Source organism: Vigna umbellata, chromosome 1, assembly GCF_029865625.1.
Source record: "Vigna umbellata cultivar VRB3 chromosome 1, Vumbellata_1.0, whole genome shotgun sequence".
In the NCBI taxonomy this organism is placed as follows: domain Eukaryota; kingdom Viridiplantae; phylum Streptophyta; class Magnoliopsida; order Fabales; family Fabaceae; genus Vigna; species Vigna umbellata.
Genome location: NC_142165.1, coordinates 102,212,399 through 102,283,831, shown reverse-complemented (window position 1 = coordinate 102,283,831; position 71,433 = coordinate 102,212,399). Strand labels below are relative to the sequence as shown.

The 71,433-nt window shown below is 32.8% G+C and overlaps 7 protein-coding genes across 11 annotated transcripts in view; 2 read left to right on the top strand and 5 right to left on the bottom strand.

The window, feature by feature from the left end:
• WRKY32 (WRKY DNA-binding protein 32) overlaps nt 1-6,297 on the bottom strand; it is a 9,202-nt gene extending 2,905 nt beyond the window's left edge. Inside the window, exons 1-4 of the mRNA XM_047313092.2 lie at nt 5,871-6,297; nt 5,728-5,780; nt 3,689-4,386; nt 3,417-3,575 (exon numbers count right to left, since the gene is read on the bottom strand). Coding sequence (XP_047169048.2) covers nt 3,417-3,575; nt 3,689-4,386; nt 5,728-5,780; nt 5,871-6,114 — 1,154 coding nt within the window. The 5' untranslated portion in view covers nt 6,115-6,297. The remainder of the gene's footprint in view (nt 1-3,416; nt 3,576-3,688; nt 4,387-5,727; nt 5,781-5,870) is intronic.
• A 7,258-nt stretch (nt 6,298-13,555) lies between these two features.
• Nucleotides 13,556-16,613, bottom strand: LOC124837682 (eukaryotic translation initiation factor 5A-2). The gene is made up of 5 exons (XM_047313124.2): nt 16,445-16,613; nt 14,724-14,846; nt 14,595-14,651; nt 14,026-14,100; nt 13,556-13,895 (listed from the first exon to the last, which is right to left on the bottom strand). The coding sequence occupies exons 1-5, from the start codon at nt 16,565-16,567 to the stop codon at nt 13,791-13,793; spliced, it is 483 nt and encodes a 160-aa protein (XP_047169080.1). The 5' UTR covers nt 16,568-16,613; the 3' UTR covers nt 13,556-13,790.
• A 2,907-nt stretch (nt 16,614-19,520) lies between these two features.
• Nucleotides 19,521-23,214, bottom strand: LOC124837685 (putative LRR receptor-like serine/threonine-protein kinase At2g24230). The gene has a single exon (XM_047313128.2). It carries the CDS (start codon nt 22,279-22,281, stop codon nt 19,717-19,719), a length of 2,565 nt encoding a protein of 854 aa, XP_047169084.2. The 5' UTR covers nt 22,282-23,214; the 3' UTR covers nt 19,521-19,716.
• Nucleotides 23,215-32,028: 8,814 nt separating this feature from the next.
• UBP23 (ubiquitin-specific protease 23) lies at nt 32,029-38,574 on the bottom strand. The gene is made up of 10 exons (XM_047313091.2): nt 38,157-38,574; nt 37,850-37,964; nt 37,516-37,626; nt 37,122-37,294; nt 36,004-36,330; nt 35,634-35,759; nt 34,771-35,388; nt 33,848-34,496; nt 32,989-33,082; nt 32,029-32,555 (listed from the first exon to the last, which is right to left on the bottom strand). The coding sequence occupies exons 1-10, from the start codon at nt 38,427-38,429 to the stop codon at nt 32,396-32,398; spliced, it is 2,646 nt and encodes an 881-aa protein (XP_047169047.1). The 5' UTR covers nt 38,430-38,574; the 3' UTR covers nt 32,029-32,395.
• Nucleotides 38,575-41,868: 3,294 nt separating this feature from the next.
• LOC124837659 (BTB/POZ domain with WD40/YVTN repeat-like protein) lies at nt 41,869-44,127 on the top strand. The gene has a single exon (XM_047313085.2). The coding sequence runs from the start codon at nt 42,592-42,594 to the stop codon at nt 43,924-43,926; it is 1,335 nt and encodes a 444-aa protein (XP_047169041.1). The 5' UTR covers nt 41,869-42,591; the 3' UTR covers nt 43,927-44,127.
• Nucleotides 44,128-44,749: 622 nt separating this feature from the next.
• On the bottom strand, nt 44,750-50,321 carry FAD6 (fatty acid desaturase 6). Its single transcript, XM_047313086.2, has 10 exons — nt 50,175-50,321; nt 50,032-50,086; nt 49,458-49,699; nt 49,038-49,181; nt 48,768-48,919; nt 47,734-47,856; nt 47,382-47,559; nt 46,019-46,137; nt 45,646-45,760; nt 44,750-45,325 (listed from the first exon to the last, which is right to left on the bottom strand). Exons 1-10 carry the CDS (start codon nt 50,211-50,213, stop codon nt 45,164-45,166), a joined length of 1,329 nt encoding a protein of 442 aa, XP_047169042.1. The 5' UTR covers nt 50,214-50,321; the 3' UTR covers nt 44,750-45,163.
• A 7,228-nt stretch (nt 50,322-57,549) lies between these two features.
• On the top strand, nt 57,550-71,386 carry LOC124837672 (formin-like protein 18). Of its 5 annotated transcripts, XM_047313099.2 has the most exons (19): nt 57,550-57,888; nt 58,128-58,831; nt 59,771-59,992; nt 60,082-61,724; nt 61,823-61,946; nt 62,498-62,569; nt 63,369-63,467; nt 63,569-63,610; nt 63,796-63,876; nt 63,966-64,016; nt 64,122-64,203; nt 68,281-68,375; nt 68,533-68,604; nt 68,683-68,799; nt 69,779-69,847; nt 69,925-69,991; nt 70,374-70,708; nt 70,809-70,902; nt 71,076-71,386. In XM_047313099.2, exons 1-17 carry the CDS (start codon nt 57,822-57,824, stop codon nt 70,532-70,534), a joined length of 3,768 nt encoding a protein of 1,255 aa, XP_047169055.2. In that variant the 5' UTR covers nt 57,550-57,821; the 3' UTR covers nt 70,535-70,708; nt 70,809-70,902; nt 71,076-71,386. The 5 variants fall into 5 exon arrangements, with proteins under 5 accessions (XP_047169055.2, XP_047169059.2, XP_047169054.2 ...); XM_047313103.2 differs by lacking the exon at nt 71,076-71,386 and having other exon boundaries at nt 70,402-70,708; nt 70,809-71,059; XM_047313098.2 differs by lacking the exon at nt 71,076-71,386 and having other exon boundaries at nt 70,809-71,059.
• Nucleotides 71,387-71,433: the final 47 nt, after the last annotated feature.

Genomic DNA, 71,433 nt, shown 5'->3' with positions numbered 1-71,433 from the left:
AACATAATAAAGCCTATGTGCTTAGAGAAATTATATGATTGTCTTTTGCATCCAACTCAAAGACCGCGCAAATATGCCTATGTTATTAATAGCCTTAATGTGGGGTTGGCATGTGCGCCAGGAGTTAAATCGCCTTAGTGTGAGATTAACCTTTGTGTCAGAAATTAAATTGTCTTAGTGTGGGGTTGGCCTTGGTGCCAAGAATTAAATCACCTTAGTGTAAGGTTGACCTTGGTGTCAAGAATTAAATCACCTTAGTGTAATGTTGACCTTTGCGTCAAGAATTAAATCACCTTAGTATAAGGTTGATCTTTGCGTCAAGAATTAAATCGCCTTAGTGTAAGGTTGACCTTTGCCCAAGGAATTAAATCGCCTTAGTGTAAGGTTGACCTTTGCCCAAGGAATTAAATCGCCTTAGTGTAAGGTTGACCTTTGCCCAAGGAATTAAATTGCCTCAGTGTAAGGTTGACCTTTGTCCACAGAATTAAATCGCCTCAGTGTAAGGTTGACCTTTGTCCACAGAATTAAATCGCCTCAGTGTAGGGTTAACTTTGTCCAAGAATCAAATCGCCTTAGTGCAAGGTTGGTCTTTGTGCAAGGAACTAAATCTCCTTAGTGCGAGGTTGACCTTTGAGTCAGGAATTTAATCGCCTCAGTGCAAGGTTGACCTTTGTATCAGGAATTAAATCGCCTCAGTGCAGGGTTGACCTTTGTGTCAGGAATTAAATCGCCTCAGTGCGGGGTTGACCTTTGTGTCAGGAATTAAATCGCCTCAGTGCAAGGTTGACCTTTGTGTCAGGAATTAAATCACCTCAGTGCAAGGTTGACCTTTGTATCACGAATTAAATCACCTCAGTGCAGGGTTGACCTTTGTGTCAGGAATTAAATCGTCTCAGTGTAGGGTTGACCTTTGTGTCAGGAATTAAATCGCCTCAGTGCAGGATTGGCCTTTATGCTAGGAATTAAATCACCTTAGTATGGGGTTGGCCTTTGTGCCAGAAATTAAATCACCTTAGTGTGGGGTTGGCCTTTGTGCCAGAAATTAAATCACGTTAGTGTGGGGTTGGCCTTTATGTGGAGTTGGCCTTTGTGCTAGGAATTGAATCGCCTTGGTGTGGGGTTGACCTTTGTGCCATCAATTAAATCGCCTTAGTGCGGGATAGACCTCTGTGCCAGGAATTAAATCGTCTTAGTGCAGGCTTGGCCTTTGTGTCAAGATTTAAATTGCCTGAGTGCAGGGTTGACCTTTGTGCCAGGAGTTAAACCACCTTAGTGCAGGATTGGCCTTTGTGTTAGGATTTAAATTGCCTTAGTATAGGGTTGGCCTTTGTGCCAGGAGTTAAATCACCTTAGTACAAGGTTGGCCTTTGTGCCAGGAGTTAAATCACCTTAGTGCAGGATTGGCCTTCGTACTAAGTAAATCTTTGTTCTAGGTGACTTATAGGTCTAAACTTGTCCTCATCCATGATTCGAGTATATTTAGACTCTTCGCCTTGCAAACTTGAGCTTAGGGGGCTATGGTCCATCTGGGATAATAAATCTCGGTCTTTAGATGAGTATGATAAATTAGGCTTTTCACCTTGCAGGCTTGAGCCTGGGGAGCTATGGTCTGTCTGAGATAGTGTGAATCTCGTCTTTAGACGAATTCAAGATATTAATAATATTTGGGTTTTACATATTGGGCTTGGAGCCCATTTTGGAACAATAAACCCTAATAACAGTATAAATACCCCACTACTCCTAAGTTGTGGAGTGGAAAATAACTATTTTTGCCTCTATAAAAATCCACCACACTATCACTAAAGGGATAGACACATTGAATGTTTCTGGCCTAAGTCTATTTCAGATTTAGCAGGAACAGAACCAAAGGTCTACACCACTCCACCAACACATCTTTGACTCAAGACAAGAAATCACATCCTCCCTGTTTTGGAAGGAATGTACTGATAGTTATTTGTTGAGCAAATGATGTAACCACAAACTAAGGCTGCATAAACTCCAGTTTCGATTAAATTACTTTTGCAAACTGAGTTTGTGAAAACAGCTCTCTTTAATTCTATATCAAACTCAATTTCAAGGCAAAACTATGCTTAAACACACTTTAAAATCATCTTCAACTGAAAAACAAACAAGATGGTATTTTCCTGTTACTTTTTAAACGTACTTTTGTGTTTTCCAACAGAAAACCAGACATGCAAAACCAAAAACGAAAATTAGAGAATATTAGCATCCAAATGGTTTTGGACAATAAAGAGAACATGTATGCGCCACTTATGGACTCTAGTTGATTTTGAGAATAGAAAACAAGTGAAAAATACATCAACGTTCTATGTAAATTAAGATGCTACTTTCATTACTTGTTGCACCAAGGATAGAGGAATATGCATCTAAACACAATACAGAATATCTGAAACTCCAAACTAAGTTGGAAAATAGACCTTCCCATTATCTCACTAGAGCTGTTAAAAAAACTTCCAGAATTACTGATTGGGCTGTTCAGAGATAATCTTCATGAAGGGGAAATATATCAGTATTTGGCTCATACTTTGACTAACTATTTACAACTGATTGAAGGTTTGCATCGATGAGAGACAGGAAAATATACACAGACTCCAACTCTTTTATTGCACAAACTCACCCAATCATTAATGGTTTGGAAAAATCCACCGATCCCTTTTATTTTTGAAAAAATCACCTAAAAACTAATCTGTGGCTGCTAATAATGTAGTCAACACTCAAAAGATCAACAACGAAATAAAAATCAACTATTTTTTAATTTCTGACAATTGACTTTACTATGTTCTATGGAAGCAGGCCTAAAAACGCCTGTCTTTGTGCAAATGAACAACAGCATTCAATTTCAAAACAAAACATGTGCCAATTATCACAAATAGAGTTCCACTACTATATTTTCATCAGAAAATTCAAGTTATTTTTTATTTTGACTCTACAAAGTTTTCTTTAACTAAGTACAAATTTTGCAGTCAACAGCTTTTCACCTGAAGATAATAGAAAATACAGTTTTCTGGTTATTATGAAGCTCAGCAGTTAGAAAGAACTTCCACAGAAAAAGCGAAAATAAAAAATGTGTATGGAGAGAGAAGGGCAATACTATTAAATATTAACCTAAATGGCAAAAGAAGCACAAGCTAGAAATAATGTATTCGAATTGTACATCATTGACTTTTAACTTCATGCAAGCAAATAAACCCCACATACAATTTCTTTTCGGATTCTATAGTTTATCGGATTTCTTTTTTAAATTGACACCCTTTAAATCTAAATACAACTTATTTTTCACTAAAATTGTGTAAGGATACTGCTAACTTGTCAATGCCAAAAATAAAAAACATGCTAAGGACTGGACATATTAAAAGGAAAAGAAAACAGAAAGTAAACAATATTTAGACAGGCACCTGGGATGCAGATTTCCCTTCACCATTTTCTGCCCATACTTCCGCCATCGATAACCATCACCAGATATCCCCACATCCCCTGCTGCATGTATGACAAACTTGGGCTTCTTTCCAGGTTTTACAGGAGAATCCATGTCTGTTAGGTCACCTTTCTTCATTCTGGATATCAAATTAAAGAAAAGAGGTTAAATGCTATCCTGCCACAACTAGAAGAAAATGGGCTTATTGTCTTCTTTTTTTTCCGTAAAGTATGAATTCATATGCAGACTTACCTTTTTTTCGGCTCTGGCTCATTTATAGGTTCCTCTTTCAAAATAATTTTACCATTACTCATACTAGACGAGTTTGGCCGTTTCTTATCAGTGCTGCAGGGTGCTTCTTGTAGAGATTCTTTTGAGGAAATGGATGGATCAGGATCCTTCATAAGTCTGACAGGCTGGTCTGGAACACTTTTTTCTACAATTGGTTTGCTGGCAGACAGAATCTTATTTTCCCTAAGAGAATTAATCTTCCGTGGGGGATCATGACTGTGCTCACTTTTATAAACAATCTCTATCACATGACCTGAATGATCACAACATTCAATCTTCTTAGCACAACAGTCTGAATGGGTACACCTGTAATAGCTTCGAGAACCTGTAGGACTCTTTACTTGCTTCTGACCATACTTCCGCCAGTTATATCCATCAGATGCAGATGACCTTGCAACAGAAACAGCAGATAATGTTTTGCCACCAGAGGAACTTTTCTTATCTACTTCTGGCAAACGTGCATTATTGACCTTTGGAGAAGATAATTTTTGTTTTGGTACAGTTGGACTAAAAACAGATGTTGAAGAATGTATAACAGAAGTTGGTGGCAGTTCAGACAATGGAGTTGAACACACCGACAGCTGAAGTCGATTTGTCTGAGTTGGAAGTGGTTGTGCTTCTCCTTGAATAATTTCTTTTTCAGGAGGTGCATCTGTCTCCTGAGTATGAAATTATCTACTTTAGTTCCAAAGAAGTGAAATATATGGCCTTTCAGATGCTTAATTCAAACACTACAAATATTTCTTTACCTTAGGAATTGTTAATTCAAGAAAAGCAATCAAATTACTACTTGTTAATGTTTGTTCGGTGTACCATAAATTTCGATGTGGGTTGTGTTAATTTTTACAATCAGTTTAAGGAAATTAGTTGTGTGTTTCACTTTCATAATATAGTGCATAATCTGAACTGTCCTGTACACTGATACACAAACCAGAATAGAACTCTGAACCCATCATCAGTGCTCCAAGGTTGAATTGGGTTAGGAAGCCAAATTCCAAAATTAAAAGGGCTAAGTACCTCTCCAAAAAAATCCCTTAGTTAAGTGAAGTCCAAGAATGGTTTACAAATACCCCAGTCACACTAACACACAAGCCCTACAGAACATGGTGCATTGTTGACCATACCTGGTAGTCATGCTCAAATTCAACTTAATTGTGAAAAAGGGTCATAATAGACAAACTCATGGGTGCTTTAGTAGATGTCAAGGATCAATTCACCTAAATTCTTCAAGTTACACAAAAGCTCAAGAATGGTTTATATATCTACTGTATTTTTTTAGAAATAAATGCATCATTAAATATGAAAATGCAGGGTAAATCACAGGGATAAGAAAACTATTCTAAAAATCTTCACAGGCGTCATGCAGGTTGCAGCAGGCACCTTTGACAGGATTTTTTATTACTGCAGCTCGTTATCGGTTTCTTCATTTTTTTTTTGTCCATCAACAGTATACTTCATAAGGAAGGTATGAACTCTTTTTTATGTTGAAACTACAAAGCATTTGCTTGTACTTTTTAAACGGATATAAAGGGAAACCAGAAAGCGTGATAAGTATTCTCCCAGAATAAGTTTCATAATTTCTAATCCCAGGATGGAATGATTTATCCGTATTGTTCTCAGACTACTCACTCAAAACTAACCATCATCATCCTGAACACCTATGAAACAAAGATGAAAATGAAAGAAAGAAAACAGAGGAACACCCACAATTCATTCTACGTTTCTCAAGAAGTGAACATTTTAAAGCTACAGTAACACTTCCGAAAAACTGGATGCTTTAAAACAATATCCAAAGATCCAGTTAACCTATAAGTAGCAACTGGTAAGAATTGCAACTGAGCAAAACTCTTCAAAAAACGGGTTACACTTGCACTACATACAAAATCCCTAACCACAAGCACAACTACAAGAAAACCCTTCAAACAAACGATCGCACAAAACAACACTCAACCTCGTCCAAAATAATTAAATTAAATATCCTAAGATAAATGCTCTCTAACCTTACTTTCGGCTTTGCCACTGGAACTCGACGCAACAGAGCTCCCGTGCAAATCTGTCACATCAACAAACAAGTCACCCAAATATAAATATTCATTTCCATAGGTGTGCGGGAAAAAAGGACACCGCTTAAGGAAATCATTACCGTCACTGCGATGGTGATGCACAGCAAGGGTTTGCACCGAAGAGGTAACGGCACCGCCTAGGGTTTCTAAATTGGACTTCGTGCGACGCTCACCGAAACTTTGTAACTCGTCGCGCTGCGACTCGGCAGGGGAGGCCGATTCGGTTAGTCGTTGTGTCTGATTGGCGTCGTGCGGCTTTTTGTCGGAATCATTTGGTTCGGGGTTCGGGTCTGGGAGAGCTTGGGGGCTGCGGCGCTCAACCATGGCGCAGTAGCGAAGGATTGAGAGAGAGTGAAATTTGAAGCGGTTGTTGGTTTTATGGTGTTGAAAAGCGAAAAGTTTCGGGTTTCGAGAAACGCCACTGTTAGTGTGAGAGAGTGTTTGCGGGGGAGATGGTGTGTGGGTTCGTGTCTCTGACCTGCATTGACTCAGGTGCCTCTTTTCCTTTGCAAGAAACAAGAAATTCAAGAATACTTAATCAATGTTTCATTTATTAAAACTATTTTATTAACTCTACGGTTTAATATTTATGCCTGTTCTAAGTCACATTCTAACTTCCTTCAATTCAATGTCAATCCTATCAACTAATTTTTCACACATTAAAAATAATAATAATAACAAATATCCCACTTTTAAAACATTTTTATTATATTATTTTCATTCTTCCAATGAAGACGTTATTTGACTGAAACTTATAAATTTTTTGCTTTAAATATGAATTATAAAAAAATAATACTTGATTAAAAAATAAAAGTACCATCCTGTTTAAATTTCTTTTAAAAATTATATTACAGTTGTTTTAAGAAAAAAATATGTGTTTTGGTTCGTTTTCAACTACCAACAAATACACTTCAAATTATTATACAAAGCACGGATTTGCATAAAAGAAAATATTAGAAATTATATGTCAACAAGAAAAAGCAGTTTATATTTTTTGAATGATAAAGTTTAATATGTTAAGAAAAAACATATTTTTGAAAAAAATATTTATAAAGAAAAACTAATTAAATAAATAAATTCTCATCTAAGATTATTATTCGTTTGTGTTGATACATCATAGAAATAAAAAAAAATCGTATACTAATAGTTATTATTTAATTTTAAAAAAATTGAAATTTTGTGAGGGACGTCGAGGGTGGTAAACATTGTATTAAAATTGATGCTATTAAGACTTTTATAGTTTTCAAATATTGAATTGGTTAATTAAAATATTTGGAGAATAAAATATATTAAACTAAACATTAAAAATAAAACAAACATGTGTGTAAGTTACTATGTGACAAACAATGATGTACATGAAAATCACAATAATAGACTTTAACATAGGTCTAAGTATTCAACCTATAAAGACTTAAATGTCACAGAAAATTCAATGACCTACATCTTACCTTTCATAACTTTTACAAAATTGAAACAGAAATTAAAAGATTATCTTTTATTTATAAAAATTAGTAAATTTATTTTAACAACAACTTTACACTATTAGTAAGTATATTATTTATTTAAATGATTTTATATGCGTTATAATTTAATATTTTCATTCAATTGCATAATCTCGTGTACTTTATAGTGACTATTTAAAAAATAACTAATTTTTCAACCACTTTATTGTTAAAGATACTTAACAAACTATCAATCTATTAATACTATAAAATAGCTATATAACATTTAACTTAATATAATTTTGACTTTTAATACTAAGTTTTTATTTATTAACTTCTGCAATTACTATTATAATGATGGTCAATAAAAACTTTCATAATATAAATTAAAAATCTGCCGGTCAACATTTTTTTATTGAAATGCTAAATACATTAATAGTTCATTTAATATTTTTACGAAATATTCGAGAAACATCATACTTTATATTATTACATGTCTGCTTCATATTTGCACTCTCCCCCATAAGCAATAAAATGTCAATTTCCAAAAATTAATAATTATTAATAAAAAAAAGAATATAAAATTTTAGGTCATTTTGTATGGGTTTTATTTTTTTTACTATTAATATAATGAGAAAACAAGAACGTCCTAATTCATTTTGTTTATTTTCTGCTCTGAGAGAAAGTAACATAGGCAGTCTGTTCCTCCGTTACTAACAGTGTTTGTTGAATTAGGGTTCTGTTGACGCCGTCAATTCTGTAATGCAATGTTCCCGATTCTTTGACCAGCTTTTGCTTTTGCTTTTTGGAGCATTAATCGCTCTTGAATCCTACGTGGACATTTCTCTGCCTTTCTTTATCGTCAAAGGTTTAATCATTGATTTGATTATGTGATTAAGATTAGTAAAATGTTAAGCCATTATTTCATGTGACAAGTGAGATGAATATCAGCAACATAAATTCAAACAAAATTAAATTTAAAAAAAAATAATTAGGGGCCAACATATCAACTTTTAACATTTGAAGTGATTAAAAAAAATAATATATATATATTATGAAATTTGTGCAATACATTATGAGTTATTGTCTCACAATCACAGAAAAAATAACATGACGTTCTATTCAAATAAGAGTTGACACTATTTGGGTCAAACAGTTTCACATATTAGACTATAGTGTTGTTAATAATCAATTAATTGAATGAAATTATTTAAATAAATTAAAATTATAATGACAAAGGCACTTATAGTATAGTAGAATGAAAGTTAGATTTGACATAAAAAGAGGTTTTGGGAGGAATATAATATATTGTATGATAGATTAGAAATGGTACGAACAAGTCAATAAAGTTTGCCAAAAGTTGATGACGAATCTGACCTAAATAAATATTAATATTGTGTTTTATGAGATGTAATTGCATTTTTGTTATTTGATTTTACATAATAGGGGAAGCATAATGTTAAAGAATTAAATAAAAGGAGAAGGGGCATCAACTAGGAACCAGTGATAATAAGGTTTTGCAACTTTCATGGAGGGTTTTTTTTCTTCTTAGTGTCTCCATTTTCTTTTTCTTTTTCTTTTTCAAGTTGAATTTATTTAGCTTATGGATTAAAAAAAAGATTTTAATGGTTCTTTCTCAAAATCAATGGTTTAGAGTCATTAAGTTGTGAAAAAATGACACAGATTTATAAATTAAATTTGATTAAGCATATAAACTATACTATTTTAGTGTAGGAATTTGTTGATGATGAAACATGGTTAATGCTGATGTATTTATTTATATATATATTTATATATATACACTTTTGTAACATGCACAATTTAGCATACATAATGAACGAGATTAAATTTATAACAACTTAAATTTAACATAAATCTTTAATTTTTTAAACTTTTATACATGTTTGATGATGATAAACAAGATTTATGACTATGAGATTGAGTTAGAAATAAAAATAATTATATAAAAAATATCAAAATAATATTTTATAGGATAAAATAAACAACAAATTAAAATATTTTAAAAAGGCAAAAAATACTAAAAAAATATTTTGATACATAATTGAGTGAAATTGCAAAAAATAAATAAATATATAATTAATGGTATAATAAAACAAAAAATATCTTAGAAATTTAATAAAAAAAACATTCATATCAAATTACTCGAACTATTGATATATAATGAAAATTATTTTAGCAAACAAAATAATTATTCAAATAAAACAAATATTAAAATAAAATAATAAATAAGAAATAAGTTTTTTATATTATCAAGTAAATGAATGATTTATGCTATATTGAACCCTTAAATTGAGAGTTAAACATTTCATGTAAAAATATAAACAATAAATAAAAATATTAAAAATGAGGGGAAATATTCAAATGTGAAACCTAAAATTATTTAATTCACATACATAATTTGAAGACATAATGATATTTTTGAAATTGTTTGCACAAATATAGACTTCATTTTACCTTCGTGTCAAAGTATATTTGTGAATATTTACAACTTGCGAAAGGTCTTATTGTATATAGACTTCATTTTACCTTCGTGTCAAAGTATATTTGTGAATATTTACAACTTGCGAAAGGTCTTATTGTATATAGCGTTGCTGCATTATTCTTCTTTACACAAACACTAATAACATTAGAGCTTATATAAGGGATCGACACCACTCTTTACCAAAAACCTTAAGGCAATGGGTTAATGGGTCTTTCATCATTGTATATTGCTCTACTTTCTCATTTCTATCCAATGTGGGACTTAGACTCACACTTGGATTCCCAACAGGGGCATCATAACATTACAAGTTTGTCTTGGTCTTGGTCTATTGTGTTTGGGGCACACCACATCATTCTTGTTGTCTTTGTTGTTGGTTCACATTTGAACAATTGATCTTGGTCTTTATCGCTTTCGTTTGACTGAAACCTATTTTTTTATTTTATTTTTTAATTATTTTATGTTTTGGTTGTCTTACCAACCGAAGTTTATTATTGACGTGTAGGCTTTATTTAGGAATCGAAACCTAAACTTTTATTTTTACTTCGCCCGAATATGTTCATCACTAAATATCAATAAGTAATAATCACTAATTTTTTATCGGTAAATATTGTGATTAAGCCTTCTTCATTCTTCTTTGTTGTTGTTGTCCATTTTCGTTGTTACCATCTTCATCCATCATCGCCTTTCACCACCTTTGGCTCATCCTCCTCCTCCTTCCCCTCCTCCTTCCCCTCCTCCATCGTTGTTATCGTCATTGCCACTACCACCACCTCATCTTTCTCTTTCTTTTCCTTCTTTTATTATTCTTCTTACTTATCTCCATTTAATTTACAATACACATTTCGTTAGATTTAGTGGAAAAATTGGCGTCCAATTTAGTAATGGGATTTATGAACAAAATTAACGATAAATTTTAAAACACACAACTACTAATGGATTTACAAACAAATTTTAAAAAATTGAGTTACCCACAAATTTATTGATTTTTTTAAAAAATTTAATCATTAATGGATTTTACTACCACATAGGCAAGCTAAAGCGAATGCTTTGATGCTTATTTTACCTAGAAAATTTATCGAAAAAAATATTCATTGGAAATAAAAATTATGTATTATTGACGAATTTTACTGATGGATACAAATTCTTATACCATCATTAAACTATAATGAGACATTTTTGCTTGAACCTCCTATCATCCACATACTTTGATACCACTAGTAAATCTTTTGAGAGAATTTCACTATGAAAACTTAACATCAATAAAATACAAATATAAATCCACATAAAAAATTGATATTACCTCTAACTTAAAACTTTAAAATAATAAATTTTTTTTCTAAGAACTAATTTTTTCAAATTTGTACTTATTCTAAAACATAAGCTTATTAAATTATCAATTGTACTATATACCCGTACAGGCGAGTGAGAGATCGCCCGACCAAGGAATAAGGCGACTGGGCAGTCCTAAATCCTATGCAACCTTAAGCACAACCTTTAATCAAGTTTACTTATTAGGTATTGGACAATGATTACGGTTTTACTAATCATAAGTTCATATCAAAACCTATAAATACAAGTATGAGATAAGGAAGTAAGTGATTGTATTTATTGCAAATTTAAGATTTTTTTGTGACCCTTAATTAGTTAGATTACTAATTTGAATGTCAGATTATCTTTAATAAGTTCCGACCATATGATTTGGAGTGCAAGCATTGAGGACATAGAAGAATTAGATTAAGTATACTCAAGATAACAAAAGCTAACAAAAAAAAGGAATACGAAGAAGTGTTTAATAGTGATTCTCCACCTAACACCCGAAACACCGACATTTATTTAAGTTTCGATGGAGTGAAATATGAATATGAGAATTGTATTTGAATGTTTTAAACACGGTGACATCAATTCCCATCAAAAGAAAGTAATTTATCTTAAAAACAAATATCAAATATTAGAATATGCGTCTCACTCTCCATTTGTGATGAAATGGAGATTTGTTTATTTATAGTGGTATAAAAAAATGTGTTGCACTAACATGATATCAACTGAGGGAATCATTTAAAATCTTTTTCTTTTATTAGTATATTACTATAATAATGATGATGAGATTTTTCATATCATTGCAAGGAAGTCCAATCTGCTGAATGGAAAGCCATGAATGCTGGTAAAAAGGGAACCAAATTTCTCTCCTTTATTACACACAATTTGCTTCTCTTAAACCTAAATCCTTTTGACATTCTCAACACAAAAGTAAAATATAATGCCTTTTTGCATTCTTACATTACAGCTAGGTCAGTTAAGTATATTGTTTATTTTTTAATTAAATTATTGATTATTTTCATTATAAATAAAATATTTAAAAGATATTTGAATAGATAATATATATATATATATATATATATATATATATATATATATATACACACACACACACACGTGTAGATTCATTAATAAAAAGAAAAAAACTAATTTTGTATTCATGAAATATTAGAAATAAGAATAAATATAATTTTCATCGTAGCATACATGCAGTGAAGAAAAGGGGCAGCATTCGTTGATAGAGCATGCAAAGGCTCATGTTTTCATAGTGGTTCTGTGATGTGTGACAAAACTTAAAGTATATATTTTTAGATATCTTATATTTTGTGACATTGCACCAATATCATAATATCTTTGACTTTAACACGTTTCATATACATGCCAATAATGTCTGTCTTCAGTGAAAGGAATCCACCAGACATCTTAGTCCAATGATTCTTGCGTATATACATAATTGGATACGTATTTAAGAGTTTAATTAATGGTGGAGTCTAACGTGAGCATTAATTAAGAATGTTTTGGTCATTTTAGGCATATTTTGATATAAATAAAAATTTGTTGTCTTTGGATGCTGTTTTTGGAGGGTGATATTGATGGGGTGTGATGTGATTGAAGTCTTACTTTAATTGCATGTCATGTTGAATAAACAGAGGTGGTGGTTGTTGTTATTGTTGTTGTGTGGATAACAATAGCAGCCAGATTGAAAAGAAGCAGCACTGTCAGACCAATTTCATTATCGTTATTATTAAATGTTGATTAGAAGACATGGATGAATAGTGTCGCAGCCAAACCGATTGCAATGAAGAGGCATAGTTTGGCCTACTTGCTAAACAAAGACTTGTTTAATTATTTGAACCCTATTCTTATCACACACAAAGGAAAGAGACAAAGAAAATTATTATTATTGTATATTTTTTTTCTTAACTCAAATTCATACATGAATTCAAAGCTGGATAAAATAGCACGTGAATTCAAATATGTAATTATACCTTCATCAGAAATCGATTAATAAATAAATAAAGATAATTGATCCGACTTCAAATTAAAGTCAATTTAACATTCTAATTTTAATTTCAAGTGTATTTATACAATAAATGTTTAGACGATCCTAACTTTCAAACATAAGCTAGATTTTTTAGGTTAATTTGTCAAGAAAATAGAGCTTCGAAGTTAATTTGTCAAGAACATTAGTTTGCTTAAGAAGAAGGTTTGTTTTCTTTTTAAGAAGTTAATTATATTCGATTAGATTTTAAAAATAGTTGTAAATAGAATATGAAATGAAAATAACATGACATGTATAATATTTCTTTTACCCAAAGAAAAAACATTGAAATACTTTTGTTCCTCAAATACTTTTTTTTATATAAAATTGATAGGAAGTAGAATTATCGTTAAAAGTAGTTGTTAACTTTACCACTAATCCCAAAATGAAGATGGCTATCCAGAAATTCACTAGTCACTATCCTTCATTTATTCGTGTATCATCTGATAAGTGCACAGAGAGTAGAAATAGTATTATATATTAAACTCAACAAACACAAATAAACACGAGACATTTATGAGAATTTCATCCAATCCAAGACCGTTGTTGTGCAAGGATTTAAGTTTTTCAAGCACAGGCAAATTTCCATCCGATGAAATTTATTTTGCACACATGCAACGGAAAATATAATACTACCTGTTAGCAACACAAGAATAAAAAGCATGCTATCAGCTACAGCTACAGCCATAGCATCATTTTAATTTTTGGGACCGATGTCCTTCAAGGCACAGATCTGCTCTTCTCCCATAGCAGACATGACAGAAACCACAAGATCTTTTCCTTCAGCAAAACCTTCTTTAATCTACATACAAAAGCAAACAAGCAATAAATTAATTAACGAGGCAGAGTTCTTATTGGGCATAAAATCGTATCTCAAAATAAAACAAAATTAAGCAAGGAAAGCAACTCTAAAAATTATTTTAGCAAGACACCTGAGAAAGCAGCGAGTCATCAGTGGGAAGCCTAAGATCATCCTTGGTATTTCCGTTATCAGTCAACAGACTCACCTAAAAGAAATCCACAGCAATTGGTTAAGAATGCTTTGCTACTCTCAAAAATCATAATAATCCAACTACTTTTTCTTGCTGATTACATTCTTGCGTTGACAATAACACTCTGAGGGTAATAATTTGGCATCCTTTTACTTGTTTAATTTAACCAAGCTCAATTATTCGACTTAAGAAATATATCAAGTTAGAAGTGCACCCAAACGCATCTTGGATTATGTACCCAAAGAGGGGATCTTATCTTGAATTTAATGTAAAGATTTCAATGAAAAAATTGATGATAAAAACACTTGGAATCAATGAGATTCAAGTTTCTCTATGTCACGAAAGTATTTATCTTCTAAAGCAACCTTCAACAAAGAATTATCTAAATTCTCAGAAAATGGTATCCTCGGCAATGTAGATGATAAAAGTTTCTCTCGTTCTCTTTCTCATTTTACAAACCACAAAACAATTCCGCGTAACCTGGAGTTGGAAGTAAAAAAAAAACTTACAAAGCCATCTTCAGATATATCAATCAGCTGATAGTCAGTGCGGTTCACGTGTGGAACCTGCAAAAAGAGCAATTATGATTGAAATGCATCACTAGCAAATATTACATACACAAGTGAATGCAGTATTACATCACAGTTGTGGGAAGATGGAACGATATCTTCAAGCTTTTTCCCATTAAAAATATCAATGGCAACAAAGTGGCATTTTGCATGTCCATGCTTGCCTGTTTTTGATGTAGAAACTTCTACGACCTGTTAACATAAATTAAAAACCAACAGGTGAACAAAAGTGATGTTTACTTAACTGGCTATCTCAAACTCAAATCAAAATAACAGACAAATAGCAACAAAATCTTATCCCATTAGGTGAGCTCAAATACCACAGACAAATAACAGCAATACTCAAAATGTTTTGTATGGAATATGGAATATTTGCTAGAACCAAAAATGGGAACTAGATCATACACCATATAGAAAAATAGCAACACAAATAATAAAATATTAAATTTATAACATAAATACATTGTTCATAAATCAAATTGTCATAACTCACTCAAGTAGAAAAAGTATTTAAAGAAAAGACAAGTTTTGGAAGTATGTAGTATTTAGTAACAAACTAAAACTAAGCAATAAAACTTGGTGTCATGAATGGACTCTGATAAGTAAGCAAGCACTTGGGAAACCGACCCTCAAATGTTAACCATTAAGGACTGAGAACCAAGACTCAAATATTCCAACGAGCATCCCATACTACTCGATGTAGCACTTGGGCATCCCAAAATACCTTAGTTCCTATCAGAATCATTTGTACTAAGTAATGGTACTGAACAAATCCAATAAAGGTACACAGCAGCTATCCATGAGAACCTATGCAGGATAGATTGATTTTATGTTAAAGAACATATTTGTGAAGCATAGTTACATGTGTGTTAAGATTATGGGTGAGAAACAGCGACAGACGCAGCAATTTCTTGCGTTTCATTTTGGTATCAAGAAATTGATAAAAAAGGTGCAAATTGTTCAGGAGCCCTTGAGATTATTATACAATAACATACCTGAAAAAGAATACTCGTATGCGCCACAAAAATATTGACAAAACATGCCATCAACCAGGAGAGTGGGACAATATAAAGGTACAAAGCAACCATCTTTAGGCATTACGAGATAGAAATAGGACACAATCCATATTTTATTTTGAGTAAGGACAAAAGATCAAGCAAAGCAATCAGTGTGCACCCTCACACTAAATGGTAGACTCACACCATAAAACACCAATAGTGATATCTCCACTTAAAAAAAATCCCTCTTCTTAAACCCTCATCAGCATCATCATCCATTCACCTTTTGTTCATACTTTCTCTTTCTTCATTCCTTAATATTTGTTATCCACAATCCTATAGCTGAATCATGCAAGGTGCACGCTATTAGCATCTACCGTCACGCACAAAACATCATCTCTCCACTTAAGACGAGATCGAATAAAGACAATCCATCTAACGTTCCAAACTTTTAGGTTCTTTCCACTTTCTGCAATTCCTTTTCAGCAACAGAAACTCCGAACTTCCTTTCATAATTTTTTAATACAAATTATTTTTAATTCTCTAATCACTTCCTTTCTATCCAAATTATTTCTCTCTTTAAACCGAAAAAGTTCTATCCAAAATAAAAAAAATTAACCTATCGAATCTAAAACAAACAAACAGACGCTACACCGATATTTCTCAGAAAAAGCTGAGTTGAGTTCCTGCTCGATGCAATATACGAGATCAGAGTGAAAATCACAGTGAGAAAATCCACGTGCAAATAAAATCGTGTAACTGAAAAATAAAAAATGAAGAAAATTATAAAACCTTGCAAGGCCTAGATTTAATGACGATGTAACCGTTCTTGCGAATGGTACCAGCCTGCTGAGGATACGTCTTGGACGCTCCTGCATCTGCGTGAGAATCGAAGTGATGCTCTTCGTCAGACATATTCACCCTTCTCTCTTTTTCTCTGAACAGAAAATAAAAACTACAAAAAAAAATATGAAGAAGAAGGACTGAAGGAGAGTCACTACTACACTCTCGAATGTGGTCCCCGTGTTTTTTATTCTAATCCCCAGATTACCCTCACCTAATTCACTGTTTTACATCCAACCCTCACCCTTCATTAACTCTTATCGTAACCGTTGCTTATTTTCAAACTAATATAATTATTTTAAAATACGAATAAGTTTTTATTTAATTTTAAAAATTTCAATGTCGTAAATGAATAATTAATAAATATTAACAACTTAAAAAAAATATAATGCACAATATTAATTAAAAATGGTTTTATACTTTCATTTGAATTTGATATACTTTTTATAATTTTATTTTATTCTTGATAAATTTTAATTTCTAATTGTTATATTTTACGTTAATTAATAAAAGTAATCGTTATCCAATTCTTGTTAAATGAATCTACGCATTTATATGTAGTCCGGTCAGCATTCTCTTATTTTCAATTGGGCCAAGCCCAATAAAAAAGATCAAATTTTATAATGATTATTAAATGGGTATTTGATTTCTATATGTTTAAATTTGATTGTGGTTGGATTTCAAGGTGGGAAGATAATTTGTTCACACTTAAAGAAATATTATTTAAGAAAATAGTTTAAAAGTGGAATACAGTTTGTGAATGTGACAGTGTATTGTCAACAGATGACAAAAGGGCCAAAGCCCATAAAATTATCTGGCCCAGAGAAGCAGATGACTAAACTTTTGGTATCATCTTTTTGCTGCAGTGAAACATGTAAAGGGATTTTTCCAACTGTTGGAAAAAGACTACACAGAAATTCCCACAATCTCATGTTCTATCTTTTATTCATTACCAAATGGATAAAGTATTCTAATTAAAATTCCTTCCAAACACGTCTCATTTAAAACAAAAAGACAAAATAATTGCAATCTCAACCAGAAAAGACCAAAACATTGTAAGAGGTATTCAAATAAATATGTTTCACTGTCATAAAATAAAAATACAATGGATATAAGATTTCTAGAAAAGTGAAAGAAGGAAGAAATAATTAAATTATTTTATATTTCAATTTCTGAAGGATATAAGATTATTGAATATGATAGAAATAAATAGTCAATTGAAAATAACAGTTTAATTAATTTCTTAAAATATAACTTTTAAATATTTTTCGTTTCAAATTTAAATTGAACGTTGTATATACATATGATGGAAGAAGAGGCATGGGTGGAACCAACCAAGATGATCATTCAAAATTATTTGCAATCATGGTGCCTCCATTGTTAAGCATGTGGAGATGTTATCTTGCATGCATGTGATGCTAAATGAGATGTTGTGTATATTGGGTAAATAAAGCCGATAAAAAAATACATTTTCATTTGTGCGTATATACCATAATATCTCAACAATTTTTTTTAATAAATTTTTAATATGTTGCTATTTTATTAATCGGTATAATTAAAACGAACCAATCACAAATTATCATTATAAAAAAGTTGTCAAAACATTGTTAAAAAAAAATTTTCACCAAACAAATTCATATTTAGGATTTTCACGACAGACAATAATTAATTTGTCATTAGTTTATTTGGTTTGATTGATTTATTTGTTGACAAAAGTAGTTTGAGCTGTTACACTCCACTTCAATTTATTCCAACGTCATTATCATTTGGGAGTTCTCTCATTCAGGCCGTTGGTTTTTTACCCCATTTTCAGCAGCAGCAAACAATTTTTTTGGCACGGTTCATAGAATGAAATCAAACCGGTTATAATCTAATAATAAAATGATGTGTATAAATTTATAATTAGGTATGAGTTTTAACTTCACAATTTTTTTAAATCTAAGATATTTTAGTTATTTCATAAAAATGAAGAAAATTCATTTATATGTAATTTAAATAATATGTACTTCAACTTTTCGGAATGATTGAAATCTCTCTTAGAACATAAAGTAAAGAAAACTAATATAAAACAAACCTTTTTCATAGACTAAATTTACTTTATATATAAAATTAACTTTAAAAACATTTTTAAATAAATAAATTTATATGTAAATCAATTTTTAGAAGAGATTATTTTAGTTCATTTTTTTGATAAATCTTAATAAGAAAGTTTTGTTAAATATGTTTTTAATTCTTAATATTGGATGTGAAATTGAAATTTGTTTTGAACTTTGATATATTTTGGTTTTCAAACTTTAAAGATTAATAGATGTAATCATTGACTTAATAATTTTAGTTTTTTTGGATTTGTTAAATAGTATTGAAGGTTGGCATTTAAGTTAATTTTCGTTTTTTTGGATTTGTTAAATAGTATTGAAGGTTGACATTTAAATTGAAATATATCAAAATGATATAAATAACTCATATATTATTTTAAAATGTGTTTGATATGTTCAAAAGAGTTTATTCTGAGTTAAAATGATTATATTAATTTATTTTTTAAGTTTATGAATAAAAAATTGTCAAAATTTGAGACAAAAACGAATTTTAATTTTACATTTTAAGTATAAAAATTAAAAACATATTTAAGAGAAGAAAATTTAGTCAAAGATTTCCGGTTTTTACTTTTCACATTTGAAAAAGATGGCAGAGGCTACATAATACCGCAATTTTCTGTGATGGCTTTGCCGTTCGGATTCTTGCATCTGCCTTGCCTTCAACTTCACGTATCTCTGACAAACATTTTATAGTAAAACCATTTACTTATAAAATCAGCATGTGTTTCTCTCAACATTGACCAATGTAAGTTTGAATTATTTTATGAATTAATTATGATTATATATTCTTGTTTTGTTTCAGTTAATCTTAAACACCATTGTAAAACCTGAAAGGCTTAAGCAATGTTTGTGAATTTGGGGTAACTGAAACATTGAAAAAAATCATAGTAAAATCACAAGTTATAGTTGAAAGATGAGGTTTCACTGTATATTCATCATCAAAGTATTTTTGTTCATTTACCGGAAGTGGTGGGGGAAAATGAAAAGAGATCAACATTGAAGAACTCATAACTGCTTTACATTTTCTCCTAGGAAGCTGAGAAGCTCACAAGAAAAATAAAAGAGTAAAAATGGAAGAAAATGCAATGAAAGAAAAAGACCTAACTCATTCTCATAATGCTAATACTAATCAGCAGTAGGTTCAATATCCTTCAGAAGTCCAACTATCTGTTGCATGCTTGGTCGTTTGAAGGGACGGTCAGCAGTGCAAAGATAAGCAATCTTAAGGGCCTCTTCCATTTGTTCATCCGGTCCTGTGTCACGAATTTTTGGATCAATAGCATTTGAAGATTGGTTCTTTTTCACAAGTCCTCTCACCCAACTCACCAAAGTTGCATCTTTATCATCAGGGTAGTCATCTCCAACTGGCTTTTTTCCAGTTACTAGCTCAAACAGCACCACCCCAAAACAGTACACATCAGATTTTGGAGTTGGGGTGTCATATTCTGGTTGAGAAAACTCCGGTGGAACATAACCAGGTGAGCCACGCGCAATTTCATCATCCAAGCCACTTCCGAAAATCTTGGCCAGTCCAAAATCAGACAACCTCGGCTCCAAGTCATAATCCAAATAAACACTGCTAGCCTTAACTGCTCTGTGAATTATTGGAGGAGAGCAACCGTGATGCAGAAATGCCAACGCTCGAGCCGTGCCAAGGGCTATCTTGTGGCGAAATCTCCAAGATGTCAGTAACCCTTCAGAGCCAGCATTTTGAATTCCATTGTTGTCTGTTTCTTCCCATGTGTCTGTGCTCCAGTCATCTGTGCTTTGTACCCCAAGTGGCAGGTCGTAAAGCAGGTTTTGCAAGTTACCATTCTCCATGTAATCGTATATGGCAATTCTTTGGTCCCCAGCCACACAATATCCGGTTAAAGGAACAAGATTGGGGTGCTTGATTCTACCAAGAAACTCTAGCTCTCTTGCAGCCTCCTCATCTGTTAATGTAGAACCAACAACCAAAACTTTAACTGCCACGTGAATACCACCAGGCAGAAATCCTCTATAGACTGGTCCAAATTTTCCCTCAGCCAAAAGGGTGCCTCTGTCAAAGTTGGAAGTTGCAGCCAAGAGGTCTGCAAATGTGATGTTCAACAATGGCTTCTCAAAGATTACTACTGGGACTGAAGTTGCTTGCTTAACATCAGCCACCCAAGTTGTTGAATCAGTCTGGAATGAAAATGGACCTGAAATGTTTTGTTCTTCTTTGTACGAAGATTGTTTGAATTCCCACATTTTTGTTTTCCTTCTGCAACCAAATGCTAGAAACAAAAGTCCAGCCAGCACAAAGATCATTGAGAAGGTCAGTGCCAGGGCCAGCTTCATTCCCGTGTGTCCATTGTCTCTTCTTTTGAAGAGTCGTGGATTTGCAGCAATTGGACAACTGTTCAATGATCCGAAGAATGCTGTTTGCAGGATCTCAGGTTTGATTTCAGAAGCACAAAGTGTTAGGTTATTATAAGAGAAGTTGTATGTCTCCATCCCAGGGAGCTTCTCCAAGACAGATTGAGGGACTGCTCCTGTTAAATTGTTGTTTGAGAGGTCTAAGACTCGGAGGTGTTCATTCCTCAGTGAGGGAATTTTCCCACTCAGATGATTCAAAGAAAGATCAAGTGCACTCAAATTGCTTAATTGTGAGATTTTACCAGGAATTTCACCGACAAGGCTGGTTTTGGACAAGTTCATATATTCCAAATTCAGGAGCATTTCAATTTGGGGAAATTTCTGCATGGTAAATCTATTGTGTGCAAGATTAATGTGTTTTAAATTCAAGGACTCGTTCAAATGTTGAAAAAACTCCCCACTAAGCTTATTCTCTGACAAATCTAGGTAAACTAAATGAGACCAGTTGTAACCACTAAAGTTGTATAGTACCTGTGGAATGTGGCCTTGAAATTGGTTTCTGCTAATGTCCAGAACCTCCAACCTTCCCTGAAACATGTCCACAATGGAACCCTGAAACGAATTCCCTGATATGTTGAGATTAGCAATGGACTTTAACCCAGAAATATCTGAAACACGACCATTAAAATTATTCCCAGCAAGGTTCAATATCCTAAGCTTGGGAAAAGAAGCACCAAAACCATCTGGAAGTGTTCCATTGAGCTGATTTGATGAAAGATCAATTGAAACTAGAGACTGGCACTTGAGAATCCCATAAGGTATGTTGTGTGCAAACCTGTTGTGGTTGAGTTTGAGGACCCTTAGACTCAGCAGTGAGCAAACAGTTTCAGGAATTTCCTCAGAGAAATTGTTGCTGGACAAGTCAATGCTTTCTAGCAAACCAAAGTTGCCAATGTTGCTAGTCAGTGAACCAGAAATATGATTCGAGGAGAGATTAAGGTTCTTGAGGGAGCTTAAGCTCCAAAAATCTGAAGGCAAGCCAGTGATATTGTTGTGGCTAAGATCTAGAGTTTGAAGTTTGCCTAGCTTGCCTATGGTGTTATCAGGTACAGTGCCAGAGAGGTTCATACCAGAAAAGACTAAGCCAACAACATGTTCTCTATTGGCATCACAAGAAACCCCTTGCCATGAACAGACAGAAGCAGAGAAATTGTAGGCTTGTGAGGATGCTAAACTCGTATGCTTCAAGAACGCAGATACAAAAAACTCATCAGTATTTGGTTGCTGAGATTCCAAATGCTTGAACAAAAGTACCAAAACCAGAACAGAACCAAACACTCCCAACCCCATCAAGGAGTGATGTCGGCTACTTGCAAGGGATGCAAGCCAACAGAGGAAAATGCTCCCTCAGAACTTCAAAACATATCATCAAGCATGGATTTTACAGTAAGAAAAATCTCAGCCAGGGAAACAACTTTTTTACCGCACAATATAGCATAGAAGGACAAAACACATGCTAAAGGACGCGGTAGTTGAAAGAGTAAAAGTACAAAGCACGGACTTATAAAACTAATACTACTTTTTTTCAGAAAAATCAAAGCCACTATGATAAAATGAAGATTGTGGACTGTAAACAAGAGAATGTGAACCAGTTTGTCTGGATGTGAGGATCCCCGAAAGCAAACAAAAAGAAGGATAGATAAAGAAACAACCGATGCAAGAAGCAAACTATTGGCTTTGTCTGGACTCAAAGTTGCGGAAAAGCTGTGATGCTTTGGTTCTGTGGCAGAACTTTTTGTGTAGAGACTTAGTTTTCAAGAGGGCTTTTTCCCCCTTCAAAAGAGGCAGAGACAGCGCAACATGCAGTGAAGTGTTTACAGGGAAAGATATGTGAATGAACTGTGCAGTGCTTCAGCTTCATAAATGGGAAGAAACTGAACCCATTGACGAGACGGTTGGTTATGGTGTGAATATATCAGATTTGTTGGTGTGAATTCAATGATTCTTTGTTGAGTGAGGGAGGGTGTTTATCACCATTTGGAGAAAAGAAAAGAAAAGAAAAAGAAAGAAAATAAAAGTCTCTTTAGAAGCTGATATCATAATTATATGACGAAAAAAAAGTGAGAACATATCATTTCTTGTTCTCTTTTTACAGAAACCTCTGCGATGTTATACTTAGTGGTTTCATTAACCTGTGTTTATTTTTAAAATAGTTCATGATTAAAAGTTTAAAGAAAGGGATTTTTAGAAATATATTATATAACTTACCTATCATATAAAATTCTTAAGAAAAAAAGGGGACCAACAACATGACCTCGATTTTGTATGACCCTTTTGACGAAAGTTATGATCTTTGGGGTGAAAATTAATGTTTTTATTTTGACAGAGTGAAATTAATGTTGTTGGTACTAGAAAAAGCAGGAAACAGCATTGGCTTGTTGGTTGTTACCAGCATCTTTACTTTATAACGGTGGTTTCACAAGCCAGCTCCAGTCCCCTCAAGAACTTAAATAATTGTGTTATAATGAAGATCATTTCAATGGGTTAGCTAGGGTTTTTGGTAGAAATATAGTGTATTTGTTTGACTTTGAAACATAGAAAATGGCTAATTTCTAACCCCATTTTCCCAAGTGAGTCTATTGTTTTGCCCTTTTCCCACCTTAATTTGTGCTTACTAGGTTGCCAATTACATAGTGGCACTATCCAAGAATCTACCATGTGGACCCTTTGTTTGGGTTCCATTCTTCACTTCAAAACAATAATATATTTCAATCTGGGGTTTTGAGTCCTTCGGCTACTTTGTCGCATCACGTGAACCTATGTCAAGGTGTTGATTTTTCTCACAGCAAGGTTCAGTTTATGTTTCTGAGATAATATTAAGTTGATTTTGTATTTGTTGGAAGTTTGATTGAAGGTTAATTTGAAGGATACAAGTGAGTATAAATTTAATTTTACGATGGCTTAAGTTAAATTTAAAGTTTATTTTTTTAAATATTTAATATTATTTTATTTTTTATGAATATTTATATTTTTATTACATTTACTTATTTACTTTTATTAAATTATTTTATTATCATCGCAATTAAATATTTTATATAAATTAAGAACAACAATAAATATATTACAAAAGCAAATTTGTTAAAATTTATTAAGAAAAATAAACAGAATAATTAGTTTAAAATAAATTAAAAATAATATTTTATTGAAAACTAAACATATCTCACCCTTACTATATGTACTGCACAGATAATAATTCTAGGTTTAATAGCCAATTTAGTCTTCACTTTGGTTGAAAAATCTCAATTTAGTCTCTCGTTATAAAAGTGTTTTGAATTAGTCCTAACTTTTAAAATAGTGGGTCAGATTGGTCCTTTCTGTTAAATATAAGTTAACAAAATTAATGGATGATGATGTGACACAACTTAAAGCTAACGAGGGACCAATCTAACACATCAGCTTTAAGCTGTGTCACATCATCATCGATTAATTTCGTTAACTTATATTTAACGAAAGGGACGAATCTGACCCACTATTTTAAAAGTTAGGACTAATGTAAAACACTTTTATAACGAGGGACTAAATTGAGATTTTTCAACCATGGGAACTAAATTGGCTATTAAACCATAATTCTAACATACAGTCTTACAAAAATATTTTAAAAACATTGAATATACTTATATGAATATAACTAGACACATGTAGACATAGAATTGTGAATTTGGCACTTGCGCAAGGACTTGCCGCAAACCTACAACCTTATTGTTAGAGTAAAAGAAGAAGAGAACGAGGCCCAAAAAACCTTTCATAGGCCAAATATCAACTAAAACTCTCACATAACTATCAATTTACTAGTCATTTTTAAAAGTAAAAAAAATTGTATTTCAGAATAAAAATGAAAAAAAAAAACTTTAATATCTTTATATATATATATATAAAATATTCGAGAGATTCTCCCTGCACCTCACTGCCTTCGTCATGCACCTCCAAAATATATTTTAATTCCAAAGTATACCCCTCAACACAGTTAACAAGAATATTTTAAATTTTTAAAAGGCTGACTAATTTTGAAACTTGAACTCTGCCGCATTTCACCCTCAAACCCTACACTCCTTAAATCACTCCTCCCTCCTCTGCCCTACCTCCTCTCCCATTGTTCTCTCCAGTCTCCTCTGCCCCTCTTTTCTCCTCCCTCTTGTGCCAAGTTGTTTGCGTTTCTCTTCCGTGCTTGATTTCTCACAAATCTCATGTGCTTTCTGGCGTCCAGGTTAGTATCTTGATAAAATGTAGATATTTGCTGTCATACAAATGCACGTGCTTTTTGAGTTCGTTGGGTGTTGTGTTGGTCGCTGGAGAGCAGCTGCTTAAACGCCAGTGGTCGCATACTTCCGCAGTTGGAAGTGCGGAAAGTAGGGAAACCGCGTATCGATATGCGGAGGGTTTCCCAGGCGGCTCACGCTAACCGGACATCCATTTGCGTTGCTGCATTTCGAATAGCGTTTAGGTTTGATTTCTAGGTTTTTTAATTTTTTTTATTAGGTTAGTATATATTTATTTTATTAGGTTAATTTTTTATTAGGTTAGTATATATTTATTTTATTAGGTTTATTTTTTATTAGGCTAGTATAATAAATTTAATTTTTTTTGTTAGTTGATAAATAAAATGTTTTCTTAATATATTTTTATTTATTTTATTTGTTTGTTAAATTTTGTTGAATTTGTTATTTTTTAACATATTATTATTTTCGTAATATATTATTTATTATGTATTTAATTTTATTTAATTTTTTATGAAATTGAAATAATTATTAAATTTTTTATTGAATTAAATAATAATTATCATCTGTAAATTTTTGTTAAATATTATTTTGGATTTATTTGTAATTATTTAATCATTATATATGTATTTTTTTGAAATTCGTAGCATAACATATAAGAAACGCATTTCAAAGTGCGATAAAAACATATAAGTGCGGTTAGGATTAATTAAGTTTTGACTTTTTGTTAAATGAAGGGTAAAGAAGTAAAATTGGGGTGCAGGATAAAGGTAGTGAGGTGTAGGAAGAATCACTCAAAATATTCACTCAATCCTAAACCCTTGCTCACCTCTCTCATTCCTCCTTTCTCTTTCATCTCTCTCCCTCCAACCTTTTCTCTGTTAGTCCCAATTGAAAAAATCAGAAACACTTGTCGTTAAACAATTTGCCTTTGTAAAGAGTTGAGTCATTGACATATTCATCTTCGGACAAATGTTCATTCAAGATCTCTTCAATTTTACTATTTTCACTAACCTCTCTAATTTCATCATATGCATATGAATCATCATTTCTAAAAAAAAACCCTCCAGGCCAATTACCAATTCCTTGGGATGTCATTATGCTTGTGAAAATTAGATAAAATTATATACGACAAAAACTATAAAATAAAAACTCATTATAAAATCATTTTTTGTAAGAAATTGTTTAACGAATATTTCTGATTTTTTCGAGGTCAATTACCAATTCCTTTATGCTTGAGAAAATTGGATAAAATTATATAAGACAAAAATTATAAAATGAAAACTCGTTATAAAATCATTTTTTGTAAGATTATTTACCGGCAAGTGTTTCTGATTTTTTTAATTGGGGCTATAGTATGAATGACAGATAAAAGGTTGAAGTGAGAGAGATAAAAGAAAAAAGGTTGAGAGAATGACAAAGGTAAGTAAGAGTTTGGGTTTTGTTTTTTGAGAATGAAAATTATTAAAATACCCTTAACCTCAAAACTTATAATTCATGATATATAAAGGTATTTTTGTTTACTAAAACCCAATACACATTATTAGAATGTACCAACTGAAAAAGTACGTACGTTATCAAACCGTGTATATATATATATATATATATGTATATATATATGTATATATATATATATATATATATATATGTATATATATATATATATTATACCTTTAATATAGTAAAGGCTTTAAAGTTTATATTTTAGATTTTGTTACGGGTGTAATGTAATATTTACTTAAAATGTTTTTTAATTATTAAATCATGGGATAAATTTTGTTGACTAAAGTTTCATGTAGAGAGTAAAAGTCAAATCTTCACCTATTTAAACCTGAAATTAATTTACCATTTTTATTATGAGGGAACACAAAAGAAAATAGATGACAACGAGAAATATGTTGGAAAGTGATTTGATTTAGAATGATGTGATGTGATAACGAAAAAGAAAACTCGAAAAGTGATTTTACATTCTGATAGAATGATGATACTTTTACAGTAACAAGAAGAAAAGAGGGTCGTTTTTGTAATTTGACTAGCAGTGGCCCACAGTCCCAAGTTTCTCTGACAGCCCACTCATTAGAATTTTAATTGGACACTTTAGAAGAACCACCCCACTTCTTTTTTCTTTATAAATCCATATATCTCCTCATTTTTTAATTTTATCATTTTAATTATAACTTTTTAAATTAAAAACATTTATAATAAAAAACTATTGGTTACTTTTATAACCATGATAATTACTTTTTTAATTCATTACAAAAATTATTTACTATTTTATTATTTAGTAATTGTCTATTTAATTTTAAATAGTTACTTATAATAAAAAATATATTTACACAATAATATCTATGATATTTTTTATTTCAATAACAAAATTTATTTTATCTATAATTATATATTTTTTGTTTTTTAATTTTATTCTTTTAATTACTACTTTTAAAATATAAATAATTTATACATATTTAAAAATACGTACATACAAACTCGATAATGTTTATATTTATGCTAGGAATAATAACAAATGGAAATATTACAAAGAAAAATTAAATTAATCTTGAAGATTTGTTTTTTTCACAGGCTCGGAGCATAGGTTTCAAAATGAGTTTTCATAAACTTTTTATTATAATAGATTGACAATTAAAATTTTAAATATTGAAATGTTATTTTTGAATAGTTTAAATATATAATTTATTTGTCGTTAAATTATTTAAATGTATTTTTAATATTTAATTATTATTTCTGTAATAATATTTGATGAAATAATTAGATTATATAATCATGTGTGGATGTAATTAATTTATTGTGATAAATATATAAAATATATTAGAAAATAAAACATTATTAAATGAGTCAATTCACTTTTAGAAATTATATAATCTTTAAATTAAAAAAGTTAATTAAATCAAATTGATTGATTTCAATCTCACTAATATTATGGTATTTGGATGAATGGTACTATGTGTATTAGAGAATACAGTTTTGTGAATGAGTGAAATTTTTTTATCTTATCACAAAGCTCAGATTTACATAGGTTTAAGAGGAAATGTCGAAATACTCTTAAAATCTAATCAATTCTAACCCGTGGCTAAGAGAATGGAGGTGTATCCTATTCCACACCCATACATATTTGGTACCAAAATCCCATATATTCAGTTCCAGTTGCGGGTTATCTTCTATATTTTTTTGTTACCATCATGAATAATAATAATAATAATAATAATAATAATAATAATAATAATAATAATAATAATAATAATAATAATAATAATAATAATAATAACAATAATAATAATAATAATCCTAAAAAACTATATTGTTTCAATTATTTTATTTAAAAAATAATTTTAATTTTGTTTTTACAGTTAAATACATTATTAATAATTATCATTTGATATTACTTTTATCACTAAAAACAATTTGATAATTTTCAATTTATATCAATTAAATTATTATTTTATCAGTCAAATTTTATACTAATTTTTAAAAACTTTACTTATCAGTTCACTCTCCCTCTCGCTTCCAAATTTATTAAAAAATAACAGTTAATTCACTCTTAAATATCCCAAGTCCATCTATTTTTTCCTTCAAATCCATTTACTCTTTCTTTTTCAAATCTACGCGAGCAGAGTCTAAATTCGACCTAAATGAAACTTATTTATTTTTCAAAGACATTATTAGAAAAAGAAAAAAAAAGTAATTAGTTTAGAGAGAGTGAGTGGAGAGGATGATGAGAGTGATGATAATGATTTGCATTGATTAAGAGTGAAGAGAGAAAGTTAGTTTGAATAATGGTAGCATCCCACTAATATTTTAATTTATTCCTTAATCATGTCACCATACTTATATTTCAAACCACGTCAAATAAACAATCTTCCTGTTACACAGGGACCACTTCATCTATTCATATTAACTTCCATCATAAACAATTAATATTACTATCAACTAATCCAGATCTTTAAATTTCACCATCATTTTCAACAAATATGAATCTTAGTAATAATTTAGCTCTTCGTAGGATAATTTTTATATTTATTAATAATAAAGATAAAAAAAAAGAGAGTTATGAAATAATAACAGAGGAGAATATTCCATGAATGGTCAAAGTTTGTGTTTGGTAAAATGAGAAATGATGCATGAGAGAGAAGGAGTGTGTAAGAAGGTTGAAATACTTGAGAGCACTCACACGCTCTTCTCAAACACTCTTCTCAAACACCATACCAACACATTACTCACTTCATCATTAAAGATACAACAACAACTTATTATTTCATCCCACACAAAATCTCTTCTTTTTAATTTCACCATTCACATATTTATACTATCAGCAGCAGTTGACAATCTGTAATTAAAACAAAACAAATAAAAATATAAACAAAAATAATAAATGGCAGTTATGGCAAACTCTGTTGTCACACTCTTTCCAATAGGAGACTCAGATTTTTCAGAAAAATCAATGAGGTCAGAAGTTTCTTACATCTACATCTTTTCATAAAACTTTTTTATTTTTCACTTTCTAATATATATAATTTTAAATTTTAAAATAGTTTTCAAATTCTAAAACATTTTTTTATTTTAATTATTATAAATGGTAATGACACATGCACTGTTTATCCATTGTTTATTTTGTCTAAAGAAAGATGTCTCAATACTAATAAGATACGTGTCTAAAAATATTCACGAATTTTTTATACTTATAGTGTCCATAAATATTAACATATATATATATATATATATATATATATATATATATATATATATATATATGTTTATATTGATTTAAAAAATAAAAACAAGTCTTTAAAATATAAAGTTAAATTTAAAATACAATAAAAAAAACTGCACACTAAAATCTTAAAAAAAATTAAATGAACTGCATCAAAATATAAATTTATAAAAAATTAAAATAACTTCTACTTCATAATTTTAAATAAGAAAATAGAAATATATAAAGTTATATTCTAAGTAATTATTTAATTATTAATTTTTATACTTTATTTTAATTATTTAAATTTTTAAAGATAATACTCAAACAAAATCTCTTGATAACTATTTGAGAATATAGATATTATACCATGATACTCCATTCTTCTTCCTCCAATCATCAGAAAAGTACCATCACAGCAATTCTCCACAATCACAGCCACACACCTTATATCTAATAAGGGTGTTACTTCCTCCACCACCACATTTTCTCCCTCCACCTTCCCAATTCTATTACGTATTTTTTGAATTACAAAACTAACCTTTTATAATTACAAAAATAACCTTTTTACTTTTTAATCATAATTATTTATTTTAACTCTAAAATCTATCTTTCTACCCCTTCTCACCCACCTCCCAACCTTCTCAGATTCTCACCTAAACTTCACCACATCCGTTTCTCATCTTCCATTTTTCCTCCATAGGCCTGATATGCCTCTCCTCAAAAATACATTATTAAAATACATCAAAATATATTCAAAAATAATATATCAAAAAATATAAATTATATTATTTAAATATCTTCAAAATTAATATAAAAAAACTGTAAAATATAAACCGTATAATCTTTAAACGGATGTCAACATCCGTTTAAGGGGAAAACGGATGTCGACATCCGTTTAAGGAAAAACGGATGTCGACATCCGTTTAAGGGAAAACGGATGTCGACATCCGTTTTCCCTTAAACGGATGTTGACATCCATCGACGGATGCTCACATCCGTTTAACGATTACGGTTTATATTTTAGGGTTTTATTACGCACCTTCACGCCTCTGAAACTCTCACGCCTCTGAACTAGCACCTTGAAGCACCACCCCACTCACAGCTGAAGATGAATTGTTTTCCTCACTTTCAATCTTACTAAACACAAAGTCCACCACACTCTCACGTCACAATTCTATAAAAGAGAAGAAGAAGTGGAACATGAGAGACAACCAATGATAGTGGAACGTAAGAGTGAACCTGAGAAAAATAATAAAAAGAAAGAGGGAAGAATGATAAAGAAAATAATAAAGAGAAAGAGGGAAGAATGATAAAGAGAATGAATGTTCACGTGAGATTTTAAATAATATTAACCCTAAAATTTTAATAAGGGTAAAATAGGAATGAAAAAATAAAAAAAAGGGTAAAAGGGGAATGGGGTGGTGGAGGAAGCAAGTTGTGGTGGTGGAGGGAGTAACACCCATCTAATAAAATCAATTTTCTCATACCTTATAAAGATTAAAACATAAATTTGCAAGTTTTAGTTTATATTGTTTTAAAACAGATTTATTAAATGTGTTTTATTCAAACATTATCGCAGAGAATTTGATACCAGATTTTTTTCATTTCCAAAAAAACAGGTGTTATGGAGGAAATAGCAAATTCGGAGAGTTTTTGTTTGATTAGTCAAAAATATTTCTGGCAATGTTCTGTAATTTCTTGAAATATTTTTTTTAATTAATTGTTACATTAATATAGTATTTGTTTTAGTAAAAAATATATTTTAGCCAAGGAAAGCTATATCTCTACATTTATCAAGAGTATCAGAATAGCTTTTTAAGTAAAACTTTTTGTTTTAAACAAGGAAAGTTACATTTGTACATTCCTTAAGAAAATAATTGTGATTTTGTCAAAACCTTTCCAAATAAACTCTAATATTGTATTTTTGGAATAAAAATCACTCTTATGTTTAGAAAATCATAATTAGAATAACCATGATCCAACCCATTATCTCAATTAAAATTTAATTTACGAAACGATAAACAATTTATTCTACATAATCCAAACGACGGTCTTGCATTTATGAATTACAACATAATTTATCAAACAAATTTTCCTATAAATTAATCGTACATGTCATTCTAGTAACTAATCCAAACTTAAACCAAAAGCAAAATACAAGATGAGTACACGATACACACTTAGTAACAAATTTGTCATACAGAATATGTTGACAAAATTTAAATCCATGAACAAAATTTCAGAGCTACGGCTTGCAGCTACTACAACAGAAATGCAATCTGAAAATGAGAAAAGTTCCACAGGTGCATAAAAACCCAACCCCTCTGCGGCTGTCACAAAGACAAATGATACAATCCAGCTAAAAAATTTGTACCGGGGAAAAGAATAAGGGAGGTTAGGTGCTCTTTCCATTTTACTTTCAGCGTTTGACAAAATTGCTACAAAAGATGCCCGCAAAACAATACCAGGCAGATAGTGTAGGACGTCATATCCTAAATGGAGGGTTCCCTGAACAAGGTTGGTCCAACTTTGCCCTTTTGCACTTTGACTTCTCGATAGCAATTTCTTGAAAGAGATTTGGCCCACCAAAGCTATGTTTCAAGCCCCTTATCTTCTTCCTCTTCCCTTTATCATATTCTTCATCCCTGCAAATTTGTAAATATATGCAAAAGTTTTGTATCAAAATGGATCCAGTCATACATAGTAATAACAAATCCTAAGCCATCCCTCCCATCAAAACTCACGACATTTTTGTAGTGGTTAACAGCTCTACTGTTTCTTAAGGACGCTAACTACATGGATACCACATTTTATACACTTGTTGAACCCAATGTACAAATTACTATTAGCAAAAGGACTGAACATTATGTGCATCTCAACTATTCAAAAGCAATCATCACATCCTATTACGTAAAGGAAAATGCTTTTAAGCACAGATAGTGAAAAAGTACAGCCTTCGAAAAAAAAGTTGAGTTCCTAAACTAAAATGTTTTGCATCGCATGGAAAAAACAAACTAATAACAGTCCATATTACTACAAATAATGAACAATAAAGAAACGATGTATAGCTGAGCTCACCATTCATCCCCAACATATCCAATGCTGACAAACGTGTCGTTCTTTGAACCCAAGGGCTGTGATGAAGGCAATTCTATATCATCCCACCGTGCAACTGTTCCAAATAAAGAATAGGCATGTTATATACCAAGCATAAAGTGCCAGGCTTTCATAGGAGGAGGGGACAAGGGAGTAATTCAAGCATACAAAACCGTTAGATAAGAAATTGACTATTATTAATTGAAACAGGTAGTTTAATGAAGGATAAACATTATATATGTGGCATTGAGTATGTAGAACAATCTAGATCACATTCGAAGTACAGTACAAAACATTTGATTATACAAATGCATAAGATATTTGATTGGTTCAATTGAAGCGTTCAGCATCCATTATAACAAATCTTAACATTTATTACGTATGAAAATCCTCCTCAAAACTAAGCATTTTCATCCCACATTACCATATAATTAATACTATAACATAGGAACATGTGAGACTTGAAACAAGTGAGCAAGGTTGCCGTTCCTCAATGTGATTGAGATTTCATTGACATAAAAATTAAAAATACTTATACCCCTCTATAAATTCTCCTGACAAAAATAGGTACTTCAGGTCAAACAATCAAGGCACTAACAGAGCATGACAAAAAATCAACTTGTGCAGCATATTATATATGCTAAAATGTGCAAGCAGACAGATATATACTTCAACATAAAAAGGTATATCACAAATATACAAATCCAAAGACAACACATTAATAATTATGCAAGTCCATCTTACACAGTACTAGAATAAGAATAAAACCAAAGGACATGGAACAAATATTTTATGTATCTTGCCTGACAAAACTTAAAGGGAAAGATCAATTGAAGCTTACCAACTGTCTCCTCCAGACCTCGAGTAAGCATACTCATTAAACCATTATGCATTTGATCTCTTCTACTATCTTGTACATTAGCAGCCTGTCTAGCTTTAAGTTCACTTACTACTGAACCACTCCCAAGTTGTGACACTGATGCAAGCACAGTACAGTTCTGATCAATTCTCTTCTTAAATTCTCCTTCAGCACTATTTTCTGTCAGAGATTCATCATTAGATTTAACATGAACACCAGGTCTACAGCCAGCCTTTGTTGCTTTACTTTCCGAACAACTTGACATGCAAGGGAATTCATCAGTTTTTCTGTGTGTAGATGGTTTGGAATCATACGATGAGAAAGCAAACTTATCCAACTTGTCTTTTTTTGGACTCTTCTTACTCAAAGTGAGGCACTTACTTCTTTTGTGACTCTTCTTTCGTGGGCCCAAGTATCCCATGTAAAGAAAGATTGGACGAAAATGCATTCTAGAAACCTGATACTTGAGGAACTTCCTTTTCAATTTTTTTACAGGCTTTTTATCAAGACCCTCTGAATTCAATGATCTATTTACTGACTCATTCAGAACCAGTCCTTGAGAAACAACCCGATCTCCATTCACCATCCTACTTGCTTGCTCAGACACCAAACCAGTTGTTGAAGTTCCAAGCTAAAAGAATAAAAGTCAATACATGAATAAATCAGGCTTAGAGCAATAGGCACACATAATAGCACAAAAACCTGATGATTAACTTCAGGATGAAGTGGTGATTTTATAGGGGCAAATACCACTGCACATATTTGTGTTTGAATCTTGAGGTGCATCATCATTAACTTTATTAACAAGATTTTTTCTAAATGAAGACAGTTTCACTAATCTACAAAACTGAAATAGCAACAGTTCACAGCTGAAGTGAAATACTGGACAGTATGGAATTATTTACCTTCATAGACTGAGATTTTCCATCACTAGCAAGTTCATAAGTCTGTGGATTAGTGGAAGATGGTACTAATGAAGGAGAATCTGTAATGCCCTCTTTTGAAATTACATTCTCATTACATAAATTAATTTTTTCTCCAACTAGAGCAGATAAACTTTTCTGGTTACTATAGAGACTATAATCCTTTTCAGACTGGCCTAATGATGACAAACATCCATGTCCTGCTTTAGCCACGGCAAGTCCATCTGGTGAGTCCTGTGTCTGTGCCTTGGAAGGAGGTTCAGATTCATGTTTCTTACTTTGCATCAGGTTTTCTACTAATATGACACTACGATTCTGCAGAACATGACTATCGTTCATAGAAGAAGCCCCTAATGAGTCAACATTAGACATTTTCTTCTCAACTTCATTACAAAATTTATTTTCTGCAGGAACATTTGGATATTCCATCAATACATGGCTTGAAGTTGAAGATTCTTTATTTCCATTCACATTACTCTTAACATTTTCCTTCTTAGCAATGTCAACAGGCTTTCTTGGAACAATACTCTCCCTGTCGCGAACATAAAACAACATGTATGCTTGCTGATTTAAAACTTCCCGTTCACTGACATGACTTACCTGTTGTGACAGTGCAAATTGAGTTAAAACTATCAAAATAATTGACTTCAATAAATAAACAACAAAAAACACACTTGCGCCTTGCTTAAATAGTATTCCTACAAAGAAAAATGTCATTCATTGATACAATATTTAAGTTATGCAGAGATCGTGAACAAAGTAGGGGTCAGGTTGAGAGCATGGATCATGAACAGGGTCCAGGACAGTTTATAAAAAAAAAAAACTCTAAAGGACATTTTCAGTACCCGATTATCATCCAAAGTATACCACATGTTATTTGAAGTGCGAACATAACAGTAATAGTGTCCAGAATGAGTGCTGGAACCAGAATGAACCAGAACCCCATATAGAGAGTACTTCACATCTCCATCCTGCCAAATGTAAGAAAATTGAACACAAGAAACATGACATTAACACACAATAAATTACAAACACATGACAGTCAAACTGCATATCACTTATTTCAAAACAAGAAAGACAAAGAAATTCTACTATGTCCTTTTGAACATAATATACCTATAGAAAAAACAAAATTTCAGTTGCAGAAGTTCTTACTTTCTGCAAGTACAATAGAGGTAGATAATTTATAATAATTTAAATAATATATTTGCTTACATATGAGCCACTGACAAAAGGCTTCAAGTCCAGTGCACAGCTGAAATTAACCTTCTTTTTAATCTTTTGTCCAGGATCATGTGCATGGAACCGCTTTAAGTGAATAGTAAGCACATAAGGTGCCTTATGAATTGTTAGCTGTTTGCGAGCACTAACTTTCTGTTTGCATCGTTGGCAATAGTACTCTCTCTCCCCTCCATCCAACCATTCTGCAGCTGTGAAATTTGCCAGTGCTTTTTGCAATGAATCTGCCTTGAATATTTCAAGACTTAAATCTAGGAAAGGATCAAATTTGTTGGAGCAATAAGAACACTGGTGGCATTTCACCTGCAACAGGCAACCAAGGAATTTTTCAATCATTGTAATGAAGTAGTCATACAATCTTGTCAGGTTCACTTCTTTGCTGGATATTGCCTGAACACTTACTTCAACTACTCTAAGGGCAGCTTTATACTTCTTTTGCTTTAATTTTCAAACTTTTATACTGATGCAAATTGGAATTCTACAATAATTAGACAGCTTTGAACATTTTAATAACTATGTAAACATACATTTTCGAAAATATGAACTTTCATATGATCTAAAATTAATAAAATTGAGGCTAAAATATGTTTTGGACCTTGAATTATTATTATATTTTGTTTTTGGTTCTTAAATATCTTGTTTGGCCTTTAGTCCCTCTTGATTTCCGTTTTATGATTCACCCATTTATTTCATTCTAGCCCTTACAAAATATTATTTTGTTTTTTACCATGTTAGATATACATCATTTACTTTTAGTCCCTAGTAATATCTTTCTAGCTTACTAATTCAAAAGAAACAAAAGATTATAGATACTAAAACAAATAAATAAATAAATAGTATACAGATAATAAAATAAAATAACAACTATAGAAAAACAAAAAATGAATATGGTGATAAAAAGTCAAGCAAAAAAAAGGTAGGTACTAAATAAAAAACATGACCATATTCCGGGAACTGAAAATATATTTAAGCCTAAACATATATTAATTTTAGATGTTGAATTATATCAGTATCATGCCCTAAGATTTCTGTGCATCTTACTCAATTAATGATGACATTCCTCTGAAATTCACCAAGAAACAACAAACAAATACCTGACTCCTGAGACGACCACCAAAGATTTTATGGACAAAACTTTTCTCATAGGCACTTGGTGATTCACTTGGTACTCCAGAAGGAAGACAACATTTATGCATACACTCAAGTAAGTTCACCATATACTCATGAGCATCTTCCTGCCTTGCATTTCGGAAATTTCTTGATATACCTAGTTTCATGTCAGGAATTACAAGTTTGAAACTAATAAAAACTTATAAAAGACAGTAATATGCCTCATCTAGTAGAGTCCAGCCCATGAAATCTAGTTCTCTGTTCAAGAAATTGGATCCTCATAATCCTCTGTTCAAAAATTATTTAAGCAAGTCTGACTCTTATCAACTATCTAAAACTTCAACTCGTAAATCAAACGACAAACAGAAGGAAGGATACATCGTAAATTCCCAACCAGGTCCTCTGGGGATAATATCCTCCCAGTTGACTGCAGTGCCCGACTAACATGATTCTGTATTGCACACAAAGCACAAAATCCGGCAACGTGACCTACCATAATTGCAAAATATAATTAGAAACTTACTATGAAAAACATTTCCTTCATACACAAACATCACAGCCCACTGAGAGGTAAAACAAAAAAAAAACTGAAAAACTTAAATCTATTCAACTGTACTAATTTTACCGAAGTTGAATCCATCAAAACATAAGAAACAATCACTACAAAATATTTCCATAAAAATTAGTCAGATAAGTGGGCAAAGTTGCTCACACGAAGTTTTATGCTTCCCACTTTGCAAATATGCAGCCAAAGGCTCTGTATATGTCAAACACTGCAGTACTGAATTGAGAAAACAAGTGTTCCCCAGATTTCGCAATCCAGCTCCCTGAAAATTATAAATAGCATGTCAATACTAAAAAATTACAAAAACTATAACATGCAAAAGTCTTTCAAAACCCATAATGCAAAACTGTTATCTTCTTCATAGTTTAAAGGTTAGCTATAAGACAAAACAATCAAGAACAAAAATCTCCAATTATGCACAAAATTATAATCTCAAATTCTGTAAAGAACTCACTATTCTGCGAAAGGTAATCCCGATGCTGAGCTCCGGATCCAAGCCAACCTCTGAAAATTCCGTAACGTCGTGTTTCTTGGAGGTGGAACCGGATATTCCAGGTTCGGAGGAGGAGGAAGGGTTTAGGGTTTCGATGTGGAAATCGTGAGAGAAACCCTTAAATGGCTTCTTTACAGGAATGAAGACAATTTTTCTTGGTAAGGGAGTGATGCCACTGGTCGAAGGATCCATTTGATTCGGAGGTTGGATTTCCATCAATGAGACTTCAACCATTGGTGCAGTTGAGAAGCTTCTCTTTAGAAGAACAAAAACTGAAACCAAAAAGAAAAAACGAAGAAGCTGCACAGGGGTTTCGGCTTATGGAGACAAGAGTAATAGCTGAAGGTTGTGTCTACTAAACCCTACAACACTGTGGTGCCTTTTTTTATTCATATTTTAATTATTATTTTAAACTCTTTCTATATATATCCACAATTGTTGGTGGGTTGTGGGGTTTGGGCTTGGGCTTGGGCCCGAACAGAGTATGTGGTCGTGAAAATTGAGTAACTGGGCCACTCATATATATAGTTTGTTATTAATTTTGACTTTTTCTTATCTTTAATTACGGAATCTAAATCATTCTTGCAAAAAGTTATGAAGCGGATATTTTAATGAAATATGTGACTATTAAAATCAAAATTCATTGTCTTTATTACATTTGAATTTATTCCATACACAGAGAGTTTATTCAATGTGTTTAGAATAATTTATAATTAAATGTTACTCAAAAAGTTTTTACATTTGTATTTTATAATATTAGAGATTTTCTATAAAATGTTTTTTTCTTACATTATAACTAGAAAATAAATATTCAGCCAAATATAAAGCAAAAAAATGTAGTTGAAGTTGAAGTTAAAGCATGTGTAGATAAACATGTGCTATCATGTAAGAATATTAAATATATTACTATATAAATCTTTTTTACTATTTTACTTGTATTAATGGTGAGAATGGTATTATTTAACTCCAATATATAAATTGTGTTCTCATTTACTCGACATGAAATAAAAGTGATGGTTTAAAAAACTATTTTTTGTCCATTAACATTTTAGATGTTATATTCGTTTACTGAGTTATTGAATATAATTTTTAAAAAAATTGTTTCATTTTACATTTGAAGTTTTTTCTACACTGCATCAAGAATATTTAGACACATTAGGGAATGTTATTACTTGAAAAGGGCGATGAAGTTAGATTTTGTAATAAGATTAAATAAATCAGGTGAGTTTAATACTTTAGAACTATTTGTTTCATGTTATGATTTTATATATTTGTTATGTAATTCATTCAAATAAGGAAACCATGTTATATTAGTGGTGTTAATTTGGTGGTACAAAATTAAAGCATCTATTTCAAGTTACAATCTAAGTGGATATTATGATAAAAAAAAAGTTTAAGCATATTTCAAAACATGTTTTTATTAATTTTTCGCATTTTCATAACAAAATTCAAAATATAAATTAATTAGAATATAAACATTTCAACTTGTAAAAGAATAAAAGTTATAATAAACTAGTCAATAACACACTGCGTATGTGTGAGGACCTGGAAAATAGAGCAAAAAGGATACCTTAAGTTAATAAGATCACACTTTAAAAAAAAGGTCATTTCAAACATCCTGCACCATTAGTTTAAGCATTTCGTCTCTCTCTAAAACTCAGTTTTATATTTTCTCTGCCTTCTCTCTACAACCTCTCCTCCTTATCTCTTCAATCTCTTTTCACTGACCAGTAGATTTCCGATTAGGTGGTTCACAAACGTCTGCGACGTAGAGGGCTTTCAAACCATCCGATTAGTTTTGGGTTCTAAGCTGGTAAGTCCCTCCATGCAACCTCTTCTTTATTCTTGAATCTAGCTCATGCAATCTTTGTTGGTTGCATGTAACTAGAAGCGTACTTCTTCCTGTTTTTGTCAAACTCTAGCTCTAGGAGTTGTTCTTAATCACTAAGTGGTGGTGAGTAGGGTGTTCTCTAGGTTTCTCACAACTCGAGGTACCGTTAGGGCATTCCAGTGAGCTGTGTTGTTCAACTCCAGGTAAGGGGAGCTAGAATACTTTCTTATAAGTTGTTATATGTTAGGTGTATGGACTGATTTATGCATCATTGTGCTGTTTGAGTTGCGTTTTTAAGTTTTGAGTGTATGGAATGATATATGTTGAAATGTTCATTTGTGAATATGTGAACTAATGCTTGTGAACTGATTTAAACGTGTTGTGTGACTGCAACTGAGGATGTTAGATGGGTGAAATTTGAGGTAGCAGTTGTATGTTGAAAGTTAAGAGGATTAGTAGTGTTTTGAGTCACCTTGAGAGGAAGTGAGGTAGTGATTTTGGGAAGTAGGGGTTCTGGGCACCTTTGGGTTGTTGGGACATCTTAGGCAAGTCATTTGTGACTTGTTAGGATCATAAAACTGGACTAGAACATGTTAGAAGTGGTCAAATCGAAATCGGATCCTTAAGTTGTGGAAATTGATGTTTCAAAAGATAAAACTTGATCTTAATCACTTTAGATTAGTAATAGGGAGAGTTAGGGTCATCTAGGCAAGTTTAATTAAGCTTAATATACGAATTGGGGGTGTTAGAAGTTGATAAAAAGGCCTAGAATTGGTTAAGGGCGTGTGAGTTGCATGATTCTGCAGAAATTGCGTTCTGCAGATTATGTAGACTCGCTATGCGAGCTGTCTCATATAGCGAGACCCTATAGAGGGTGCTCACTGTCTGAGGCATTCGTTGTGCGAGCTGGTGAGTTGTGCGAATGACCAGAGGGTGCTGCTCTCTATCTGTGGATTCGCCTGGCGAATCCTATCGCTATGGACTGATGGTGGTGGCGAATCCTCTCTCTAACATTATTCCTAACTCAAACACTGATTTATTTTTTAAGTGGGCTAAAATCCAATAATTTATTAAATTAATTTATCCACTATATGCTAAAATACAATAATTTTTAAAAGTAATACACGCGAAATTTAAATTGAAGTTGGTATACTTTAATTCATGTTTGTTTCACAATAAGTTGGGAGTAGATTTATAAATATATATTTAGTCACTATAATTAATATACGGTAACTTAGGCAATTTTTTTTATATCTACTATTTTTTTTAAATTAAATGTACAGAGGAAATTTTGTATTCCTAATTTTTATTTAGTTTTACTACTTTTAATGTTAATATTTAAATGAGATTAACTTTAACTCAATAGATAAATTTAACCACCAACATAAATCTATATTAACAACTTTTTTTTTATTGAAAATGACTTGTCACAAATTACATAATAATGCACTCCATTGTGATAAATTTCACTCTTAATTCCAATCAATGTTTCAAGAACAGTTGCTATCTTTAATCAAGTGAGTGAGTGAGTCCATGATTGCCATTCAAATTCCAGTCAATTACAAAACCCTTTTTAGGGTTTGATTTTTATATTAGCGAAACCTGGCAGTAATTGTCACACCCAATGGTGCAATTTAGGTTAGAAAAACCAATTGGGACGAACTAAAGAGTGATAATGACGCGTTACCAATCAATAAATGTGGAATTGACCCAATTAGTTACAAAATTTGAAAGAGTAAACAGAAGAACATGATCATAAAAACCCAACCTTTACCATAGTTTACAAGATATAATAAATTTAGAAATTGGAGCTTTTAGAACAAGCAGGGAAGTTGACCTGGTGAGAAAAACGAGAAGCTTAAAATGTAGAACTTTTAAATATAATAACTAATATGAAAAACTAACAGAAGTAGACTTAATTATACTGAATAAAATGTTTATCAGAATGAATCAGGGAGTGTGAAGATAAATATCGTTAGTTTTTAAATGGGAAAGATACAGATAAGTTTCCCGCACCAAATGGAAGAACAAGGACGAAGGGACAAAAGGAGAAAAAGGAAAAAAAAAAGCAAGAAAACAGAGAGAGAGAGAGAGAAGAAAAACAGAGTGACTTAGTGGGAGAGATGAAAGTGAGTCAATTCTGTTTTGAATTTCATCCATATTGATTCCTCCACCAAATCCCACACGTAGTTTAAAAAAAAATTCTTTAAAAGCAGTCGTCTCTTACAACAACAATCCCCATGTCTAGTTTTCCCACAATTTCATCATTTTCCCGTTGCTTGATCTCTGTCCTCTGATCTCTCTGTCTGTCTCTCTCTCTCTCTCACACACACACACACACTTTGCTTCAATTCCAATCCTTGAACGGTGTCCATTCACTCACCTATCTTTAGTGAAAGCATTCCTAGCTATTCCCACCCATTCTCTGTTTTTCCCTGTTCATCCATCATCCAGTCCAATTCCATTCAATTCAAACCCGTAGAGCCCAGAGGCGTTGAACTGAACAATCAGCTCCCTCCCCACCTGGGTTTCTGGAAAAGTCACAATATTGGAAGGAATCTAGTGATGGGGGTTCAGAAAGACAGGATGAAATTCAACGTGGGTGGCAGGGTGATGGAAACAACCGCAACAACCCTGGCCAATGCAGGGCGCAATTCGATGTTCGGTGCAATGTTCGACGACAATTGGAACCTGATACTATCATCAAACAAGGAGAGCGAGAGATTCATCGATCGCAACCCGGATTGCTTCGAGATTCTCCTCGATCTGCTCCGAACCGGGGAACTCTACATCCCACCCCACATCCCGGAGAAGCTCCTCTACAGGGAGGCCCTCTACTATGGCGTCTTGGACCACGTACGCGCCGCCAAGTGGGGCCTATTCGACGGCAACAGGTTAAGGTTGTCGTGTTCTCTGCAGGGCCAGGCCCCGGGTGACGGAACGGCCATTCGGGCAGGTCCTGATGGTGGCTGTTGCGTTGCGCATGGCAGCATGGTTCATGTGTATGATTGGATGTTGGATGAACACCCTCCTCTTAACCTCGACTACCAGAGGGTTAATGATGTTGGGTGGGTTGACTCCGACAACATTGTCATCGGAGTGAGCGAACGCCTTGGGAGGGGTGATGGGGGGATGGGGCTGTTCAATTCTCACAACGGGGAGCTTAGGTATAAGTTTCAGGTTTGTCATGAGAATCAGCTGAAGAGTTACACTGCAGGAGCCTTGAGTTTTAGTTCAGATTACAAGATATTTTCTAGTTGTAAGGGGAGGAGTAATGAGTATGGGGTAGGGGTTTGGGACCAGGTTACTGGGAAGCAGATTGATTTTTTCTACGAGCCTTTGGGGTGGTCTCTTGGGGATGCTGATAAGCTTCAGTGGTTGGAAGGGAATAATTGTTTGTTGGTGGCTACGATGTTTCCTAGGAAGGACAACTGTTACATTAGCCTTTTGGATTTCAGGGAGAAGAAGATGGTGTGGTGTTGGTCTGATGTGGGGGCTACTTTTGCCGTGGATGAGAAACGGGTGAGGGATGCTATTGCCATGGAGGATAACAATTCCATCTGTGTGGTGAATGAGTTTGAGGATTTGGGGTTCATGGATTTCAGAAGTTCTGCTGCCACGAGCATTAGGTGGAGTTCCAGAAGTAGGCTGATGAAGGGGAAGATGCCGGAGGAACCGTGCTACCCCAAACTGGCACTGCATGGGGGTCAGCTTTTTTCCTCCATGAATGATTGCATTTCGGTGTTCTGTGGCCCTGAATGGGTTTTGACCTCTAGGCTCAGACGAAGCTATGGGGGTTCAATATGCGACTTTTCTATTGGAGGGGACAGGCTTTTTGCGCTTCATAGTGAGGAGAATGTGTTTGATATTTGGGAGACTCCAACACCACCACTTGTATGATTTAGTTCTAGTTTAATTTTTTTAGTTTACGGTTACTTTTACTTGGTTTGCTATAGCCAGATTGCTTCTGGTTTTCTAGATAGTGTTGAGTAGTTTATAACTTGTCATACATGTAGGTTTACCTATACTAAAGGTGTCATGGTATATGTGAATATCTGCAGAGAAAGATGATATATGGATTGCTGCTTTTTGTGATTCCGATTTCATACTTCCATTCAGATCTCTTCTAGATTCGAATTTCGAACCAGTCCCCTTATTCCGTCTCTTTTCTTTTTTAAAGGACATACCCTCTTCCTAACACTTTTTTGACCTTTTCCTTTCACAACAAACATTGCGGTTTCGATTTGGTAAAGTGAGTTCACTGACCTTAAAAAGGTGAAGGGAATCATGCTAACTGAAGTGCCATCCCCTTTGTGAGTTGTAAGTTGTAACCCCTGCACCTTACGGATTTGCTTTGAATAAGAATCGCTTCGGATAAAGCGTCACTGGTGGCGTGAGTGAGTGGCTTGCAGGTTCAGGTCACTTTCTCAACAAATTCTATACATAAAATACTCACATAAATCCCAAAGAAATCCCAAAGTTGTTAGCTACTACGACGTTAATGGAAGATAAACAACAAGACCCTTTAATTGTCGTTCTAAACATTAATTTAATCAAACTTATACATTATCTAGCAGGAAAAATAAAAAAGGCAAGATCGTTCCACACTTCCAGTTTATTTGCAAACAATTATGGTTAAATATGAAGTTTCCATTAGATGAAAAGACTCTGTATATTCTTTTTTTAGCGAGAAACTGTATGCATGAATTTCAGTAACATAATATAATACAACCAAAAGAGCAATAATGAATAACAAAATACTGTCATTACAGCAGTAACTCAGTAGGCTCAAACCACTGTGCGACGGTCCACGTGCTTTTTGATCCGTCAGACAACTTTATAGTATATTATTCTTCCCACGTGATAACAAGAACCCCAGTGTTCAGATTACCACAACGTCTGCTTTAACTTAATGAATGCTTCTCGGTGGCTTGGCGGATAATCCGCAACTTGGTAACATCATTACCCTATTACGTGTGAACTTCGAGAGCAACAAGCAATTTTCTTACTAAACCAGATATGAAAAAATAACCATTTTAAACAAGATCGAAAACGTGAAAAGAAAACCGATGGCATAGGAACCTAATTTGATAAATAAAAAATTACATGAGAAAAAAGGCAGGTTGGATGGACTAAACTAAGCATAATCAGGCATGCTTTCCTTCAAAAATGTAATTGGACGAGAATCTTCAGGGGCGAGTTCGTCGAAGGCAACATAATTTTGCTCTTTATCGTACACATGACACACTGTCATGATTGTCTTCATCAATCTCCAATTCCAACTAGCCTCATTCAGATACTGCCGATCCAACACAAAAACAAAATAGAAATAATTAGCAACGACGATATTTCCTTTGAGAAATTTTACACGTACGGGATTCGAGACAATTGTACTATTGGAATAAACAAAGCTTCCAAATCTTTTATTTGGACTACGTCTACAATAAGTTTCAGTGGCAAAGAGAATATTCTAACAAATTCATTTTCATTAAATAGGAAATAAAAAACCCATTACTGATATGATAACAATATGGTAGTATATTTTTAAAAAACAGTAGAAGAGTGGCCCTCGTTCCAATACAGGAACAAAGAAAATATATTGGCAATTTTCTATCTTACCTTTCCCCAATTTTCTTCGATGGACTTATGGGCTGCTCTTAAATTATAGCTTGGTATCCTCGGGGATATGTGGTGTGGAATATGGACATTAATATCATGACATAGGATCTCGATCCTGTTTAGAAAAAAATAAATAAATTCAATAAATAGCTTTTAGTTAATGCTAATGCTATCAAGTTCATTTTGCAAACCTGCATTTCAGACAAATTGACAAGATGAGTAAATTCTTAAAAATTATTCACGTAATCAAAGAACAATCATTTTCAGATAAAGCATTCGGCAGCAACTCATCAATTATGCAGTATATTCCACCTCCATTTACAGACCAGAAAAACGTACATTACTAAAGAAAGAAGCAAAAAGAATCCATTACCATTTAGGGTAATCACAATGAACAGTTCCATTAAGCTGTGCTTGTGCAGCATTCCACTCTTCTGTGTTTCTGAATGGAATATGCGGCGCAGTATGATGTACCATGGTAAACGTACTCATCTGTGATCGCCAGAAAAATAAATAGATAGTGTGAATGTTGTTGTAAGTATAACTTTGAACTCGAAAGAGACATGGCAAGAGTATTGATTATATCAACAAAATTCACCCACAATTAAATCGTCGTAAAAGGTTTCACTGAAGGGGGAAGTTGATTTTGTACTCTGGCTATTAATTAAATATTATCATTCAGTACCTTGAGTTGTATAATACCTTCGGTTTTTTGTGTTAGACCCTCGGTATCCAAAAGTGACATTGGACCTTAAACAAGTTCAGTTGAGCCAAGTAGAACTATCTAAGGGGCCAGAGTTCTCCTAGTTTCCCCTTTTTTTCTCATTCACAATACTTCAAAGTCAAATCTCTTTAACAGGAATCAAGCTCCATTTTACTTTGTCGAATAGGCATTAGTGGTGGGTTGTTCAATATTTTACTATACTGTATTCTCATCCGGGTTTATAATGAAAAAGTATCTTCATCACTGACGTGAATATTACAGACTTCTTTTCAAATTATTACTTTAATAAGATCTCTCAATATAAAAATAACAACCTGTATGTAAATTAACATTTCAATCGATTAAAGACGAGTCAGAGACTCCACATGCAAATTTTCATTTGTATAAAATAATTCCAGGTAGAATATAATAGAAAATATAAGTGTAGAGCCATGGTTATAAGCCCAGGACCTTAATGGACCCCCTCCCACGATGCCATCAATCCCTGGCTATAATATAAGTCTAAAACAATGACATTGGTCTCAGCTTTCTGGGAGCATACAAATACAACAAAGGATATTTTTTCCAGTCCCTAAACATAAGGTTACGAGTTGTTTTATATCCAAATTCAAGTTTAGGACTAACTACTAACCAACACCAGCAGAACAAGAATAAAAACCTTATCATACACAAGGGAGGCTGGCTAAATCAATTATATGATGTTATAGGACTCTATTATAAATTAATCTATCATGAGCGACTAATTTTTAAGATTCAACAAGTTTTACATTGGATGGCCAAGGTCTACAGCCTTCCTTCTTCAGGCTTCAGGCTGACAATAAGACCATAGGTGGAGGTTGGTTAACATAAATCAAAAAGTTTAACCCACTTCCCGATTATTAAAAATGGCTTCAACAATACCCTGCCTAAATATGCAGCAACTCATTACTACCAATCCAAACAAAAAGAAACAAAACATTGGAGCCAACAGTGTTGAGCAAAGAATGAATTTACAATATAGAAATGAAATTACCCAGAAGTGATAGCCCAACCATGGCATCAACCAGAATTTTATCCATCCCATGATTCCTGTCTTGTAAATGATTAATGGCCACCCAATTGCTATAAAGGAAAACACACACGCTAAACTTATCTTCACCCTGTTTACTTCACTTGGTCTGAACTTCTTCAAATCAAAGTGCCACATCAACCTGAGTTAGAATGCACCCCCATATCAAGATTTGATTTAAAATTAAAGGTAATTAAATACGAATTCAAGGCACTTTTAGCTAATGAAGCAGGACTTTAGGAACTGCACAAAGATATTTCAAGGCATAGTTGACCTTAAAGAATAAATCATAAATGATTTCATTATATGCTCATACCAGTGAGCTATAGACATCCAACATCGAAATGGACCATATCCATATATTATTGCTTTCCTCAAAAGGGGAGAAGATTCAAACTCGTCCTTCGCAACAGGCTGCCAAGCAGTATCTTCCAACAGCCTGTACCATTATAAATGGCTTACAGTTATATTAAAGTAATGAAACAGTGAAGCTACTGATTCTGCGTGAGACAGTTAAACTCAGAAATAAGCATACTGAATTATGTATTTATTACTGGAAACTTTCTAGTTTCAGGCCAGCATCACCATACAAGACAGACAATAGAGGGTTTTCCTTCAGCAAGGAGTTTCCTCCTTCGATATCTAGCAATTAGTGAAACTTTCCTACGAATATAACCACCCGAAGCCCCATACATCACACACACACTAACTATCAAAACATTCAACCCAAGACAGAATACCGCACAAAAATAAGAATTCAGATCCATAACTGCCTAAATAGTTGCCTGAAGACAAATTACAACACAAACACTAATAATTCTGGCCTACTGAGTCTCAGTTTAATTCTTATTCCTTCAGATATACACTTTCCAAGGTCTATCTGTCAGAGACAAAAGAGTTTCAATAATGCGTACGTGTGCATCATGTAAATAAACCAAGGTGCAGGATTTTTATTAATAACATATGTTACCATTGAGTCTCTTACAGTGCATTATGCATGTCATATATAGCCTGTATTTTATCCTTTCAGTATTGGTGCCATTTGACTTTGAGTAAATCTGGTGCACAGAGCGTGAATTTATACTGGAAAAAATAACTATAATGTACAACAGAATGATGCATTATCCCAATATCAGTTTTAAGCAGAACATATATTATTCTTTGACTAACCTACTCAAATATAAATTAACAAGGGTGGATTTGGGGACTAAAAAGCATGTTTTCCACCGCATATTATTAAATAAAAATATTAATCAGTCCCTCCGCAGTCCACATACAAGATGCACTTATAAAATAGAAAATACAAAAAAAATAAAAAAACAAAAATCGAAGAAAACACAAACTACTTACATGTTTGTTTTTGCATGATGTTTGTCATGCTTAAATCGCCATGGCTCATATGGATAAATCAGTGGCATAAAAGCCAGGGTCCCAACAATGTCTTCTATCAATTTGTTGGATGAAAATGATTTGTGAGCACAATCATGTCCTATAACAAAGAACTATATGACAAAAAAGGAAAGAGGATTACAAAACATAAGCAAAAACTTTGGCCAAGTTCTTAAGAGATATGGTTGAGTAGGATTTGAGATACCGGTAAGAAATAAAACTATAACTAACCCCAGTTATTGCAGTCCCAGTCCATGCCCAAGCGAGAGGAAGAAGATACCAGGGAGCTTTGGAAATCATGAAGATCCCCAATGCATAAGAAGTGATAGATATCAAAACAGATTTCCATGCTTTCACATCATCAATCTCAAAAACCTGCAAAAAATTGTAAGACAATTTATATTTCTCATAGTGCGCAGAAAATATCACGGCTGTTATTGATGTTTTATTATAAACTTACATGCAACAATGAACGCTATTTTAAGCGCATGAGCAAATATTTCACTGAAAAACATAAAGTTTTTAAGAGCTGACTCCATTTATTAGAATTAAACGCAAAAGTCCTGTTTAATGATGCTGCTATAAAGTATGACATCGATCTAAATAATAATAATAACAATAACAATAATAATAATAGTAAAAGTAAAGCACCTCTTTAGGAAGGGAACTGATGACATCCTTTAAAGTAACATCAGCTGGAAGCGGCTCTCCAATTTGCCTGAAACCGTAGTCTTCAGCTAGCTGTTTTCTATACTCCACATCTTCCACAGGAACAGGTTGTTGTACTGGAACTGCCACAGCACGTATGAAAGTAACCTTATTCCTAGTAACAAAACTCCTTTGACGCCTGAACCCTTTCCGGATAAGCCCATCACTGTTTAAACTAAATATTCCTGTGGTAGAAGAATGACAAGTAATTAGTTAAAATGCACCCATTCCACACACCAGTCATGCTAATGCCTATTAAAAGTTAAGCATAATGGCATCTTACAGGCTCCAGCCCAACTCATCAAAGGATAACTCTCGAATTTCATGACTAAGTGACACTGATCATTGATACCACCAGGCAATGGTAGATATTCACCGGAGATAATCCTATTCGAGTGAAGTATTTGCGATGATGATTGTTCTTGATATCTTATGATCGAATTGGTCCATTTCCAATATCTTTAAATTGCGACATGGAACAGTAAATTGAATTACGGTAAGGGAAGAAGATGCATACCTGGAGAGTAGTGAGCAGTAATGTCTCTCCTGCGAAGTGGTTTCTGAAAAGAGCCCTGAAAAATGAAACCATATAAGAATAACATTTGCTTGAAAGTCGAAACACGCTCGAGAGAAAAAGGAAGAAGAACAGTAATGGAAAACCTTGAATAGGAGTAATGAATCAGCGAGAGTGCAGGCCATTGTGAGCACAGATTAATCTGAGCTCACAAAAGAGGATTTTGGGGCTTCGAAAGAGATAAAGCTTTTGCTGTTCTATTTTATATGTTAAAGTGTGTGAGAGCGTGGGACCCTCAGAATGTGGACTTCCTTTAATAGACCTTCGCAGCCGCATGTATGTATTGGACGGTGTCGTTTCTTCTCCGTCCACTGCACCATTTCCTCCTCGCCTTTTTGTTTACATTTTTATTTATTATATTTTTTCATGTGCAAATACAATTTTTTTTTATTTTGTATAAAATTTCTTGTGAAAGAGACTTACTTAGGAGAGAAAAGTGGAAGATTAGTTATAGAAAATTAAGAAAAAACAATGTTCTTTTGATTTTAAAAATTGGAAAAACTAAAATATATTATAAATAGTAAATACCACCTTGTTAAGGGATTTAAATACATGTTACAATTTTTAAGTGAATGTAAGGAGTAAAAGAAGAATAAATAGACAGAGACTAGTTGTAGTATATCATATTTTTAATGAAAATATATAAACCTTCAAATAATTAATTGTAACATTACTGTTTTATTTTAATTTAAATAATAGCACGAATTGTGAGATAGGTAAATATTATTACTAAATAATATTATGCTTATCAGAATTAAAATAAATAAAACAAGTAGGTCTTGTATACAAAATTATGTTATTTTTAAGTCATTATATGTTTTTAAAAATTAATGTTAAGTATGCATGATTAATATGATCCAAATTTACTCTTACAATTTCTAATAAACTTATCATTATCATTTCTAATATAAAAATAATCTCTCTTCTTTGCACTTTATTGAATAAATATCGTTTTTCACGTTTTACATTTATAATCATGATTGACTAAAAGGTGGTGAATGGTTTATGCGTGTCCATGTTTCACATGGGTCGTTAGTATATTGTGTTCAACTCAAAACTATATTTAACGATTTTAATTACGACCATGACAATTTGAATTTTTTACTTAAGTATGGATTTATTTATTTAAAGCAACAACATAGAGTTTGTTTTAATATATATTTTTATTGTCAGTTAATAAAAAATAGTCTAGATATAAATATTAATATATATATATATATATATATATATATATATACAATTTATTTTTTAGCATAAGAAAAATATTTAGTTAAATGATAGTGTAGGGAAATTTAAACTACTAGTATATTCGAAGGGAACCGGGTAAAGTTCATGTATTTTTTTAATAACACGCTTTTTCGAATTTTGTGAAATATAATAAAAGTTAATTATTTCTTTACAAATATTTTTGGATTAAATATGTTTTTTTGTCCCTAAACTACTGGACGTTTATGATTTTCGTCCCTCTTTCAAAATAAGATACAATTTGGTCCTCATTCTTTTCGAAACGTTCGATTTAGTCTTCAAAAACTAACACTGTTAAAAATTTGGTCCTCATTTAGTCAACAAAACAAGGACTAAAACCAAAATTCCGATGACTAAAACGAACGTTTCGAAAAGAATGAAGACCAAATTATACCTTATTTTGAAAGAGGGACGAAAACCAAAAACGCCCAATAGTTTAGGGACTACAAACATATTTAACCCAATATTTTTCTCTCCGTCTATATTATGTAGTATCGTCTCTCCCAAAGTCTGTATACAGTGAGAAAGGAAAAGAAAATCATTTTCTTAATAAATACTACATGGTATAATAATTAAGAGTGTAGTAGTGATGGTATAATCATTGAAAATCCATACATATACTAATTTTGGATAACTTGAAAGCAAGTAACTCAATACTTAACAAGTATCTAATATGTTAGTTAATTAAATGTAATTTAATTTATCTCCAGTTATTTTTTATATTCTACGAAAAAAATCACTATAAACATAAATATATAATGTATAGTACGATCGTTTGATCAGTTTAAGGATTGAACACTTGACCAGTTTACGATTTCATATGAATCGATTGAAAATCCAAGCGATTTGGATAAGAATGATTATGTTAAGCTTAAGTCATGTCATTATTAATTAGAGTGTAATTAGGGAGTGCTAGTGAGAAATTCATATCAAAATATATAAATACAACTTGTGGTACTGTGATAGTTCGTTGCATTTATTGCACATTTATTATTCCTATTGTGACAAGGGTAAAATGAAAAAACAAAACTTCATTAAAATTTAGAATTATAAATCGGTCATAAAAAGAAGATTTTACACCACTTCATAAACTAAAACACATAGTATAATAACGATAAATATCAACTAAAAAATTAATTTATATTTGTTAAAAAAATAATAGTCTCTTAAGATATTGATAAAAAAATAGTTAATATGGAATGTAAAACAATAATAAAAAGAATACTAATATTTTAATCATATTACTTAAATATGTCACACTAACTTATAAAAGTAATTTGGAAAGAATATATAAAGAGAATACACATGAATTTAGGAATATAAATTTTTTTAAAATCCCACTCTCTTTTTTTTTGGGATTTGAGATTCTTTAATTTAAAATAATTTAATTGTTCTTATAAAATTTTAAAATTTCAATTTCTTTTAAAACAATTATCAAAAAAATATTTTATCACAAAAAATATCAAATTCTTTTTAAAAAAGAATTACATTCTTCAAAACTTCAAATATTAATGAGGTATTTAACTTCTTAATTTTATTCCTAGAAAATATTAATCAAGGAAGTGTAATTGAAATTAAAAGGAACAAATAAAAAAAAAGTAATAAATAAGGTGACATAAATACACTCTTAACTCACAAACTCCAATAATTCTCGTGAACATCAGCCCTTTTCACCTCATACTATATAGTTTAGGAGAGTTTATCTTAAATTTATTGCAAATTAAATACGGGAAGATATATAATGGGAAAAATGTGTATAAGGAAGACAACTCTCTTCCAATAAACTGGTTTATGAAGTTAAATTAAATCCGAGTTCAAATTTTAATACCTACTATTTCCATTAATCAAGTAAAAACGTTTTTTTTCTTTCACTAGCAGATATAAGTAAATTTTGGTTAGTTTTACTCGATTTAATTACATTTTTCCTTGAAATACTCTTATTTTAGATAATGTTTTTTTGTAGTGTTTTTTTTTTTATGAAAATGACGTTTAGAAAGAAAAAAATATAGCATATCAGAAAATGTAATGTATTATGCGTAAGTTAAAGTTTTTGTTATTTATAAATGGAAATAAATCATAATCAAATATCATTTGTGACGTTACTAAACATTGACAAACTACTGCAAGTTTTCTCAATATTTTGTTTTCAGTGATGGATGGAGAAGATAATATATAATATTATAATTCAATATTTACAAGATCACAAATTATAAAAATTTGAAGTTTGAGTAAAATATGTTTTTAGTTTCTTAATTTATATATAAAATTATAATTGTTTTTCTCTTAAGTTCATATAACACTTTCTCATACTTTATTAATGTATAAAATATATTATTAAAAATCAATGTAACATTTAGATGATGTGTCCAATAAGCATGCTCGGTGAATTTATTTTATTTTCTTTTAGATATTTTTTTCTCATATATCTGCTTTTACATGACCCTTAATCCTAACAGTATGGATTTCACTGCGCTGTATATTCTTTATGCAACTAGCTCCATCGACAACGATGTTGGTTGCATTTTAAATACATCTCGACATTAAAGCTGATAAAATGGTTAATCTGATTTGACTCGACTTAGTTCAACATAGGTTGGTTAGTCAATCTAACTCGACTTACTTATTAGCGAGTTCAAAAGTTTTAAATTCGACTCGACTCACCATGAGTTGATGGATTAAACGGGTTAGTTCACCGACACACCTAATTATAATTTTTTTAAAATAAAATAAAATTATAACTTTTTAATTCAAATCTAAATAAATTTAACTCTAAAATGATATTAAATTCCAAAGACAATTCTAAATAAATAAAAAATATCATACAATCCAAGCATAGTCCTAAAACAAGCACAAAAGGCAAATAAATAAGTTTTTAATATTGATAATTTTGTATCACTTATCCATTTATAATATTAGAGTATTGAATAGATAATCTATAATATTTTTCTCTCTTAAAACATCTTTTCTTTTATCTTCATATATAATACAATAATAAAAATGCTAATTAATAATATTGAAATACAAAATAATAAATAATAAATAATTAAATTAAATTAGGTGGGTTGATGAACCCAACTCACCACGAGTTCAACCCGGATGAGCCAGGTTCTAAGTGAGCCGTGAAAAGTAACCCGCATAAAAAAATTACATTTTTTTAAAACCCAACCCGACTCAAACCCGTGGTAGGCCAGATTGACTCGCAGGTTACAACTCATTTTGACAAATGATTTTAAAATGGGTGTTGCTCCCTCCACCACTCAAAGTGCTTCTGCACCTCCCCACTATTTTCTTTTATTCCAAAAACACTTTACACCTCTCCACTATTTTCTTTTATTCCAAAAATACTTTACACCTCCCCACTGTTTTCTTTTATTTCAAAAATACCTTACACCTTCCCACTATCCTCAACAATCTTTCTCTTTCTCTCTCCGCATTAATGAAGCATTCATATGGCTTAAACTTGTGATATATTGCAAAATATAAAATTCAGAGGAAACTTCAATATTATTGCTTCTACCACTTCCATTTTATAAACTTAAAAGTTAGATGCAAATACAAAATAATAAACATAATAGTATTAATGTATACTAACTTTATAATGACGAAAGAACTAAATAAATTCTAAATCTTTAACAAATAACTGTTCTTTTATATTTTAAGTATTTAATAATATTTTTATATTATTTATCTAATAAATTAAATACTTTATTTAAGTTATTTGAGTCAAACATGTCGGTAAGTTAAAACATAATATAATGTTACAAATTATAGATATTAAATGTAAAAAAACACACACATATATATAAATCTAGAAATTTAGAACAAAACTTTACCATTTATTAAGTAATTAGAAGAGAAAAAAAATATATTGAATAGTGAAAATAAGATTGAATCAAACTTATTTGAGGAAAAGTGTAAATAAAATTTTTGCAATATATCACAAGTTTAAATATGAGCCATGTGAATGCTCCATTAATGTGGAGAGAGAAAGAGAAAGATGATTGAATATAGTGGAGAGATGTAAGGTATTTTTGGAATAAAAGAAAATAGTGGGGGTGTAGAGTATTTTTGGAATAAAAGAAAATAGTAGGGAGGTGAGAGCCTTGTAAAAAAAATATAGAGGAAAAAACAAAAAGGGGAAAAATGTAAAAGAAAAGAAAACATAAGAAAAAATATTTTTTTTAAATTACAGATGTAAGTCACATGTTCAGGCCTTTATTTATTTATTTTATTTTATTTATCGAAGATGAGTTGGGAACTTTTGAGGGTATATCAGAAACAATAAAACACAAACTCACGATAAAAAAGACTTTCAATATAAAAAACCTCGTATTTTGAAATTTTTCATTCATGTTGTACTTTGGTATGTGAGTCGTTATCGAGATGAACTTGTATCACTTATATTTTTAGAGCATTCACTTGAGACGTACAACACACAAGCTCAACTTAGAAAATAAATAAATACAACTTTTAATTAACGACGACTCAAGGTTTGGAAAATGTAAAACAAATTTAAAAAATAAGATATATATTTTTTAAACCTAAAGCAATCAGTACTTAAAAAAGACTTTAAGATCCTTTTTTAAAAAAACCTAAAATAATTTGAGACATTTTTTTTCTTACAAACCTAAAGGAAGGGTTTTTAGCTACTTTAAGTCTTGAGTGAACCTTGCTTCCAATCAAAACCTTAGACATAGAGTTTACGAGTATTTTCTTGTATAAGATGCTCAACATTTTCTTTTGTCTCTTTTACTTGAATTCCCAAAACTTGTGAAAAAGAAAAGAAACCAGAAAGCAGTGCTGACGGTCTAACGCAAGAAAAAGGGTAGTGAGCTCTGAAATGGTCGGTGCTATACAAAACCATGAAAGTTGTCATTACAGACAGTTGTGTTAGTGAAGGTTGTTCCTCAATTCTTGTACGAATCCTCAATTCATATTCCCTTTTCTAAGAAACTTAGCTACTGCATAGTTTGTTTGGTGGTCCAAATTACTGTCTTTCAAGGCACTATTACTATAATTTATTTTTTCATTGTTTAACTTTTTGACCATTTTCTCACTACACACTATCTTTTCTTTTCTTTAACTTTAATAATGATAAATCTTCAAGCACAAGAAATACTTTTAACTGTTCTCAACTTAAAACTCCTTTTCCCATCCTAATTATTCTCTTTTCATTATTTTAATTTTCTCCTCAATTAAGACAATTTTTAAAATTTAAGATTTAATTGTCCCCTCACCTGAACATAAAGAAATTACTTGGTTCCAAAAGGATGTGGGAATTTTGAGAAGTATGTATGAAACCTCGGATTCAAACTTCATGTTGCAATTGTCTATAAATATATATAGTGTTTTATAATTATTTTTTATATATATTCTTTATTATTTTTATTCTTAGAGAAATATAACTAATTTTATCGATTTATATAGAAAACTATTTACTGTGATCTATGAAAAAAGTGAACACTTAAAGTTGGTGTTTACATATTCTATTTCAACAGGTAAACTTATCATATTTTTCTTTTATGCCATTTTTACAGAATCATTCGTCCAAACTGATAAAGAATATTTAACATACAAAACTATCTCTATGCCTAACCCCAATTATCAAAAATGTCTAAGGTAACATCAAACCCTAAAAACAATTTTAACATTAATTTTAATTAATTTGCAAATCCATCTCATACACACATAATACAGGTCAAATAATGAAACACAACACACTTTATACAAATAGTGCCAATGTGAACATTGTTTTGTTAATAATTTAAACAATAAAAAATAACCTAATTAACCAAAATTTACAAAAACAGAGATCTTATTAAACACTAAAACCAAATAAAGACCACAACCGAAATAAAAATCAAAGTATTAAAACCTAAAATAAACGCACCAAATTATAAAAATTATGAAAAAGTTCTAATATAATAATAATGTAATGTTTTATGTGATAGTAAGTGTTAGGTTGAGGCACGTAGAACGAAATCCGACATTAAACATAAGTAACGAACACTTATCATACTATGATGGAGACACGTGCCATACGGAAAATTTCCGAAAATGGAAAATAACAGTAATTAAATTACCAGTAATGGATATCACGTGGTACACGTGTATCCTGGAAGGACGTCCACGTCAGCAACAGCTGAGTGTGAGTCGGTTGGTAACCTCAACTGCAGTGGCGTTATTCAGCTACGATACGATACGAGAAATAAAACGAACGTACCCATCTCCCCCGCAAAACTTTCCTTTTCTTTTCACTGAGAAACAAAAAGAGAGAAACAGAAGCGACGATAAATCCATCCAAACCCTCATTTCGTTCATTCTTGCATTTTTCTGCGAAAGCGCTGCTGAGCGATTTTTTGCCGTAAAGCTTAAGGCAAATCGTGACGTTACGTTAGGCTCTGCCGAATGAGAAGTTGTGGTTCTCGAATCCATCGCGTGGGATAAGGGTAGTGAGGCCTGAATCTGAAGCTTCGCGGACGTTGGCTATGCTCCGCAAATTGTTCTTCCGCAAGCCTCCAGATGGCCTCCTCGAGATCTGCGAGAGAGTTCACGGTACTTTCTCTGCTTTTCTCGTTCTCAATTTGTGGAAAATGATTTAGCAATTCAAAATATATGATTCGAGGAACATTTAGTGTCTGTTTGATTGCTTGGAAATGTGGCAATGACGGGTGGATTGGATTTCAAAGGGAATACTTTGTTCGATTTGAAATGACTTTAACTTGTTATTATCATTAGGAGTTGAGTTAGTGATTGTTGTTGGAATTGACGATGAAGATTCACTGTGAATGTAGTTTTTGATTGCTGCTTCACCACGGATGCATGGAAAGAAGGGAATTACAATTACAAAGAATACATGGACGGGATAGTTGGTCAACTTAAGGAGAACTCGCCTGATGCTTCGATTCTTATTTTCAATTTTCGCGAGGAAGGTACCGAGAGTCAGATGGCAAGTATAATGTCTGAGCATGACATTACTATCATGGACTATCCTTTGCACTACCAAGGTGTTCCCGTGCTAAAAATGGAGCTCATCCACCACTTTCTGAGGTCTAGTGAAAGCTGGCTCTCGCTTGGGCAAAATAATGTGTTGCTGATGCATTGTGAACCTGGTGGTTGGCCTGTTTTGGCTTTCATTTTGGCTGCATTGTTGATTTATAGAAAGGCTTATACTGGGGAGCAGAGGACTCTCGATATGGTTTACAGGCAGGCTCCTCACGAGCTTTTGCATTTGTTGTCACCGTTGAATCCTATCCCTTCCCAACTGAGGTATCTGCTGTATGTTTCCAGGAGGAATGTGGCCTTAGATTGGCCTCCTCTGGACAGGGCACTTATGTTGGACTGCATCATTCTCAGACTCTTCCCAAACTTTGACAGTGAAGGTGGTTGCCATCCCGTGTTTAGAATTTATGGACAAGATCCCTTTAATGCTGATAAAGTTCACAAAATGTTGTACTCAACGCCGAAAAGAGGCAAAAATGTTGGGGCCTTTAAGCAGGTATGTGAATTTGCCTCATGCTTTCAAGTGAATTGCTCTGGGTTCTTTTGTCTCCTGTTTTTGATATTACAATTCGTTGATGTTATTTGGTAGCCAGTACTTTATAGAAGGCATGCACTGATTACATATATCATGAAAACTACTATCCTGAAATTAATTGTTTTCAGCAGATTAAAAGACTCTGGTGTTACTGATACTTTGCCAAAAAATGCCGAAATAAATCTGTACCTGTTCTTGAGATTACCTGCAATCTCATAAATTGTGGCAAAAAGGCTTTCAGATGTAATAGGGAAAAATATCTTTTTCTCTTTTCCTCCTTCAATTCTGGTTGTATTTAAGGCCATTTTGATTTGTAGAATACTTTGTAAATTGTGTTGTACACTTTTCATATGTTTTAAACTTAAATAATTATAAACCACTAAATTGCAGCTCAAACTTGTTTTTCTATTTATCAAAACGAGCTTTAATAATTATGTTTTGGCAACGTGAATTGAACCTCGAAACACATGCTCATAGAGTGATACTGATGAACAACATTGGTTATTGATTTCTCCTTGACAAATATGGGAGCTACATTTAAGATAATTCTTAGTTTTGATCAAGAGGCTGCACTTGGCAGCGATTATCCCAAAAATGCGAAAGGAAAAAAGGGGGACATACTTAAAAGAAGAAAGGAGAAATATGTTTGTAAAATCTATGTTCAGCATTTAAGATATCCTAGTCATATTTCAATACACCTTGTGCATCTAGGGTTTAGAAAATTGAGTTCAGAACAGGCTTGTGCTCTTTAAATTCTAATAAATATTTTTGTTTGTCGAAATTTTGCTGTTGTAATAGACATCGTGTGTCAGCTTATTTATTCTACCCAGAAAGTTGCATCTGGAATCTGATATAATAAATTATGCATTTATTGTGCAATTTCTTGTTTTTGTGTTTCAGGGAGAGTGTGAACTTATTAAAATTGATATCAATTGCCATATTCAAGGTGACGTTGTCATTGAGACTATTAACTTTAATGGTGACATGGAGCGTGAAAGGATGATGTTTCGAATCATGTTTAACACAGCCTTTGTTAGATCTAATATTTTGATGCTTAATCGGGATGAAATTGACATTTTATGGGATGCTAAAGATCACTTTCCAAACGATTTTAGAGTTGAGGTACAACTTGTTTTCAACAGTAATCATGATGCTTCTGATCGTACATTCCTAACGGTGAATTTATTTTTGTGGTTTATGTTTGTATTAAGATCCTTTTCTCAGAGATGGATGCTGCAATAGTTGTTGCCGATAGGACCTCATGCTTTGAGGAGAAGGATGGACTACCAATGGAAGCATTTGCCAAGGTTCAAGAGATCTTTAGCCATGTAGACTGGATGAACCCCAAGGCAGATGTTGCCTTAAATGCTCTCCAACTTATAAGTGATTCAACTATGAATGATAGCTTAGATGAAAAAGATCCTAGAACGCCCCAAGGGAATTTGAATGAAGAGGTACGGTCTTCATTCTCAACCAAGACACCCCCAGTTACTGATATGAGTAGAAAAGAGGACAATACCAACAAGTTCGAGGGTATTCCGCAGCAACCTAGTACACCTAACAATATTTGTCAAGAGTCAACCAGATCTTCTAAAAGGACCTCGGAATCCAATAAATGTCCAACAAGACCTACAAATCTTGACATAAAACAGCAAGCACCTCATCCTGCCGTATCTTCTACCGATACTTCTTTTTCCCCTCGAACACCTCCTTTGAGGCCTCAATCCACTAGTGCTAAAGAAGCTCATGATTCTCCTCGCCAAACAGAATCGCCCCCTTCTTCTTATGTTGTGCCTTTGCAATCAAAACACCAATCACAAGACAGAAGTCATTCATCTATTTCTATCCCTACACCTGACACCCAATTGTCACCTACTTTTCATAGCAAGTCACTGGCTGACACCATTTCCTGTCCTTCAGCTTCAACAATTACTTCAACCCAATCATCTCCTTCACTTTCTTCCAAAAATGTGGATGAGATTCCTCCTATTAAAACAAGAATAGAGTCTTCCCCTTCACGACCTCCAACTCCGCCTCCTCCACCCACTCCTCCACTAAATGATCATAGACGAGTTCGAGCTACACCACCTCCTCCACCACCACCTCCTCCTATTCCTCCAAAGAAAGAACTACATGTTAAAGCTGGACCCCATCCTTCTCCTCTATCACATATGAATGTGGAGCCACAGGTTAGAGATGAACCCTCTCCTCCCCTTTCTCTAAAAGAGGAGCAACCTACTAGGTTTAAACCTCCTTGTTTCTCTGGGCAAGTTGCAGGTTTTACTATAGTACCACCTCCACCTCCACCTCCACTTTCAAGTGAAGTACTTTACTCAAATTGCACTAATTCATCATTGCAAAAATCTATAGCTCCTTCCCCTCCTCCTGGGGCACCTGCCCCTCCCCCTCCTCCCGGGGAACCTGCCCCTCCCCCTCCTCCCGGGGCACCTGACCCTCCCCCTCCTCCCGGGGCACCTGCCCCTCCCCCTCCTCCTGGGGCACCTTCCCCTTCCTCTCCTCCTGGGGCACCTGCTCCTCCCCCTCCTCCTGGGGCGCCTGCTCCTCCCCCTCCTCCTGGTGCACCTGCTCCTCCACCTCCACCTGGAGCACCTGCTGCTCCACCTCCTCCAATGCCCTTTGGTAAAGGAGGTCTGAAATCAGGCAGTCCTTTTCCAGGATCTCATTCTGTGAACGCTCGATCTAGTTCACCAACTAACTTGAAGGGAGTTTTATCGCGAACAATTAACTCAAAGAATAACACAAAAAGGTTGAAGCCTTTGCATTGGTTGAAACTATCTAGAGCAGTGCAAGGAAGTTTGTGGGCAGAGACACCGAAGTCTGGTGAAGCTTCCAAGTAATGTTGATTGGCTATGATGCTTCATTTCTTAGGACAGATTATCCTTCTATTATTATCGTATCTCACCTGCCTTTCCTTTTATTATCTAAATGTAGGGCCCCAGAGATTGATATGTCAGAGCTTGAGAATCTCTTCTCAGCAGCAGTCCCAACTTCAGGTATTGCCAAAAAGTCAAATGTCCAAAGCTCAGCTGGGCCTAAATCTGAAAAAGTGCAACTGGTAATTATTTTCAGTTTGTAGTACCACTAAGATTGCTTGTGGATATTTACATAATCTAGCTGTTTATATCTGAGTGTGATGGGAAAATGCAAGAAAATAATTACTAGGAAAGTGCTATAGTTCCAAGTACTTATAACCAGTGGTTGTCATTTTATGTTGGTTATATGCAGCCATAAAGTTGTAAGTGGTTTCATCTATCAGCTTTTCTTTGAAAGGAAACCTTTAGAGTTGACAAACTGAAGAATCAAAGTTAATGTTCACAAAATTACTTTTGAAAATTTTAGTATGAAACTATTATATTATATCATCAACCCATCTTAAAACCACCAATATCTGTGGTAGTCTCTCCCTTTCACGTATTTTCATGTATAAGAGTGCACTTGCATGGTGCAATGTTGGAAATAATCAGCGTTTTCTGTTTATCTGTGTGACTTAGTTCCTAAAGTAGGTTCTATTTATCTTTTTTTTCTCATTGATATATAGTTTTTGGTCACAACAAAATTATAATCCTCTTTTATTTTTATTTAGATTGATTTTATCACTCCTTGCAGATTGAGCATAGGCGAGCATATAACTGTGAAATCATGCTTTCCCAAGTGAAAGTTCCGTTGCACGATTTAATGGTAAGATTGACATATATGTTTATGGTATAATAATGTAGGAAAGAAAAACAAATGCTTTTTTTAATTAAGATTGAGTCCTAAGGGAATTATGACTTGACTGAAAATTGAATGATAGCTTTGTTCTTTTGATTAATAGTCATCCTAGAATATATTAGTGATTTGTTTTCATTGGGAACTATGAATGTTGGCATAAATTTTATAGCATTACTATAAAGAGCGCAGTATACTTGTTCTTCTCATTCTATTCCTGTTTTTCCATTATTGTTTTTAATTTATTTTTTCTTCACCTAAACTGTATTATCTCTTTATTGGAAATTGGTTTTCGTTCTCTTTGAAATAAACGAAGATCTGAATGTTTTAACATAAAGACTTTTTTCAAACTTGTATGACGGTAGCATACTGAGGGCATGCTGCATTTTTTTGTGTGTTTTCAGTATATGATTTTCATTCAAAGATATTTATAATGATTTTGTAAGTTTACGAAGCAAATTTTTTGGTGCATTTGTTAGAAATTAAAAATAGTGAATTTTGAAAGAGTAAATAAATAAAAATCTATCGTAAAATCTTAATTTCTCGAGCCTACACTAAATGAGGCTTGATATTAGTAAATTGATTGGAATGATTATTTTATTGTGGGAAGGATGTATGAAATAATTATTCTGTGTCGTGATTCTGGAAGATATAAAGTGAATGAGAAGTCTTGGTTTTATATGAAATATCTATAGAACTGTTAACTATTTCCTTAAACCATTTCTGTGTGTTATATTCATTAATAGTGGTTCGTTTGAAATATTCACAGACCTCAGTACTAGCACTGGAAGATTCAGCACTGGACTCTGATCAGGTTGAGAACCTCATAAAGTTCTGTCCAACAAAAGAGGAAATGGAATTACTCAAGGTTGGGAGATTAAATTATGGTTAAATATTATGCTATGTTCAAGTTATAACGAGTATCCTCTTTCTTTTCCAAAATTTCACAACTTCATTTTCTCTGAACAGGGTTATAACGGGGAAAGGGAGAAGTTAGGAAGATGTGAACAGGTATACAGGGTTTCAGGACTTTTTGTTTAGTGCCTGTAATTTTGGATCTCTTCTGTTAGTGCAAGATTTATGAATATTTAAATTATAGCATTGCTTGTACAGTTTTAACTGTAATGGCGGAAACTGCATTTCTATCCTCTCTTGGCATGAATCTGAATTATATTTTCATAAATTCTTCATTACAGTTCTTAATGGAATTGATGAAAGTACCACGAGTGGAATCCAAGCTCAGAGTTTTTTCATTCAAGATTCAATTTCGCTCTCAGGTTAATATATTACTCTTTTCATGGATCTTTACCAGAAAAAAAAATGAATTTAAACTTATTAACAGTTTGACCATGATACTTTTATGTAGGTTTCTGACCTAAGAAAGAGCCTGGTTATTGTGAATGCTGCTTCAGAAGAGGCATGGTTTTTCCTTTTTACTTAAACCTCTTTTTGCAACATGGTTCCTCTCTCTCTCTCTCTCTCTCTCTCTCTCTCATTTTTTCGATTTTGTTTCTTTTTTCAGATCAGGAATTCAGTCAAACTAAAGAGAATTATGCATACAATACTTTCTTTAGGAAATGCTTTGAACCAAGGAACTGCCAGGGGTATGTTTAAACAAATATTCGCAGCAGATAAATGCAACACGAACCATTCAAGTTTATAACAAAGAAAAGTACCATAATTTTTAGAAAATATCTGTAATTTATGGCCTCTGCATGGTACTCAAACTGCATTTCGTGTGATTTTGTATGTGTGAGTGTCCCTTATTTGTTTTCCTTACCTCTTGTATTTTACTTTATTGTTACCCCTCACCAGGTTGTGATAGTAAACTTTGAACTCTTTCTTTTTTTCTTGGAGGGCAACCTATTTTTCCTCTGTTTATTATTCAATTTCAAAAATAAAAGAAAGTCCATCAGTATTCTGCTCCTTTATTCCTTGACACTTCAGATACAAAATTATTTCTCATTAATCATCCATATTATTCATTTTAATTTGGAGAACAATGTGTGCTTGGAAGTTGTTACTAAACCAGCCTCACCTGTGAATGCCAATTAAGACTGGTTTAGTGAAAACTATATTAATTAGATCAATGCCTTTGTTACGCCACATACCTAATCAAAATATTGATGCTGAAATTTTTTGTATCTTGGCTCTTCTTGAATATAAGCTGATACAATGTGTATCAGAGGTACCTGGAGTCAGAGAATGAAAATAACAGAATTGACAGGCAAGAAGGCAAGCTTCTACAGAGCAGAGCTCTCCCAAGCAAGAAAAGAATCTCTCTGCTCCAAATATCCACACTAACGGATCCCAAGAATGATCCCAACATTTTTACAAAGGGAAGATTTAACCAACCCCATTCCCCTCTAACAGAATCAATCATTCCCCAAATACCCCTCCTTTAGTAATAATAGATACCCCCAAAAAGAAATATCACTAGACAATCAATTCTGCTTCTTATTCTTAGGCCTGCGACTATAGATTTGAATGGGGTTATTCCATGTTAAAAATTCAATATGTACTAACAACAGTCACTCTCAACAAAGAAAGGTTGAAGAGGAACAAATGAATTCAAACTTCTGTGTATGTCACAGCAACAAAAACAATGGTGTTATATAACCCTTAACATTACAGTTTCTTCATTTACAAAACAAACTCCCTATTTTACCTCTAACAATTGTCCCTCCCGTCTACTCTGGACTTGACCTCAAGGCCAACTGCTAACAATTCCAATCAAAGTCTGGAAATTGAAGCTGCATTTGATGTAGCTCTCTCTATACAACATCCTCTAAATTAGTCTCCTTCCATCGAATTAGAAACTCAGTCACAACTCTATTATTTTTCTATTTAATTCTTCTGTCTAACGCTGCCAGGGGTTGTGGCACAACTTCTGCTTCTTCATTCATTAAAGGTAGTTGAGTTGAGACTGGCTTGTCACCATGGTATTTCTTCAATAAGGACACATGGAATACATTATGAGTCTTTGTTCCTGCTGGTAAATTTAAACTGTAGGCTACCATTCCAATTCTATCTAACACTTTATAAGGGCCATAATACCTTACAACTAGTCTGTGAAAAGAGGTATTAGTGAACGTATCCTGCCTGTAAGGTTGAAGTTTTAAATACACGAGGTCGCCATACTGAAGTTCTAAAAGTTGTTCTGTAAATATTCTCCTTGAGCATCCTCACTTGATTATAACCACTCCTTAGATCCGGTTTCATCCAACAGGTCTTTAATTAAGGGTATTGGAAATTTATTTTTGACAGTGATTAAATCTGCGACCCATCTTTCTTAACAAAAACTAGAGGTGATGCATAGCAACTTGAACTTTCAATGACAAATCCCGTGAACAATAAAGCTTTAACTCGCCTCTCAATCTCAGGGTTTTGAGTATTTGGGTATTTGTATGGCTTTAACCAAACAGGTATATTACTTTTTGGAATAATCTTATGATCATACCTTCTTTTTGCAGGTAATTGAGTAGGTTCTTGAAGTACAGTCTGAAATTGTTGTAATAAGATATCCAGTTGAAACTGTTGTGTTTGTATAGCAAGCAGCATTGGTTGACCGTGTGTTGTCTTCAAATTTCCTGAAACTAGTAAATTGTCATTGTGATGTTGAGCCCCTTGTGATGTAACTGTCTCCCTGATGCTGAAAAGTCATAGTTAATTGAGCACAACTCCAAGAAATTTCACCTAGTGCCTTAAATCATATCATGCCAAGAATTACTTCGAGATATCTACTTGGCATGGCAAGACGAGAAAAGCAGCCTTGAACACATGATTGTTGAACTTCCATGTCACTTGAGGACACTTTCTTGTATCCTAAGTTGTTTATCAAATGCTACTGTAACTGGAAAATCTGTTATGAAAGTTGTTTTTGATCGTAACAGTTGCATACATTCTTCACTGATGAAATTGTGTGTACTTCCTGTATCCATCAAAATACAACCTTTTGTTTCTTGATTAATCCTATCAATTGTAAAGTGTTTCAACCCATACACCTTGTAAAGCATGTAAAGAAATGTGAACTTGGGAATCATTGACCAATTTCAGACTTTGTTCCACCATATCATTGTCTTGTCTTTTTCTGAATTTGAGTTTACAGCTTCATCACTTCCCTCTTGTGCAAAGAAAATGTCATTTAATTTTCCCCAAACCTCACTCTTAAATCTATGATTCTTATCCCATTTTTGTCACAGAATCTACATAATCCTTTATAAGTTTCTTCACTAATCTCTTTCCTTGAAATTGAACTTTGCCGATGTAGATTTGAAATCAGCAATAGAGGCTTACTGTTTTGATGCAGCTGTGGGATCTTACTGCAGTGTAGTTATAGGTGGAGTTGTGCTATTTTGACTTGCACTAGACCATGAACGTGAATCGGTATTGCACCTCAGAGTTGGTCACTTGATTCTCATTGAGTTTCTTTGTGATTTCTTGGAGGACCTCTTCTTGTAAACGTGTTGACCTCACAGCTTCTTGAATTGTCCTGGGTCTATGGACACAAACAAATATCTCTAACTCTGCACTCAAGCCTGAAAGAAAAAGAAAATACTTGAAGCTGTCTCCTCAGAAATCAATCATCACCATCACCCTGAGCCAAAAGGTTATCAAAATTCTCCAAATATTCAATTAAAGACCCTTCTTGTTTCAGTCTTGCCAGTTCAGCAAATGGGTCAACAAATGCTCCATCGTCAAACCGATTTCCAACATCTTACAAGATTTGAATCCATGTTTTCTGCTTAAAATCGAGGGTTTGAATATAATGGTGTTGCTAATTCTTGTGAATCCACCATCGTCCTCTCCTTTGTGTCCATGCATGTCTCTAGTTCTTTTGTAGTCACCATCATTGCAGGCTTATCCGATACCAAATTGTTAAAAACAATTCAATATCTGATAACAATACTCACTCTCAGCAAAGAAAGTTTGAAGAGGATCAAATGAATTCAAACTTCTTTGTATATCACAACAACAAAATCAAGAGTGTTATATAACTCCTAACATAACATTTTTTTTTTCCTCTTGATAGGATATAATGTGTATGAGAGGAGGAAACAAATTAAAAATTAGTTGTTAGTTGGGTTGTTAGGTTGAGCCTTTCTTTATATAGTAGGGGGGTCTTTGTAGGCAGGGCATGTTTTGGACGTTTTAGAGAATTGTTGACAGGATCATTGGCATCCTGTGTAAAGGGAACATTGTCCTTTGGAGGCATTCTTGTTGTTCTTGGTGCCTAGAATCAATAATACAAGATCTTTTCAGTGAGTTTAGGTGTTTTGCAATGGTGTTCTTGGGTTTCTCCCTCTATCTAGGAACCCAACACCTATACATAACATACTCCCTATTTTAACTACAACATTCCATCTGAAGGATGGTTTCTAACATAAGCACCACCCTGAAACATTAATTATGGTAGGGGGATAGAATATTCATACTCTAAATAAAATCAAAATAATTAGAGGATAGTAAAGTTGGTTATTATGTAGTCATTTGAAAATCTGTAATGTTTATAGCATGATGAATGAGTTTGATAGCAATCATTATCCTTTTCTAGACATATGTGCTGAAAACTAAATAATTCACATTTTGCATAAATTTTTTACTTTTGCTTTAGATTTTTACTGATCGCTATTTATTTCATTTTGTCAATCTCCTATTTATATTTTCCAATCTTTTTTTAGGTTCTGCTATTGGATTCAGATTGGATAGCCTTCTTAAACTAACCGAGACACGGGCACGGGACAAAAAGTTGACTCTTATGCACTATCTTTGTAAGGTACATGTTGCTATTTATTCCCTTTTGTTTTCCTTTTTGTGTTTTACAAAATGTTTGAATTTCTTCCCGTGCTATAAAGTCACTTGTAATGTTAACTTGGGGAAAGATTGTTCTTTTCTTCATCTTCTGATATTAAGATGATCATAATTTTCCATAGGTGCTAGTTGACAAACTGCCGGAAGTCCTAGACTTCTCCAACGATCTTTCTGACCTAGAGCCAGCAGCAAAGGTTCTAAACTTCTCAGATTTTTCTGTTCAGTATATTGATAGGTATTCTACTAACAGTGGCTTAAATAATTTTGCATAGATCCAATTGAAGTTTTTGGCTGAGGAGATGCAAGCTATAAACAAAGGATTAGAAAAAGTAATACAGGAACTCTCAACTGCTGAAAGTGATGGGCCTATATCAGAAACTTTCCGCAAGGTATCATGCCTTTACTTCTAGTATAGTTTATTCACCGACTGTTGTGTTTCCCTTTTTCAAATTGCTGTTATTCATTTTCACTGCTTCAAATTTCATATTTCCACATATTTCACTTATTGGTGAATTGATATATCTACATTAATTAAAGTCAATGGAGTTTGCATTCATGTCACTAAGAGATTTATCAATACAGATTATTATACACACAGACAATAACAAATTTGAAAATTGATTTTTAATCTCTACAAACAATCTTAAATTGACAGTCTGAAAGGTTATATCCAACTAACTAGTCATAAAATAATAAGTGTTAAATTACTAACTTATAAACAATTTAAAATACAATACACCAAGTTTTTGACATTGAACCTAAGCAGTCAAACACGAACCTAGGTCTTTAGATGTAGAGACGTTTTCAGCACCAAAACAGACATCTATCGAGACCAAAACAGCACCAAAACTAATTACCCAGTAAAGAAACAATAGAACCTCCTTCTTCATCAAATGCTACAAGATAAAGAAGAAGAAGCACGTTTAAACAAAAAGCAGAACAAGCGCCCAACAGGATCAAATAAGAAGAAGGAACAGCAGAATAAGCACCCCGGACAAGAAAGCACACAAAAAAGAGACTGAGGCTTCAGATGTCATAGGTTGCTGGGCTTTTATTTTTGGGAAAACGGGTTTAACTCGACTTATCTTTCTATTTTTACGAGTAAGGTCGTGATCCTACCTGATCTAACCAAAATGGACTCTATCATATAATTAGGATCACAGAGGCAGAAAAAAAGACTTCAACCTTATTATCAAGATAGCAATTACAGCTATCATGCCTGTTTGTGAGTGATCTAATGTGAGAGTTTGTAAGTTATGACTTTAGGAGAACGTGTGCAAGATTAAAATTGTGAAGTCCTCTTTTGTTCGCCAAATGCTGTAATAAATTATATGCATTGTCAGGCTTTAACTTAGTTTTTAACCACAGAAACTGAAAGAGTTCCTCGGTTCTGCTGAAGCTGAAGTCCGCTCACTGGCTTCACTATATTCAACCGTGGTAGGCTTTCTACAATATATTATATCTTTTAAAATATTAAAAAGGTTATGCTTTACTTTAAGAGTGCATGTTTACAGGGTAGGAACGTGGATGCATTGATTCTCTATTTTGGTGAAGATCCATCTCGTTGCCCATTTGAGCAAGGTGTGTGAGTGAAATATGGTACTTTTCTTGATAGCGAATTTAAGTGAGCACCTTCTGATTGGTGTATAATTTTTATATTGTTAGCTTTGTACTTCACTAAAATTATATCTTCCTAAAAGTAAGTGCATGGATTCTTCACTTGGCTGCATATATGTGAGTGTTAATATTTTATAATAACTGCCTTTGTTTTTAGCTTCCCAACTTAAAACGGATAATTTCGTTTTGTGCAAATTCTAAGTCTATTCTGGAACGGTATGCAAGGCTTGACTGTGAACCCTTTTACGGGAAGAATGAGTGCACTCTCAACTTGTGTAATAGTATTGATGCCTCTACTTGTATTTCTATACTGCTTATTCTTGTAATTATTTTGAATTTTCTGCAGTCGCGTCAACTTTGCTCAACTTTACCAGGATGTTCAACAAAGCCCATGAAGAAAACTGCAAGCAGCTAGAACTTGAAATGAAGAAAACTGAAAATGAGAAAAAGAAATGTGAATCAGAAAGGATTTTACCTACACCTATCCCGACTGGCAATGTCAAATAGACTCTACTAGCTTTGAGAATCAGTATATACTCTAACATGACAAGGAATTTGACAGGACAAAACCAGGTCTGGTGTATAGAGTTTTTGAGGAGCATGTATAGTGAGTGGGCACAAGTAGTAGTAGCTGACATTGATAACCAAAACGAAGAGGACTGCATTGCAGTGCAATGTTAGGTAACATTTTGAACCCATTGTTCTTGTTCCATCTTTTTCTGAATGTCATTCTCTTCCTCACAGTAATTGTTCTATTTTAAACAATTGTGAATCATAGCAGAAATGGAGAAGTTTGCACGAGTTTTGTTATTAACCAGCCAACATGTATATATCTTCCTCTTCCCTCTTCACTGGAAACTGTATGATTGTATCTTGTAAGTATTTCCAGCAAACCTGGGCATTCGTTATTAATTTTTTCTCTCTCCCACAGGCTTGGTTCTCTGTTAGCAACATTCCCATTGATTTCACATCTGTAATGCAATGGTTGATTTCTTCTTGTATAGCTTATATTTGATGTTTTCTTCTTCTAAACTAATTATCATCTTAGGAGGCCCCAAAAACAAGGGAAAATTCGTGCTCGTGCTCCGTATTATGGAATGCGTAGTGCCCCCGTAACACTATGCTTTAGTTGGAGATTGTTATGACTTGCACGATCAATCGCATATATTTAATACAAGAGTCTGAAACAGCCTGAAAAATTCAGTTGAAATAGTCCTTTTTTTGTTACTAACATTTGTTGAAATCTAGTGTCATGTAAAGGCGCAGATTAAATATTCGTTGAAATGCGTGTAGTTTGAAGTTGAGTTTGATAGAGAAATAATGCTGGTAGAAATTTAAATCAACCCTTTGGGGTCGTAGATATTTTTTGTAGTATTTCGAAAGTTTTAAAAGGGAACAACAGGTTT

Excerpts from the sequence above, each read along its gene's own strand:
- LOC124837682 (XM_047313124.2), bottom strand. The coding sequence starts at position 16,567 with ATGTCTGACGAAGAGCATCACTTCGATTCTCACGCAGATGCAGGAGCG. Across the intron at positions 14,101-14,594 it reads ATATATCTGAAGATGGCTTT|GTGAGTCTGTTGACTGATAA; the intron begins GTAAGTTTTTTT and ends GATTTCTTTTAG. Across the intron at positions 13,896-14,025 it reads ATGACTCGCTGCTTTCTCAG|ATTAAAGAAGGTTTTGCTGA; the intron begins GTGTCTTGCTAA and ends TTTTGTATGTAG.
- LOC124837685 (XM_047313128.2), bottom strand. The coding sequence starts at position 22,281 with ATGGGGTTGGGAGTGTTTGGTTCTGTTCTGGTTTTGGTACTTTTGTTC.
- UBP23 (XM_047313091.2), bottom strand. The coding sequence starts at position 38,429 with ATGGTTGAAGTCTCATTGATGGAAATCCAACCTCCGAATCAAATGGAT. Across the intron at positions 36,331-37,121 it reads GTGGTCGTCTCAGGAGTCAG|GTGAAATGCCACCAGTGTTC; the intron begins GTATTTGTTTGT and ends TGCCTGTTGCAG. Across the intron at positions 32,556-32,988 it reads GGATATGTTGGGGATGAATG|GGATGAAGAATATGATAAAG; the intron begins GTGAGCTCAGCT and ends ACAAATTTGCAG.
- LOC124837659 (XM_047313085.2), top strand. The coding sequence starts at position 42,592 with ATGGGGGTTCAGAAAGACAGGATGAAATTCAACGTGGGTGGCAGGGTG.
- FAD6 (XM_047313086.2), bottom strand. The coding sequence starts at position 50,213 with ATGGCCTGCACTCTCGCTGATTCATTACTCCTATTCAAG. Across the intron at positions 50,087-50,174 it reads ATTCATTACTCCTATTCAAG|GGCTCTTTTCAGAAACCACT; the intron begins GTTTTCCATTAC and ends TTCATTTTTCAG. Across the intron at positions 45,326-45,645 it reads TCGAAGAAAATTGGGGAAAG|TATCTGAATGAGGCTAGTTG; the intron begins GTAAGATAGAAA and ends TTGGATCGGCAG.
- LOC124837672 (XM_047313099.2), top strand. The coding sequence starts at position 57,822 with ATGCTCCGCAAATTGTTCTTCCGCAAGCCTCCAGATGGCCTCCTCGAG. Across the intron at positions 57,889-58,127 it reads GATCTGCGAGAGAGTTCACG|TTTTTGATTGCTGCTTCACC; the intron begins GTACTTTCTCTG and ends CTGTGAATGTAG. Across the intron at positions 64,017-64,121 it reads TGAATGCTGCTTCAGAAGAG|ATCAGGAATTCAGTCAAACT; the intron begins GCATGGTTTTTC and ends TTCTTTTTTCAG.